The following is a 72,089-nucleotide window of genomic DNA, read 5'->3' on the forward strand; positions in this document are numbered from 1 at the left end:
AGAAAGAGTTAAATGCAATACAGTTAAATGGAATAAAAGGTACGTTGCTGAAGTGTATAAACGCCATAACCTGATGGAAATTCAGTTTGGTAGGTGTTATACAAACCTCCCAAGAAGTCAGTTGTGTTGCTATAAGACATTGCCTATGTTCTCATTAAAAGATTTGGCCTTGGTCTTTAAGGTCAGATCCCAAGAGGCTATTTGATTCCAGATGCAGATGCAGAGTCTAGCCTGCATCTATTCAATACTTATACCAATTTCCAGGAAAAGAAACCTGATTTCAGAATTTTCAACATCTAAAAAACATGTAGCAGTGAATATAGAAAAGAGAGGAGAGAGTGTAGTGCACAGCGTTAGGAGCAGTACCTGTGCTAAGAAGACAGCTGTACCCCTTGATGACCCTCATCTCTGCTGACAGTGTTGTCCAACAGCCTAACTTGAGTCACACCTCGTCACACCTCATCATACATCCCACCAACTGACCTATGCCTTTGGAAAAGTCTGGAGTATAGAAGCGGGCTGAGAGGCAGCGAGGTACCACAATACAGGATTTCACAGGAAATGGTTTGGAGGAGGCAGCTCAGATTTTACATGCTGTGCGTGCAGGCTTCGGACACAAACAGTTTCATGCCCCAAGTAAAATTGGTTAAAGACAACATAAAAAAGACCAGCATGGAAACAGGGGAATGATTTTGATTATGTCCTCCCAGCAGGACCTGCTGTCCCTCCTGCTGCAAACTCTGCAAACTTACATTTCTGACTCATTTTTCCTTATCACTAAGCTATACAACTTTGCTTTTGGAACCACCACAAAACTTTTAATTCCCTGTTAATCCCATGCTATGGCACAACCACCCCTTGTTGTCTGGAAACGAAGGAACATTCCCCTGAGCTGCAGATGCTAAAATTAGAGGGACAAAAGGGTTACGTTAAAAATGGATGAGGACGTCCTGGGTTTAGATTCTATTAGAAGTAGGCAGAGGATTTCAGTAGCTCTCACAGAGAGCTTTTCTCCCTGGCAGTCCTCCAAAGCCACCTTAATAAAAGTTCAGGCCTGCCCTTCTAAATGCAGTAGTGGTCCTCTAAGACTAAGCAAAGCTCTGCAATGCACAGCTCACTCCCTTCCTCCCACAAGCGTAAAGCTCTCGGGCAGGTTGAGAAAGAGGACTAAGAGTGAGGCTGGGTATCCAGATGCATACGCTGCTTGGAACAAAAAGAAGAAAGCCTGCCTCCTAGAAGGAGATAAATTTCCTTCTATCCCACCCTCACTTAGATGCCGGTGGTCAGCTGGACCATGTCCTGCTCTCAGAATTTGGCCAAGTATGAATATTTCCTGGAATTTTTGTTATAATCTTAAAACAAAGGTCAGCGTAAGAAAACAGGCTATGTATCAGTCCTTTTTCCTACAGAATTAAAGCTGCTTTGTTAGTTTTCAAGAACCTGACCATGTAAGATTTACTTTCCCTATCTTCAAAGCATGGCCATTTGGCACATAGTAATGGCTCTGCGAGCTCTCCAGCTGACTAATCTCAAAGCAACTCTGTTAACTTACTCAGTGTCTGTCTCTCCTTACTGACTGAACCACAACACACTGTGTCCCATACCTTATGAAAGAGATGCCATAATAGAGGAGAGGGAATGATATTTCATCATCTGGAAGTGTCAACAGAAGCCTCTGCATCGGTACTGGAGCTTGCAGGTTTCCCAGCAGCACCGTACCAGCAGCTGGAACTAACTCCCACGGAAAATGCTGATCTCAAATTGAAACAACTGCATTGAAGCAAATGCTGGAAATCAGAAGAAGGCAGTTATGGAAATGACCTCCTTTACCTGCCATCTGCATAAAAGCACATCTTGTACCTGCACCATCTGTGGACACAGCTTCACTGTAATTTAACGTGTAAAAGCCATCATATCTTTCTGTCAGGAGTCCCCAGTGTACACTAATATGTAAAACGTTTTGTTGCTATAAGGTCCAATTGTATGTGCACATATGTCAGCCTTTACTGAGGCTCACTAAGTCATTGTCAGGCAGATGTTGTTTTGCCAGGTGTGCTTTTGTAGAGCTTACAGCTGGATAACTTCCCTCCAGAGAGGATTTTTAAAATGGAGATGGACAAACCTCAAAAGGTTTAGAGGTTCAATTAAATAAGCATCTAAAAGTCTGGATGCTTATCTGAACCAACTCAAGCCTCCCAAAATAAAGTTGTAGGCCTTATGGAATAGACTCTTTTGCAAGCTTAGTTGTAAGTAGGACAAAAATGGTATTTTTTTTTTACCTTCCAACAATAACATTTTAAATTTGCAGATTATTTTAAATCAGATATTTGCAAGCTACGAAGTTCTGTTTCAGTTTTGCATAAAGCTTCGGGCCAGTTTTATTTTAGCCAAATCATTTGCCTAGTCCCTAGTTTAAAACCCTGTGGATCATACTGCATTGAATTTGAACTAGGTGGAAAATCTCCCATTATTTTGAATAAAAAAGGAAGCTCTGAGCTATGCATCTTACAAAATATGTCTAATGCAAAAAGCGGAAACTCTGTACAGAAATAAGGCTTTAACTTGTCCATGTATTTCAATAGGAGAAATAGGACATTGCTACCAATGCCAATGGTTAAAAAGTCACTTTTTCATTCTTTTGTGACAGAGCACTAAATTTGTAATTTGGGGGAGCTCAATAAAATGCGTCACTTTTCTGCTGTAAAACATTAACCTAAACAGAGAAGCAGCTAAGTTTTTGATAGACCATAACTTTCACTTGGGCAATTTGGAAGAATGGATGTTGTTTGCTGCAGAAATGTTTCCTTTTGCCTTTCCACAACAAAACAAATATAATCCTTCCTGTTTCATGGGGCAAACATTTTAGAGTACTTGACAGATTGTAAGTCATTTTTCCCAGGCAATAATAAAGGTTTGACCTGATGACTGGAATTGAGGGAATAATTTGTAATGGATAATTCATTAAATAGGAAACAAAAAGAGGTGAAGGAATTTACTATCAAGGTTAATAGAAAATTCTTTTTAAGTCAATGGAATGACTCAAAATAATTCTCTCCAATTATTAGTTATTTATGATTCTGTGCTGGTAACATTTAACACTATTGCTTCATGGTTAATCATTCAAGAACTTTTAAAATAATCCAGCATTTTTTCTGTGATTTTTTTTTTCCTGTAAATAAAAAAAATTTGTCTGCAAGAACAGATATTTCTCAAAAGTATATGAAAATTTCACACAAAAAGATTCTAATTGCCAGAATTACTTACTGTGATATGCTAGCAAATATTTGCAGAATATTTTTGTAGAATGGAAGCAATTCAGCTGGAACCATAATAGAGAACCATAACTGGCTTGATCGGAATGGGTAAAAATACAATGATTTCTACTGGACATGAAAAGTCATTAAGAGAAAACAATCTGGAAACAATATAAATGTGCAAACAGGAATTGCACAGTTCTATGTACTTTTGGCTACGTTCATACCTTTTCAGTAGGTTCTAAACAGACATTGTAGGACAACCTCTATTTTGCAAAACAATTCCTCAAAGATCTCAATACTACTACCTTTCATTAACCTCTATTTACCATATTATCTGCATATAGATGACCAAGAACTCTGTAGACCACTTCTCATCTGACAGACATTCTGCGTTATATATTTCGTCATTTGGTACATTAGTGCTGAAAGAAATATGAAATATGTATAAGGCTAAATCAGAAAAGAATGAAGGGTTCTGAAAAAGACAGTTAAACCCCAAGAACCACTTTGCTTTCAGATGAGAATAGAAGTCCAAAAGCAGAAAATGTACTATGTGGTCCTGAGGTCATGATGAGGTCATCACTGACACTAATACCTCAGAGATGCAGTCACATTGGTCAGTCTTCAGCTATCAAGATGCTTTTATAGGTTGTTTGTATGTTAATTGCCTTACATTAATTTATGTATTGTCTATCCTAACATCAGACTTCTGTTAAACAGCCTAGATAGATCTCCACAAGAATTTCAAAGGCGTTTACAAGTAAGCCTCATCCAGGAGGTTAACATGAATATCTTTTCCTTTCCTGAATGTTGCACTTCTAATCACTCTGCAAGGACTCTTTACTTCCTTTCTTGCAAAAGCTCTGTACAAGAAAGAGCGTAAGGAGGTGAAGAGGATGTTTCAGCAACTACTACACAAAAACATCTAAGAACAATTCTGCAGCTAGTCAATATTCTGAAGAAATCTTTGTTGTCCAGAAAACTATTTGATAAGATTTGCTTACTGAATTAAATAAATTGCTTTAAAATAGTTCAGCTACAGTAAGCCTACATTCAACAGTTTGTAAAACATGTAGAAAACCTTTCAGTTGTCCAGGTCTGCATCTCAAATTTATAATAAATTCCAAACCAGGTGAGTATTAAATGGTTCTATGTTTTGTTGCCAACACTGTGTGCAGCTGTGGTAATTCCTAATTAATCAGAATGTGAGGTTTGGGAGTACATTCAATAACTTGCATATGATTCAGATATTTCACTACCCATACTGGTGTTATCTCACATTTTTTTCTATTATTCCCAGAAGCATCAATACTGAACTGTAATGCTTGGGTTGGTGACATACTGTCAATTTTTTAAGGTCAGGGTCTCATAGTGTTGTTTAGAAGACTAAAAAAAGGTTATACTTTCCTGTAGAATAAATGTGTTATGATCAGTTATGAGAAATGGATACTCTTGTTCATAAAGAGGTCTACATAATTTTCTCAGTCATGGTCTTACTAGTTCTGATTTATTAAAACTTCCTCTTCCACAGGATAATTTCTGTATCCAATAATGAAATGGCTTGTCCATAGCAAAATCTTTCCTAGAACATCAGGTATAGTTCTCTTTCATTAACTACATTTTGCCGCAAGGGTAAGGTTATTCATGGAAAAAAAAAATTGTATATATATAAAACCACAGTTGTTACAATAGGTGATGGACTTACAATTGTAGAAAACAACATGCTTGTGTTCTTCTACTGGAAAAAATGCACCAATTGTGTTTGCTTCCTTTACATAATAAAATACTGTTTGTTCTTTTCAGAGCTGTCCTTTATTTTTAAATGAAAAGTGAACTTTAAGATAAGGCTATATTTTCAAACATGAAAGGGTTTTCCTTATCTCACTTCCTGACACTCTGCTTTAGCTGTCTTTTCTTTAAAAAAATCATTTGACCTTTTAAATGACTAGAATTGGAGATAAAACATCACGGAGCCCTGTGGAGCTGACAGACAGCTGATCAAATAATTTCCAGTTGTTCTATCTGTATCTTAACATAGTGAGATTTACATAAAAGCCATGTTTGAACAGCATCAGTCTGACTTTCTGTCATATATGTACAAAATTTTCAGATGGTCACAGAAATCCTTGGTAAAACTAACTGACTTGTAAAAGAATATGGTTTTAATTATTTTTTTTTCCTTTTGTTTAGGATTTTCACCTTTATAATGTCATAAAAGCTATGGAAAACCTTGATCTGTTTTCAAAATGTTATGAAAAAAACCTGAAAACAAAACATGGGAACTTAGCTCATTAGCTTAGAAATTAGCTTAGCCACAAATCAGTGTGCACCTGCTAAAATAATTGTCTCTTTCTGGTATTTTCCATATAATACTCCTTTACTGTGTGATGCAGCGTAGGTAAATCAGCTATCTTATAAGTAGACATGATGGCAATTAAACTTGATGAATAGTTCCTGCGATTCCAAGGTATTAGTCTTTGCTTCTTTCGACCTTGTTATTAATATGAATTTTCAGCCCAAACACAACGTTGTAAAATGTCATGGAATCTGAAGACAGCCAGAAGATATTTAAGAAGACAAAATGAGACTAAAGGTCGTAGATATCCTTTTAAAAAGTTGAATAAAAATGAATCGAGGGCCAGGAAGATCAGACAGAAAAGCTTCATCTTCTCTTTAACCAGAATTGGGGGTTAGTCTTTGTCAAGCAGTGATAAAAAGGATTAGATATGCTGGCAGTGTGGCCAAGATGATTCAGGTCTTCCTCTTGTGACAGATTCCTGGGATTTATGTTACGCACAAAATTTTTGTTCAGATAAACTTCATTAAAAACGCAGCTTTACAGTTTAATCATGCCAGATATATACAATATAGGTTAAAATGTGCTGCAATAAAGAGCACAGACCACTAGGGGTCTGAGCACTCAGTCAGCTGTGTGTTATTGTCCATCTACAAAACCTCCAAAGAAGTTTAAAGGAAACACCTTGAGACTTGTGTGGATTTTTATTAACCCTGCACTGTGAATTGATGGGGTGCTGGTGAAAAACAAACATAGGCAGAGAAAACATGAGGTCTGCTTCGCACAAGAGCTCTTTATTGACAGTTTATGACATAGACTTGGAGTGGCCCAATATTGCTCCTATGACCTTTGCCTCCCAAAACTTACAGGCATTTTGAGACTTTGTTCACCCCATGAGAGCCTGCCTGGCCTTGTCATTGCAACTTTCTCCTCAGTGTCATTCTGAGAATTAATTGTGGGCACTGGAGACAATTACACATGTTTTTTGCCATCTCTTGACCTAAATTTCTGCCAGCTTCGCTTTGCTAATCTGCACACAGACCTAGCTCAGGACTGTGCCAAATTACACATGGCAGATTAGTAATGTGGTCTACAGTTAACTAAAACTTTGAGCTGGCACCCAAATTCCACACCCCCATTGGCCCAAATTCAAAAAGGTTGCAAGAGAGGAAAGGACATATTTAGCCTTTTTTTTTTCCCCAAGGATAAGGAAGAGTATTACAAGCAATAAAGCTGCTAATTCTTATTTCCACAGCTCTTGACCTCCTTTGGTTTTCTGTTCTATGTTAGCTTGTAAATTAAGAATAATGGCTTATCAGGTAAAAGCCTACATGTACATATCTTTTGGTAGAGGAAAAATAAGTCCAGTTGTTTTTCTTACCTATATAAGTATTAAATTTGTTAGTAAAAGTATCTCCCTTGATCCCAGTGCACCTTTCTGTATTAAGTTCTGTTCATTTTTTGCAGTAGCTCCTTTTGAATTTCCTTTTATCTTAAACAAAAGTTTCAAGAAAGAGCACACAGAAAAAAGATTTTGGCTATATGCGATAAAGCCAAGAGCAGGCAAAATGTAAAAGATCAAAATGAAAATTAAGCTTGCTTCAAAAGAAATCCAGCATTACTACTAGACTTCACATTATCTAACAGTACTCATTAAAACAAAATTGAACAGAGCAGCAAAATAGATAATAAGTACACACTAACTTCTAGGGTGAATTTCTCTGAGCGATCAAGTTCTTCAAGAGCTTGCAGAGATTAAAGGCCTGCAGGAAAAGTCAATTTTCCTCACCAGAGTCCCGCTAATGCATCTTGCCAAGTCCGTCTTGAGAACTAGAACAGGAAATACCCTCCCAGCAGCTGTATCTGTAGATTCCTCAACTGGGGCTTTTACTCACAATCAACATTCTGCATTTCTGGGTCATGGTCACAGTTCTGCCTCTATTCAAAGAGTTCTCAGATGCATAAGTTTGACAATGGATGTTATATAGCTGTCGTTCAAAAGAGCCTATAATGTACAGAATTTCAACCAAGCTGTTGAAATGTGGCGACCAAGAAAGGACAGTCAGTGGGAACCAAGATCTTTTGAAGTATCAGTTCCTGCATAACAGTAAGTCCACACAAACTGTTGCATTCTTCTTCCACTTTTTTCTTGCCTTCAGCCTCCACGTTACAATATTTGCAATGCAGTACATTTTTTAAAATGGGTGGGTATACATATGGTTGTTCGAACAACGAAAAATCACCTGTCAGACAATTCTGTGAAGTGATGAAGTACAAGAAAATAGTACTGGGTACACTACGTATGGTCCATGTAGTACACTACCCGGTCTCCAAAAGTGGCATGCCTAAAAAAGTTTATGAACATGAAGGTCGCTTCAGAATCTGCTTATTCTTCATAAACACATCAAACCTCTCCACAAACCACGGACTTTTTTAGTGTTTGCAACATCCTTTGGCAAAGATTTCCACAGCTGAACTACCCAACTGCACAAAGAACCTCCCCTCCTTCTGTTTGCTTTGATGTCCCTTAGTTTTAATATTCAAAGAAATAGCAAAGAAATGGTGTCTTTAAAACTTCTCCATGCTAGTCACAATTTTATTGGCCTCCCCCATTCTGTTTCTTTCCCAAAATATTTTTTTCTTTCTTCCTAAGAAAATCTTTCCTTGCTTTGAGTCAATCCTGTCACCCCTCTCTTAATATTTTCCAGATCTACTCTATCTTTCTTTGAGATTGAAGGTGTCAGCTGGATTTATACAGTGGCATAATGAAGGAGAGGATGAACTGATCTGTGCAGAGCTCTTTATTCACAGTCTCCTCTGAAATGTGGGAAAACTACACCACAATGCTGAGATATTCCGAAGAGCTACAGTAGTGATATTGCAAACAAAAGACTAGGTCCAGGGTTATACCTGTGGGTTGTTTGGGTTCTTTTTTAAACCTTAATATGCGTAGTTGTTTCCTTTGGAGGTACAAAGTACCAAATTTAAGCAAACAACTTTGAAATACCAGTAAGTGACTATGAACCATTCTGGTTTGGAGTTTGATAAAGTGCATACTTGAATGGTACTCAGGACAAGTCTGGGGAAAAAAAATACTTCAGTCATATGAGAGAATTATACAACTTCCATAAAACTTCCACAGCACTTAAATCTATTTTTTTATATCATGTCATTAGCTTCTGAATGGCATGGTAGAGCAAAATCCAACACCAAGCCCAGCTGCTCTTTTTATAAGATGACAACTTGGGAATGCTTCAGCTGATAACTGTCAAAATGTTCCAGTAACCCATACACACAAATGCTTTGATTTTCATGCAATTTAAAACACAAGAAAAACCTTGCTTAGGGAACAGCCTGGCTGTCCAGACTGTTTAATACTACTACTGCTCCTTTCTACTGCCTACATATCTCAAAGGCAGCAAATTAATCTTATGTGTGAGCAGATAATGGCTGAGAGTCTAAAAAAAAAGCTTTCCAGAGCAGCCTGTGGGAAGAAGCAAAAACTCCAATGCAGGAAGACTGAAACAGCAGGCACCAGAGCAACAGCAGATGTGGGGTGAAGAGGAAGTAATGAAAAAGTGAACTTGGAAACATGACCAAAAGGCTAGAACCCAGAGTATGGAGCAGGAAAACTTAATGGAAAACGGGAAGAATTTTACAAGTAAGTTTAAAAGTGGGGATCCAGAGTCAAGACATCAGAAGAACTAGAAACTTGGCCATGCAGGAAAAAAAGAGGGAGATACCTAAGATGACAAAATGCCCTACTCCTGCCAAAGGTGGAAACTAGGGTGCTATTGATCTACAGGATGCTTGGCATACATAAAGGAATTACGGAAAAGAAAAGCTGCTGAAAGGCATGCACGGGGCATAGAGATGTGAACTCAGAGGAATGGCCAGGAGCTTGGGCAAGTTTGGTTGCTCAGGCTACAGAATCAACGGGCAATTGCTGTGTCATTCCTGTCTGGTGAAGTCCTGAAAGGTTCTCCTAATTCCTTCAGGAACAAATAGGCACAGGAGGCAAGTGGTTTTGGGAGGGATGGAAGGTGATACACAACCCAGTGATCTCCCTGCTGAGATGTCCTTCTCTCCTCTATGTCATAACTGTCTGTTCTTCACAATGCCTGGAACAAATTGAAAACCATATGATTAACAAGGTGGTTTTATAGTGAATGCCTCAACTTATTAAATATGGTGGTGGATGATGTCGTAGTTTAACCCCAGCCAGCAATTAAGCACCACACAGCTGCTCGCTCACTGCCCCCCCCCCCCCCCCCGCAGTGGGATGGGGGAGAGAATCGGAGAAAAAGGAAAACTCATGGGTTGAGATAAAAAAAAATTAATAGGACAGGAAAAAAAAAATGATAAAAGAATATACAGAACAAGTGATGCACAATGCAATTGCTCACCACCTGCTGACTGATGCCCAGCCCATTCCCGAGTACTGGTCGTGCCCCCCTGTTTTTGTTCAGCGTGACGTCATATGGTATGGAATATCCCTTCGGCCAGTCGGGGTCAGCTGTCCCGGCTGTGTCCCCTCCCAACTTCTTGTGCACCTGGCAGGGCAGTGTGGGAAGCTGAAAAGTCCTTGATATAGTGTAAGCACTGCTGGGCAACAACTAAAACATCAGTGTGTTATCAACATTATTCTCATCCTAAATCCAAAACACGGTACTATACCAGTTAGCAGGAAGAAAATTAACTCCATCCCAGCCAAAACCAGGACAGGTGAGTAGAAAAGAAACTCCCCTGCAACATGCAATTTTTTATTCCTTGTCAGCAGCTGTGAGAAGATGACTTAGAAAGACCGTACCTCTGCCAGCCTGTGTATACAGTGTAGACACCTAATTTTGCAGCAATGCGCAATTTCTCAGTACCTACTGTAGCTGAGCCACCACAGAGCACAGAAGACGCTTCCTGGGAGAGCAGCCCATGCCACTTTCCACATGTGGCAGAGCTTGTAACTTCGCATGTTAATGAACAATTGTGTGCTTGAGAAAATGAGTGCTTGAGAAAAATTACCTCATCACAGAAGTCGCCCTGGAGATGGCACCTTGTCACAGCATTGTCTTTGGCCAAGCTGGCCTTTACCCAATCACCTGTATGTGCACACAACAGTTACCACCTGAAACTTTTGAGATGTAAAGTGCCAGACAGTAGCCTTCTGCTGCACACTAAAAAATGACCCCATATTTTGAAGCTTCAAGTTATTGCACCATGAAAAAGTATAGGAAATAGAAATTCCTACCAACATGAAAGCACTACTTTCACATTATATAGACCAATTGATTTCCATGTCACAAATCTTGAAGAAGTGCCTTTTGAATGTCAAGCAGTCTACTGAATTTCAAGGCAAAAAATACTCTACATGACTCAGAAGTGTTGCAGAAATGCACCTGAATAATTTAGACATTGCAATTTTAAGTAGCTGGACAGCATGGGCAGCTGGATAGCACTACTGTACTGACAAATGGCTTTTTTGAGTCATAAAATGTAATTTTAGGAAGGATTGTCACACAAGCTGTTAAACAAAGTTGATATGGACAACTCAGTTAGTTTTCCAAGCATTGCTTTTAATGGCCTAAAATGAATGTTTACAGCCTATCATCAGTTGCATACATTATATTGGCTTCTAAAAGGTCTGGAAGAGCCTACTACAGCTAAGCAGAATTTAATCATTAGGAAAGTATTTCAAGTCATTAAAAAGAGCATATGTGTCTTGGAAAACTTGATATGTGAAATTCTAGTGGAGGGAGGGGGAGAAAAAACAATATTTTACTCATTAAATAGCTTCTCTGATGTTGTCTTCTGAACTGTGCATGGATACAGAGCAGTTCACGGAAAACACATTTGCATCAGATTCCAGGAATTGGATTCTTTTTAGTATTCTTTGGTGGAAAATGAAGGCTTGGCTACTTACCAGATTATTTGCTCTATGATAAATGTAAAAGTTTTACAAGCTCTGATGGATTGTGGACAATCATTCCTGAGAAATTTGATCATCACTGAGGCTATTGCAAAAACTGAAGCAATGCTACCAGCTAAGTAAATTGTATAATTGAGATATCAATGTAGAAGTTGCATGAGAAGGCTAATATTAAGCACATTTTTTAATAGTGAATAAGAATTTCAATTACATGCCTTCACAGCGATCAAGACCTCTTGGAAATAACATGACAGTGGCACATTTTCAGGAGATCAGTTACTTTTCAAGCTGAGCTATCAGTTGCCATGCTTGAAGTAGACTACACTGACAGGATCCCTACAGTCAACACTACTTCCAAAGATTTATTTGCATCTCTCTTTCTGTCCCTGATATCTTAATCTTTTGCAACAGGCTTAAATAGCTTCCCTTGGCATTAAAATAAGGAGGGATGTTATCTTAGCTTCATTATTTCCAGGTTTAATATTGCTGAATGGTACCAGTGTTTCCAGATCTCTGTGCAACGCTACATAAATTTTGGCAGTTCATTCCAGAATCAGTATTATTTCACTCTCGGTTTATGCTGATTTCTGTTACTACACAGCATACTTACTTTGGGATGGCAATCTATGCACAATGCTAGTGGTATGGTCAGTATATATGTTGTAGTTTGAATCTTCATATCAGTTCTTGCATAAGTGGATATTCTGACAGCTTATGCTGAGAATTGTTTTTATCAGTGGGACCGTTAAAAGACTTTGTTTCCCTATCCGGCCACATACTTTGACAAAACTGGGAGGTATTTTACATCTCTGAGACCTTTCTCCCTCTGCAACATTTTGACTGAAATGGAAGTTATTGAGGAAGTAGAGAGAATGACAGCTTTTTCTGACAGAGATACAGACAGAAAACTTAAGTTAATAAGATGTTTCCTTAGGAAAATTCCAGTCCCTTTATCTCTCTCTGAGTGAGTCACTTTTGCACAAGAATGTTTGTGTTTTCTCTGTAAGCATTTAGGCTCTGTTATCCTCATATCTCTCCTGAAAAAATTTACTGTCACAGTGGAAATTCATAGAGGAAATAGGCACGCTAGGAGAGATAGTTTTGCGGTGGAGACAGCGTGTCTTCAGAGGAATGGTTTGCAAGATGCTGACTGATCCTAGAAATACACAAAGTGACCAATTCTCCTGTTGAGTCACAATAGTAACACATGCTAGAGCCCTGCACAGAGAAGGCAGTGAGCTGGCATTTTTCATTTGGTTGTTGGGGCTTTTTAAGTAAACTTAACAGATAGATCCTAGATCCAACCAGAGTTCAAGTGGGCTTGAAGTGTTTCACTCTGAGTCTTAGTGGATCTTACAGCAAAAAAATGCTAGACCAGTTAAATCAGGGGAGCCAATATATATTGACACTTATTTTATAGTTCATGCAATTCAAATGTTTCAGTTTTTTTCAACACACCTGAAATGAATTCTAGCTAGCCCCAGTGTTTCTGACACAGTTTCAATCTAGCCAAAGAAGGTAAAAGTATGTCTGGCATCCATGCAGCTTGGATTATCATCTTATGGCAGCATAGCTGACATAACTAAATTAATTTGACTTAAGAAATCAGAGAAGTCTTGAACTGTTGTCTTGTAGATGACAAACCAGTGCCTTATCAGCTAAGCTACTCAGGTCCAGTCCACAGCACTCTTAAGTGTGATTTCATCTAAGTAATGTGTTGCTGAGTCTAACGTCAAATGAATCTATCACTTTACAACCTTTTCTAATTAAAGGAAAAGAAGATTAAATGTATATGAACAGTAGTTTAAAGGCTATAGCAGATTAATACTCATCATTTTTCTAACAATTTCAAAGTGATTTTATTGTTATTCCTTTGAGCTGAAACAAATATCTTTTATTACATTTTTACAAGTTATATGAAGATAAGACAGACTCTACTATTCTTTCTTGCAAAAATAAACTGCAGCTCAATGTTTAAGTCTATCCATTCATTTCACTGGTTCTATTTAGAGGACTAATGTCCAAATTGCACCAACTTAATCTTGCATCAAACCTTAGTATTTCCCATTGGCTGGCCACAGACCAAATTATACAGAATCTAGGCCATCTTAATTTGGGTCTAACCCATTAAACATTTTGAATGGAGTTGAGTAATCCATACCATAAAATTTCAGTATTTCTTTCAAATAGAATCTATTCTTCGGGTATATTTGTGCAGGAAAACAAAGAACGCATCTGAACAATTTTCCTTGAAGCCATATCTTTTGGGATTTTCCCTTTTGGATTTGTATCCTGTATCACCTGTATTTGGCCTGTATCACCTGATGGTGCCAACAGCTGTGCTTTTAAGAAAAAGTGCGATGCAAATGCAGTACTCCTCCTGAACTGCTCACCTCCAAAAAGTTAGTGCTTGGATGCTATGGGTCAGACCATCATTTAGCATCAGAATTAAAAATTTCCTTGACCTAAAAACTCTTGTTAAAACTATATCTAACATACTCTTTCACAAGTTTCACATCTTTCCCATGCCAAATCCTTAACTTCTCTCTTTGATATTAAAAATTACATTTTAATTTACCTAAATTCTTTTTTCAAAGGGATCTAGACACTGGGAATCACACTTCCCACTGGAAGTTACTGGGTTTTATGCTTCTCCATCACCCTTGACAGTGTCAAGTGGGCTCCCAAATCACTTGAGCAGTCATTTAGTGTCAGGTATGAGAAGTTAATGCTTCTAGCTCTCTGTGGGGTCTTAATTATGGAATTATGGGTCTTAGTCCCACAACAGTCTAAGATGGGTCTTAGTCCCCCTACAAGTTCAAAGCATAACAGATATATCAAGCATTATGGCATCTGTGCAAGGAAAATAACCTACCATATTCTAGTTTAAAAAGGAAAAAGTGAACAACAGTAGCAGAAGTTCCTTGTCCAAAACCAAAACTGGAGCACAGGTTAATATCAGACTTTAGAAACAGGATTGCCAAAAGAAATTTTTTTGTCACCCCATTACATAGAGATAAAGTAAATTATGTTTGGGTTTTTTTTTACTTTAGCAGGCTAGTCAGTATGTTTTCTAAATTACTAGTACTAATCATTGTGGATTTTAAAAGCCAAAGCAGAAATAGTGGCACTCATTCCACCTCAGATGGACACTGCAAGTGTATCTTATTGTGCCTGTTGAAAATTATTTGTTTCTCAGGTAACAAGAATTCATCAAGCCTTATAAATTTTTTTATAAAATAGAACTTTAGAACTAAACAAGGCTGATTGTTTATTCACATATATAAGCCAGGCATTTATTCACACACAAGACAGAGATTTAATTAATTGGTTTCTGCAAATATATGATCAATTGCATTTCTCTTGCTCATGTTTTTTCTTCTTTCTTTTTTCTTCCTTCTTTTTTCTTCTTTCTTTTTTTTTCTTTTTTCTGTTTTTAGTTCCTAGCTATAGTCACATGTTCTCTCACACAGAAATGGTATCTTTATGTTTTGCTGAACTGATTATATCTCTCATTAGAGTTCAGCACATCTTTAATTACCACCAGATCTTCAAATATTTTCAGAAGATTCCCATTAGAAAGATCATCAACCATTTCTATCCTTGTTCTCCAAAGGAAACTTTGAGCAGACACTCTCACCCAGTAGTAACATTGACACATTAACTTTCCTCAGCCACCTCACTCAGACTACTTAGTCTGGCTCCACCACGGCTGGGAGCCTTAATCAGATATCATACTAACGAAAGCTATGTCAGTAATGATGTCAGATGAATGGTGGTCACATGGCAACAGTCTCATTTGAAGCAAACAGTGCCACTCTTGTTTTTAGGCTACTTTATGACTCGGCTGAAAAATGACTTTGTTCACAACGAAACACCACTAATGTATGAGCTGTTACCGTAGGATTTTAGCACGTCTACTATTTTCTCAACATTCTTTTAATATACCTAGCTGGACAAACAGCGTAAATATTATTAAACTACACTTATTATCAAACTCATCAATCAGCATGTAAGCTAACCATATGAAAGCTTGGCAATCCTTTCTGGCATTTCAAATCCTCAAAGAAATGGTATTATGGAAAACATATAAAGGAGAAAATATTTTAGTTTTGCACTCTGATTTGGCTTATACCAGATTTACACATACAGGAGAATAAGGAGACTCAGTCAGCTCTCCTGCTAGGTCCCAAAAGCATGTTCTTCCCTTCCCTGCTCAGAACCTCAGTGGGCTGGGGGGATATATAGAGGGCAGAATAACAAGGCTGAGCAGGAGGGAAGCATTTGCCCTCTGGCTCCACTCACACTGCGACAAAACAGAAGCCCCAGAGTCTCCCAGCATTTTATTTAAACTCCCCTTCCTTCCCTGGCTTCTGAGGTAAAAATGCCCTTCCTATTTCTCATATGCAGTTAGTGCTCTTACTACCAGCATGGGATTACACCGAGCGTGGCTTTTTCACCATGAAGTACTGGAAAGACCACCAATTTCTCAGGGATCCTGATGCTGCTTGGAAGCAGGCAGTGGCAACACAGCAGTGCATCATTGCTGAAAATCAAAGTCTAAATGAATGGTCATTGACCTGCACCTAAAGAAGATAAATATCAAAGTCAGCTACCAGAAATTACTGTAATGGAGAAAAATTTTAAGTAGCCACGTCCTGAGGCAAGCAGCTACATTTTCCTATTACTGTTACTCAGCCCGCAGTTGCATGATCAGCTTAAGATAACAGGCTGCCACTGCTGTTGAAAAGCAAAATCCCCATGCCACTCTTTGGCTGCTCCTCCTCTGGCCCCCACAGAGCAGGTAATGGGTATGGCTGCAGGACAAACTGGCACAGGATGGCACGGCTTTGTGAGTGCTTGTGCCACCGGACAGGGAGCGGGTGCCAGGACGGCCGATGGGAGCCGCCGGAGAAGTGGGGAGAGCAGGACTGCCTCTCACAGACATTATAGATTTGTGCAGTTTAAATTCATCATGAAGCTGTGGTATCAGCTTGTAGTGAGAGCCTGAAATCCAGATGGGGTCACAGACCTCTCTGTTTGGTCTGTAATGCTTCTTTCATTTAAACTTACTGATCAGGAAGGTGGTTAAAAATTATTGTGTTTATCCAACCAGGGAGCAGGAATAATGGCAAAGATAGCAAAGAGAAGCTAACTGGCAAAACCCTGAATTTAAGTAGTGAGAAAAATATGAAAATATATTTAAGTGAATCTGTATCATGGATGAATGTGTGGAAATCAAGAATTCTCAAACAGAAAGCAAGAAAAAATATTCAGATATTTGCTGAGAATTATTCAGTTATTCCTAACTACTAGTACCTTAACTACAAATGCCTGCTATAGCATACTGTACCCATCAGGGAGAATTAGCAGAATTTTAACTAGTTCATGAGCCTAGAGCCACGCTGGAATAGTCTTTGGATTAACACAAAAGTCAAAAAAATCTATCTTTTAAACCCTGAAGTTCCAACTAGCTATAACAGATTCTGGACACAAACTGTGTATCATTCATACAGCTAAGCCTTTAGCACTGCTATTATTTTCTGTTGCCTTCTGGCACCACTTAGCAAGTTTCAGATGAATGAATTCTCTATCCATTGATATATACTGGGGAAAAAATAATGCAGACTCTCTGCAGTGAAAAATAACACGCATGCTTCTCTTACCTTCCTCTCTCAGCTCCTCCGCAACATAAATAGCCCTCAGAAAGATGCACTGGTTTCACATTGCTGGCAAAAAAATTGCTATATTTCTACCGGGCATTTGTTTTTCATTTATGCTTTGACCTCTTTTTTCCAGACCATGTGAAAATTTTTGAAGCCAGAAATGACCAGTCTTTCCCATTAAGCCAGTGTAGAAGCTACTTTAACTAGATGCATGTTGGGCCTCCTGACCAGCACAGAGTCCCAGGACACAAGCTGAGCACATGGCACAACAGAGCAGGAGTCCAAGCCAATTTTTGTTTGTTTGTTTGTTTGTTTGTTTGTTTGAGGCAAGAACTGTGGAAATCAGGAAAAAAGATTTGAACTAGCAGAGAGATAGCAATTGATATCTCACTTAGAAAAGCTCAAAGAAGGCCTAAGAAGGGATGGAAGAAGTGCCATCCTAAACCTGCCCAGAAGGGGTGGGGTCTGACCAAGGCAGTCAAAACATTATTGTGAATCCATATGAGCTTTGAAAGATTGTGATCCTGCTGTAAGAGAAGGAAGATCACTTACAACTTTAATAAGGTTTATTGGTGCATATTCTCACTGACGCCTACAGGCAACAGAACCCCAGTGGGTTTTTGTTTGAAGCTAAACTATCAGCAACTTCTCCTAAATAAAATACTTTTGTCGTCAGTTTTGGATCTTAACTCCAATACTTGGTTCTATCCTGCAAAGTTAATGGAAGGAGCTGCTTTTGACCAAAAAAAAAGGCAAGAATAACCACATATGGAGCAAGGATAACCACATCAGGGCATACCAGAGATTTAAACCAGCACAGTATATTGTCTTCGACAGCAGGCAGTGGCAGATGTCTAGTAAAGAACGTAAGAACACGCGTGCACATGATGATGTCTCCCCAGAATATTTTTCCACCTTCCATTAAAGAGATTTGTACATACAGTAGATTCAGGATGGCAGAACTTCAGTGCACTGATGCAGATGGCAGTGGAAAAGGCTGCCATGAATACACTTTTATTCATTGCTCTAGGCATACTTTTATATATCCTACCTGCACTTGCATAAGTAGCATTGCTAATGAAGGTCAGTGGAATTATATGCTGTCTATGCAGAGGCTTTTGTTTCCTTTTTAATGTGAGAAGCATATAACAGGCTTGAAATTAGGTTTATGCTTATATAGTAAGTATAGTTCAGTTAAAAATACATAGAGTATTACTGATTAACATGAGCATTATTATACGTATGTTTTATGTGATCACTGGCTGTTCCCCTTGACCAGTACACCACATAAAAATTGTCTTTTAATGGAAGAATACTGTACAGAGACCAAAATAGAAACTGCTAAAACAAACAAGATAATTATCTAAATTTTATAATATCACTCATAAAACGTCTGCCTTTTCCCTTTATGAGCTTGATAGATTAAATTTAGGGCAGATGTTTCATATAATTTACTCAGAAAACAGGAAAATTATTTAAAAAAACTCATAAAACCTACAAAAACACAAATGAAACTAATCTAAAACATATGCAGTCTACAGGTTTAAAGGAAAAGTTAGTTATTCCTGAAGCTATGGATGGGGATGCTTAAGAGATAAAACCATCTCCTCCCCCACACGTTTTATAGTATCAGATATTCTGAACTGCTTTGGACAAGCAGAGGCCCCTCTAAATTTAGAGTGCATGAGGTAGCTCTGGCTACTTTCCCAAAGACAAAGAGAAACTTAGAGAAACACAAACCCTGTTCCTCAGTGCACAGAAGCCAATCTGTGGTGTCTTAATTGAATTAGAGGGGTACCTGCTGTAACGTGAATATTATGGAAGAATATCAGGTTGAAATATCACACATTATCTATTTGTGCACTGTAAAAGGAGGAACAGGAGCAGGTGCAATGTCTTTAATGCTTCACAGAAAAAAGAACATCTCCACTGTCAAGAGATACCGAAATCAAGTCTTTCTTTAAATGAAGGTATTTATGGCCAGACAAAGAGATGTAGAGACAATTTTCAAGGACATTTTGAAAGATTTTGTTCTGAAGCCTCAAAAGTCTCCATGCCACAAAACTCTCAATTTTCAGGACAGTTCTCCTACAGAGATCGCAGAAAAAATGACAATATCGTGCACTGGCATGTTATAAACTCTTTCAGCCCAAAGTTGTCTGACAGTCCAGACAATTTATTAAGCTCTGTGTTTTGAGATCCAGTTAGGAGAGTAGAATGTCTGGCGGTGTCACCAGCAGAAGGTCTGTCAGCGCTGCCGCACACCATCTTTAGTTCTTCTGTGGACTGGCAGCTATTTGCTGTGCAAGGTGAAGAGCTCTAATTTTTGGAGTGTAAGACTTTTGTAACGCAGGAGGCAACAGAGGTGTACTTGTGAAATAAAAAGTTCCCAGTCTGTTTCCTTGTAGTGTTGGTTCCTGCACCTGATGAAATCAGGAAACAGAACTGAACTCATAAATTCAAGTGCAGGCTCTTGAGTTATGTCCTTGGTTAGCAGCGGTAAATAAATTAACAGACAAAAATCATAATAATAAAAAAATCCTATTGTTTTTCATTTGCAAGATTATCAGAAAGTATGCAAATAAGGAATCCATATACCTATGACTCTTCACTTATATATGAATAAAAAGCACCAAACCAAAGAACCTCTGTTACATGCACAAACTGTAGGAACAAGTTCTAGTCATAAAAGAAATCCTGCTACTGTGTTGACAACAGTCATGGGTTTCAGGGTCACAAAAGAAGGAATAAATATTCTAAGACAAACTACATGCTTAAAAATACCCAAAGCAATAGGTAAAAATTCGGCTTTTCAGTCCCTGAAGTTCAGAGAGACAGGGTACCGTGGTCCTTCTGCCTAAATCCCACCCAGCCTCGAAAGCGGATCAGCTAGAGAGCAAATCCTGCTTCTGCTGCATCTGAATTCTTTTTGTGCAGCAGCAAAGCTTTCCTTTCCAAGAGTTTACCCCTTTGCACATTGTTCCCGCTGGCAACACATCACAGCCTGTTTTCGTGAGTGTGATAAAGAGGATTTGGCACTGGAAATACATACTGTGTATGAGATACCAAATGAAAGTAGCAAAGGAATGGATGAAAGCTACCAAGTGTTGTTCAGCCATCCTGTGTATCGTCTGAGAAAGACCAGTCAGCTGCAAGCTGAACAGCAAACAAGAAGTCTGTCTCAGATTCTCAGGGTAGTAAAAATTAACTCAATGAACTAAAAAGTGCTGTATGATTCCCTCTTATGGAGCAGAGTTCCTTTAAAGGCAAACATTCATCCTCCAAATACTGAAGCAAATATTTTCAAATGTGTCACCATAATAAAAGCTGTGGGCCAATTCCTCTTTCAGAACACATGTCAGGTTACAACAATGCAGGGAGAAATGTGTAAACTGTTTATGATGGGTAGCATTACACCAGTGCAGAACAAACGAGCTCAAATACCTGATGTGAGGTAGAAGAAACAATTTCACTCTGATGCGGCATAAACACATAATCTTGAATAGATGTGGCTAAGGCTCCAAAAAAAGCTTTAAAAATAGTTAGTCTAGTTCACATGTCAGTTCTTCCACAGGCCATAAATAAGCCTCAAAGAGTTATAAAACCAGGCAGCAGACACCAAATGCATGCAATCTCGGAGCAGTCCTAGTAAAAGTACATCACCCCCTTTCTGCTGCACAGAAAAATTAGGCAAATACTTTGTTCATATGCAAGTGTGCACACGCAGACCCACATTCATTTCAGAACATTTCTATAGTTTATTAGGTACTGGCACTAAATGTTTTGTAAACATTTTCATTTCATGATTGTTAGTGGTAAAGAGAATATTTGTGGTGCATGGTCACTAAGCAAACAGAGTGAAAATACTTTTACAGTGAATATAAACAGTTTTATGGAGTATCAGAGAGCAAGAGGAAGCTGCAAATATAGAGCACCAGCAGCTGTTCTGGGGCAAGGCGGCTGCTCCGGATCCAGCTAGTAGCAAACTGTATTTTGGCAAACAAGTGGGTGTGGGATTGTGTAATGGAATACAGCAACTTTTAAAATGGCTTAACTCATAAATGGATGGGAGGACTTATTTCTCTCTTTTTTTTACTTCTTAATAGAAATTGGGAAAGTGGCCCAAAAATGTTCCTGGATAATCACTTGAATAAAATGCTGGATTTATTTCAGTGTTATTGACACCCTTTCTCAATCCATTTTCCATGAATATTCAGTTTACTGGTCGGAGAGCTTGGAAAAACAGAAACTAAAGCCTGTGCAAGAATATATGGCATTTCCAGACTATATATTTATTATAAGATCCAAATTCTAAGAGATGCATTTGTTCTGCCACAAGTAAATAATAAAAACACTAGAAAACTATGCATTCAGGCAATTTTATTTATGAACACTGAAGATATGTCTGCAGAAAGCTTTCAGCAAATACCTGGGAAAGCAAATATACTGGAGAGCAGCCATGATGGCTTGTGGGAAATTTATCAATTAAAAAAAATTAATTATATTTGTGAAATTTCTTACTCAGCTCCAGTCTAAAAAATATACTAGGCTGTTATGCTGCAGCCAGGGCTTCTCTCCCAGCAAGCAGTTGTTCCTTCCCTTGAGGTTGCTAGAGTGACATTTCACTGCCAACAGTATATTTTTGTGGTAACTAATGACTACATTTTGTTTTCAGCCTCGGAAACATATTTGGGTGCAAAGCAGTGTCACCAATCCCACTGTGTACGTTGTGACATGTTGGTATTCACCCTGGGTGCCGGACGGTGTCTGCGTGCCCCTGTTCAGAGGGAAGGACTACAGCTGCTGAAAGCCCCAGGCTCCGTGGCCTTTACTCGCCAGTGGATTTCCGTAAAAGCCTCAGTTTTGCCTATCAGTAGATTTCTTTCCGTGACAACCAGAAGTAAATGGGTTATATGTTCTCCAGGCAGCTGCCGTAATTTATTGTGGAAGACAAACCCAGCAGTATTAAAGCTGCCCTACAAGTAATGTAACCATACTAATGAAGGAAATTTGATTTTTAACTTCAGCTAGCTGAAGGGAATGGGCACAACAGTGACTTTGTCTTGTTCCTGCAATGTACCCACACATAGATAAGTTCAGCTGGCTGTTTTGGCTGGGGTGAAAAAAGAGGTGCAGCTCTCTCAGGACACTATGTCCTGAGTACAGCTGATCCAGAGTATCCCTCAGTAGGACTGGGAAAGAAAAACATGCCTTTGATCCATCCTCATTGCCAGATCTTTGTCAGCTGAAGCTTTTATCCAACTGGGGGTCTACCTTATTTTTTGACAAGACAGAGAGAGGCTGGTTGGTCTGATTGATGGCTGCAGCCACTTTTGCAGCAAACACACCTTCATCTCTTTCATTTATTTGCGCTGTTGGTTATTCTACTCATGATTGTAATACACTGCACTTGTAATTGTGATAAATTATCTCTATGCATGAGCCAGCTCTTTGGGGATTCCTTGGACACAGTTTTCAGAAGAACTCAAGATTCATAACTGTCATCAACAAGAAACAGAAATAGTCCCTACCATCATTTGTGCCTTTGAATCATGTGTAACAAATGGCCAGCACACTCCATGGCTGATATCCTGGATATCAGCCAAATTTCTACCAAACTTCGCATTGTTATCCTTGGCCTACCAGCCTAGTGATACCGACCTCAACCATTTCTGTATGGTTCCTGCTGTATTCTAGTTGGGAGAATGGTTACTTTTCCCCCCATTTCTCATCAGGAAGAATAGATTGGCTATGGGCATCATTAACAATACCAAAAGAAACTGCAGCCTGGGCTTCCTTGACTAAAGCGTTAATTACTGTCTTTCTCTTAATCCCCTGTCTCTCAGTAATCAACAGTATTCCTGTTTATACTTGAAAATCGGTATAGAGTAACACCAAACACAGACTTACAGAGAACACTGATCCTATACTGAACTAGCACCACATAAGCATCTTTGCGCCTTACTTTTAGAATTGTCTTTTACTCTTGTTTAAAAGAGTATAACTATCAATAACGCTTTGTTCAATACGTGTGTATATAATAATGTATACGAGGCCATTATTATGGTGTTCACCGTGGCGTGGAAATAATGCAGTCATACAAAAGACACATTGCTCAAAATAAAACCTAAGATAAATAAAGGAAGCTATAAAATGCTCTGTTGGGCCCGCTTCTGGACCTATTTAAAGTCAATGGCAAAGTTCCCACTAACCTCAAGCAGGAACAGCCTTCTTTTTCTCTTTCTAGTTTTGTTTAGAAAGAAATATAATGACAGACTTGAAAGGGAAGTTGAAATATTTGGGGAGAGGGAGACAAATAAAGGGAAAAGAATTCAGAAGGGGATGAGGGAAAAGAAAAAGCTGTATTTTTAACATTTTGCATAGGATGTAACAAGAATTGCTTTTTTCTGAAATTTCTTCAGATTTTCTGTGTTCTGGTTTTGCCGGAATACTTCAATATTTTAATGCTCACATTTCTCTCCCAGCTCTTCCCACCCTCTTCTCTGTGGGCACTTCTGCTGGCCCCAAAAAGCACGCAGTGCTTCTCGAAACTAAAAATGTGTTTGCCATTAAATATAATGTGTAAAATCGTACAATGCTTTCAGAAAAATAACGCTTACCTCCAAAATGAGGGGAAAATGGTACATAATCATACATATAATTCACAACATTTATTTCCCTGGTAATTAATGTTGTCAGATTTTTCCTACGCTGAATAGTCATACCTGAGGTGCACGGCGTTAAAGGGCACATTTGCTGCTGACATAAACGCTAACTACGGCCACTTCGGTGAAGTTATCTCCAATTAAGCCAGCCATTACATTTGCTTCAAGGTATGCAGTACATTTTAAATGATAGAAACAAGTCTAGGAAATGCCAAGCACTTCTACGAACTCTCTTTCACGTGCGTGTCCCCCCCGGACCCGGGCTCCTTCCCCAAATCTGCCAGTTTTGTGCTAAGTGCCGCCTGAGCGGAGCGCAGCGAGGGCCGGCGCTGTGTGTCCTGTTTACCCTCGCAATTAACGAAGTGGCGTTCAGCGAGAGACACCAAAGAGCCTGCTGCACTTAAAGGGCTAAGGAGAGGTGATAACAGCCCTCGCTCCGTTAAGGCTGGCTGCCCAGCTTTACTGAAAATGTAGTGACAGATAAAACATAAATCAACATCCTTATCATCCCAGCTTCCTTGCCTGCCAAATGGGAGTTTAGTTTATCAGCGACCCGTGGGCCCGCTGGCGGCCTTTACACTTACAGCTGGTCAGCGGGGTGGGACGGGGTGGGAGCTAAATGGCTGCTCTAAAACGCCTTGGTGTAAACAACCCGGGGAAGGACTTCCTTGAACTGCCGGTTACCTGAGTGCGATCCATCTCACTAAAGCGCCGGCCCCGAGAGGGGTAGTGTCGCCGGGAAAGAAAACAAATAAAAGACACGCAGCGTGTCCCAGCGCAGGCACAGGCTGGGGAACGCCATCCCCTCGAGGGGGTGAGGAGCCCTCAGCGAGGAGAGCTCTTTACGGCAGGGCTCGGGAGGCGGACAACCGCCTTGGAAAGAATGGGACTTTGTTGGCAGTGCAAATACACCCGCCTGCTTCCCTTGTACTGCAACTGGGCCGTACAGCCTTTATATATATACGTATATATGTGTGCATGTACAGCAATTGCTCAGAGTCCCTGCACGCCCCATTGCAGATGCGGTGGGGGCACATCTTTCAAAGGCTCCAGTGTCACCCAAGGCTCAGGAGAGGACTATATTGAGGGCATATTCATCCCCCACTGCAAGCCAGCAGACTTCTTTCCCCGCATTACAAATAGACTGCTAGATGCATAGGGATTTTAAAAGTATTTGTCCCAATTCATGACATCACGGTTAGATTTTTGCATTAATCTTAGCTTGGAAAACCCAATTAAATTGGGCCTTGCTCATTCAGAGGGTGAGAGTTCAGCTAGGGGAGCACCCCAGTTTTTGCTAGTTATGGGAAGGCACTGACATAATCGCCCTTGCGCAAACACTTAGTGAAGATGAAATTAGCATTTAGATCAGTGGTTTATTTCTGCACTGAGATCTACTGCAACAAATAACTTCTTGGGAATTTAAAGTGAGGCAACTGTAACAGTAGGTTTATGTCACTGTCAAAAAGAGTGTCAAATGCAGGCAGGTCTGACAGATACGACCTCAAGACTTCTTTTTTTTTAAAAACTAAACTTGAATACATTTTAAAAGTGTTCATTTTTTCCTGTCACAGTCACATTTGGTTATAGGAAAGTAGAAGTCAAGCTACAACATTTTATTTAGACAGCAAACTACCCCGTATTTCTTTGGGATTAGAAAGCCCCAGCTTCTGGCAACAACACCATGGAAAAGACAGGTAGACAACACACAAATCACAGGCAGAAAGTGAAGACACCATGTCTCACCCATACTGTTGTACAAGAAAATGCAAAATGTACAGACAACACAGTGTTATATACATCAGAGGTAAACCTTCTGGCAAAAGAAGAAAATACATTTTATAAGGAGAATTTTGCTTAAGAAGTCTTCTTCACAGAGAAACATTTTCTAAAAGTGCTTCAAATACACGCGATATAAAGACAGAAGCATCTATTCCCTGCCACATGTTCAGACTTGCATGTTTTAGGAAGCCATTCATAGTAAGTGACACATGCACAGAGCTCATCTCTCTGTCTTTCCAGTAGACAAACATAGGCCACACATGGAATTGCTAGAAACAATGCAGCAAGGGCAAAAGCTTCCTATCACAACCTTTGCTTCTAACATTGCTGAACTTTACCACTGAGCTAAAATTTTTTCTGTGGCAGATATCCCCTTCCAGCTCTCTCTTTTTGTGCACTTGTTTGTTTAACAGTGTGCTTTGGCAAGTTTACCCAAGCAACAGCAACATACTTGCACCCATATTTAACCAAAAGTCTCCACAAAAGCTCATATTGTACGTTCTCGGAGTGTACATACAAGAATTAGTTACTCCCCGGGAAGTCTGTCAGAAGAGCATGTTTCAATTTAGAGCTACAAGGAGCTGAACAAAGTTTTTCTTGAGGGAACAGATAGCAAAAGAGTGGTCTCTGGAAAGGACAGAGGTGAGAGCAAAGCCCTTCCACTCCGAGTGCACTCCAGGCAGAGAAAGCAATGGAGGAAAAGGACTGGCCTGCAGAGCCAGGAGAAGTAGAAGGTGTATTTGGAGATGCAGCAAGTTTATAGGAACTGGAAAGACGAGAGATGGCGGAAAATAGGGTGGGAAGGAAACCAAAGGCAGAAACCAAGGGCGAAGTCAGAGAAAAAGAGAAGGGCCAGAGCCAGGGTGTATGAAAGGATGAATGCAAGAGGCAAGCAGAGGTAGAGGGAAAGAGAGAGTCATTACAGGGGTGCTGAGGAGCAGAAAAGTTGTAAACGTTAGTGAATGTTCTACTTGAGTTCAAAGTTTCCAAACTGCCTTCGCTATAAGCCATGAAATGCACTTACAAAAATTACTAGCTGCCCTCTAGCTGCTGAAAATAGCCTAAAAAAGGCAAATCACCTACTACTACAGCTACCAATTGCTATGTAGCCAAATGTTCATCTGTTCAAACAAAGTGCAAACTAGGTTTTGAGAACAAACAACTACTATGATATCTGTTGGTGCCTTACACCGTTCCACATGACAGAACTGACTCTGAGATGGAGTTTTTTGGTTGTTTTTAATAAATAAAGCACAAAAAGTGGAATTACATTTCAGAAGTGACCTCCCATTGTTATGAATCTCTTGCATTCAGGTTGTCCAGGTGACTTTAATTCCTCTCACTTATTCACACGTTTCCTGAGAACAGGTGTCTCTTGTTTTTCTCCTGTGCAGTTCATTTGTACATGTGCATGGTCTAATGTAGGACCCTGTTGTGTTCCAGGTGCTATGGGTCACACAGTTTGGAAGAGGCTGTGGTGCTGCACTGTGGCCAGAGCATGTAGACCCTAATGGAGCCCCTCCAGAGCACACGATCTGCTGCAGGCCAGCCAAGCACCACTAAAGATGGCCCACTAGGTTGTAATGCAGACCACGTTTTGGAAACCACTGGATTATGAAATAAACACAATAATCTTTTAATCTCTACGGCCAAACATGCAAAGGAGAGCTCTTCTTGGAGGACTGTCAGGGCTGAGTAAGAGATAGACTCTTGTCTATAGGAATGCCACAGAAGTTGAGTGGAAATACAGTGAACTGTGTGAAGGAGAAATGTGCTTTTCCAGAAAGAAGTACAAGCATAGATAACTCAAAGAGAATGGTATTTTTTAATCTACAAAGCCTGTAAAGGTCATTCAGATGTTAACATCAGAACACTCAAATTTTGCATCATCAAAACCTTCATTAAAAACAGAAATGTACATCTATGCATGGCAACCAGCAGCATAAACTGCGGCTCAACTTCATGCATGAAAATACCTCCCTGGATGTGTCACAGCCATGACCAGTACTAAGTCAAAATTTATCATGCAGCTAAGTGTGAGAAATGAATGCCAAATAATTCAATATCATAAGTTTGGGCTTTCATATGTGAACAAATAATTTATAATTATTTGGCCCATTATAACTTTTTCACATAAAAGGTAATGAAAGAAAAGGTTATTTTAGAAAATGGACCCATTCCCTGACAAAGCCAGAGTTACACAATTTTGAAAGATAATATTTAACCTTTGGAAAGGCCAAAATTCTTTGGACTGATGCAGAAGTTATAAAGATAGATCTTGCCAAATATAGAGTAATTTTTGAAGAATTACTCTTTTTCACAATACTAATACAAAAATTCTTGGACATGAAACTGAGAACTCTGGAACAGGAAGGAGAAATGATAGATGCTTTAAAGAATGAGTCCATTTAGAAGCAGTTTGTCTGAATTCTGTAACATATGCTGACAATAATACATTTTCATGCTTGACTGTATTTTACTAGTTCATTTCTTCATGCACAGAAAGTAGTCTATTTAGCCCACAGCATTTCAAAATATGTCTTTTAGAAGTGGATAGTGCTTTCTTACTTCTACATTTTAAGAAAGAAAGGAAAAGAAAAGGGACGCTATGCGAGAGAGAATGCAAGCATATATAAACCTATTCATACACTTATACTGAAGCTGATAAACACTGTCTTGAAGAAGTGGAATTAACAATGGATATTTACCTTTCTTGCAACCTTCCATGCCTTTAGTACATGGAACTCCATAAATTTTTACTTGTGCAGGTGGTAAATGCACTTCCTCTGAAACAGAAGCCCCTATATACAGTTTCTGTTTATAAGAATATTGTTCACAAGTAATCTTCTTATTCAACTCAATGATTTATTTTTTTTGCTATTGAATGCTAAAGCATTACACAGTTGTAACGTGAAATCAAATTCTATATTATACACTCCATAAACCTGAGACTTTCTAAGATGTTTAGGTTCTGGTCATTAGCTCTAGGATCAACAGCAGTTGTATAAAAAAATTCTGCAGCATGCTTTTGAACTTCACCACAATTTGCAAATATTAGGAAGAGTTTATTCCTAAACTACTTCTCAAATTAGTAAAGTACACGGCTGAAGATGGTGTTTTATTCTCTCCTTCTTTGTACATACTTATTTCATTCCACCTCAGAAAAGCTACATTTCCAAACTGTTTCTATTTCAGCATATGTTGAGGAAAATTCCACCCAAGTGAAGAATATCAAAACAGCAAAGAAAAAAGGAGAGAGAAGCAGGGAGGAAGGAAACAGCAAATACTGAGAACACAACATCTGTAAAACGCACCAACAATTCCAAACTTGCAATGGGCTGTCACTGCACATGCAAAGAGGAAATTTCATTTAAAAGTTACAAAAATGACCTTGCTTTGAACCAAGTGAATGTGATTATTTCTGAACTGAACGGAAAGTTAAGAAGTTTGGATTAAATGTTTTACCAGAGCCAATGTCCCAGAACTTTCTTTGGCTCTATATTCTCCTTTCCTATGTTTGTCATCTGAATTTAATGTTCTCTTCTTTTTGTCTTCTGGTCTCTTTGACCTTAATGTGACATTTTAGTTGGGTGATTAATTACTATTAAATGGCACTGCATTTATTAAATGGAGTCCTTGTCTGTGTAAGAGCACAGTTACAATGCAACGATTCAGTTTGATAAGCTTAAATATACACAGTTAGATGTGGTAATATCTAATTTGTCAAGGATCTTGTGGCTAGCTTTTCTGCCACACAGCTAGAGAGGAGATGTGATTGCACAAAAAGCTTAATATTCTGAGCTTAAATGTCCTCAGTAAATTGATCTTCTCCATCATGTAATCTTATTTCAGAGCGTGCAGGAGACAGTAAAGTTCCACACAAGCCTAAGTTGCCTTAATACTAGGCCTGAGGGTTCCTGACCATAAAAATAAAAGCTATGTGACAAGATTTGTATGTCTCTTTTCCACACAAAACAGCTGACTTGCCTTGCCAGAAGCTTTCTTTCTGGGTTAATTAAATAAAAAGAAGAATAAATGTCAGTAAAAGGATGAAAGGTTCATTGAGAAAGAAAAGATCCATCTATAGTTTGAACACCTAAGTGAAAAAGAGATCATGAATATTTAATTCAGTAAGTGAAACACCAGCAGCTGACATTGTAATCAATCAGGTTACTATTCTGTCAATGAAATTCTCCCAAAACTGCTAACTAAGCTGATTGGAAACATTTTCTTTTTTTTTTTTTTTTTTTTTTTTTGGACTATGTTGAGTCATCAAAACAAAACTTCTTGAAAGCAAAAGGTTGTTTTTTATTTAACATCTGCTGGGAAAAAAATTTAGGCCCAAGACCTGGATAAAACCAAAATGGGAGGGAGACTTTCACAAAAAGCTCAGTTGTTTGGGTACTCATGGGAAAGAGAGCGGTTGGGTCTAGTTCCTGCCTGGTTCTTATGTCAATTCTTTTCCCCTTTGGTTAAACACTAACTGGGCCAGCAAGAGGAAGAACAGAAGCTTCTTCTCAGGTTGTGCTCTCAGTCTTTGTATCTTCCACTTCCAAAACACATATCTGAGCTCCTGCACCTGCAGAGTCAGTGCCTGTCTTTACAACCATCTCCCACTCCACATTAAACAACAAGAAATTAAAATAAAAAGGTGAGATAGATCGGGTTAATATGAGAAATAAGAGGCCTGCAGCTTTATTTTAAATCTGCAGGTAGTTTTTGACAGTGCAAACTGTAGTAGCGCTGTAGAGAGAGGAGGAATTCACCTCATCTGAATTTAGGTGTCTACAGGGATCTCTTTGTGGAGATATTGTGGAGAAATGGATAATGTTTGGGCATGCATCCTTGGACCTACTTTAGATCTGAAATAAATATCTCCATATTGACCATAGTGGGAATTCAGATGCAAACCTCCACCGGAGAGACATTTACATGTGATCAGGGAAGAGCTCCCACCATTCTGCTGGAAAACAGAAACACGAGCACTATAATATATGTGCATACTGTTTGCATGAGAAAGATTTAAGCTGAACTCTGAGCACAAGGAGATACTTAAACTTGTATGCTCTGCGGCTTTGCAGACACTGTACCATCTGGAGACATTGAAAAAGCCCTGCCTTGAGGCCAAACATCAGTAGTAAAGTGAATCTAAATGAAGCAAGAAAGGCCATAATCCTGACTACCTCTAAAAGGATTATAGTGGTGTCTTGACTACTGATGACAGTCTAATGATAAAATTGCATAAGAAAAAATTCTTACAATTCTCATTAAGGATTAAATCACCACACTCCCCGTTGCTCCTGCGTACATTTGTTCACCTCCATCACCCATTAGGATCAACAGGAAAAGAGGCACATTCGTATTGCCCAGAATCCTATGGGCTCAGGATTACGGGTAGGGACATGCATCAGATATATGCTTTGGCAGACTCCAAATGTTCTTTTTTTGAAAATGCTGGACACTGGAGATATGTCAGGCACTTCTTCCTGAAAATTTCCTAGAAATTAGATTCAACTACAGAAGCTGCATTTTAGCCTGGGCATAGGATGTTCTGAAAAAGCACTCATTCCCTACCTTCTTTGCAGAATAGAAGTAATTTTTTATTGGTGTAATTTGCTATTTTAGGATTCAAACCAAAGGCACAGTTAATGGTTTGTCCCCATGATCTTCAGAACAAATTTCTAGAAAACATTGGGCAACTGTGCAAACACAATTACTATCTTGGTCTCAAAAATGCTGGAAATATTTTCAAGTGTCAGAATGTTCTATTTCTAAAGCCACTTTAAATTTACTTTGTATGATTATTAAAAATTGATCAACATCAACAGAATACATTTCATTTTTATATAAATTAATTGTTTTGATTGATCCAAAGGAAAATTTTACTTCAAGAGAGAATTGGAAATATTCTTAAAGACTTTACAGGTCACAAAATGCATTTTCAAACCAGGTCCAAACTTTCATTTTGGAAGAGGATAAAATATTATATTATCTCCTCTATAGCATTTGTGAATTTGCAAACTGTAGACAGGACACAGGCAGAGAATTTACCTTTTGTGAAAGATATGGAAGGCTACCAGTTTTGACCATTCAAAATCTAAGAACAAGTTCCTGCTATTCAAATCACAAGACAGCTTACTTTGTAGAAATTAAACTAAAAACACAATCTAACATACATTTTTCTATCTACAGAAAAAAAAACCCCACAAATTCACAATATGGACTGCTGATCAGCATAGTAATTTGCAAGTCATAGTTTAATGTTTTCCTCTCTGCCTAAGTAAGTGATCAGGGAAATAACTGGAAGTCTGTAGAATGGAGGAGTATAATACTATATGACCATCAGTAATGGTTTCAGATTACAAGCAAAGCTGGACAGGGAAAAAAATATTTTAAAGTCTTCTCCCCTTTCCCCCAAAGACATGCACAATTTCCTCTAGAAGAAACGCAAGAGAAATAAATGCATTGCTCCATCTTTCTCGGAGGCATATCAAATGCTGATTAATTCTAAATCTTCTGAATTGTAATGTGACCATCAGAGCAAAACTTGGCCTTACAATGCTTTCCTGTAACTCAAAGGGCTGTACAAAAGTGACTGTGTTGAAAGAATTATAGCCAAGGACATAACTGTAATGAAGTATTATCACAGACATATAATATTATCAAAATATCAAACTCTGCACATGTCAACAGTCACCCAACGTGATTAGAGACAGATCTGGTTTTCAGTTTGGGTAAATGTAGGCAGTTGTTTACGTTGGCAGATCGCGGGGAGGGGGGAGGAAATGAAATGCCCCAGTACAGGGTGCCATGGCCCCCCCGCCTGTTTTGTGGGCCCTGAGAGAAAGACAGGCAGGGAGAGGAACTGTGCGCCCCGCAATCAGATCAGCTCGGAGAAGGAGCAGAAGGTTAGCACTCCCCTGCCCACCAGTTCCTAGTAAATACGCTCCCTCCCAATAAATCCCCACTTTATTTCTCCAGTCCTTCACATTTACCTGCGGGGATGGGGTGGAAGAAACAAAACAACCCCCTTGCCCACCACCACCTCCAGATAGCTGGTGGCTCCCTGGAGCCCACAGCCAATTCCTTTCATTCCCCTTCCCTGACCGATGCCACCAACCCAGGCAATGTTCGCGGCAGGTCCTCAAGCCTGTTGACCCGCTCCCACCGTCTTCTCTCAGAAGCTGTCATGGTGACCCAGTGGCTTCCCCTTGCAAGCCTTTGTCTACAGGTCTGGGTGCTGATTCACCATGCAAACAGGCGTGTATTAAGTCGAAACATGCCCACCATTAAGCATGGCTAAAGGTGAGCATGTCGAAGAAAAGCAGTGTCTGCTGTCAGTTTTCAATCCTTTTCAGCTGCAGCCTTATACAACCATCCTCAGTGCCTGTTATTTATGAGGTGAACTGAGGATATGACAGCCTCGTCTGCTGATGTAACAGAAAAAGCACATCGTTCACTTTGAACCTTGCAGAAACGTGGAAAACTTTCTTGTGCTCCTTTCAGCATAACCCTTCTCCAAGAACCATATTGACTTGTAATAGCTTCTGTTTATGCAGTGCAACAAGCTGAGGTCAGTGGGAAAGTGTCAGCTGCAGCGTATGACTTTGCTTTCACTGCATCATGGAACTTGGCACGGCCTCGCAGTGACAGATAACAAACTGCATTCTATAGCTTTCAAAACCCTCAAAGGATATGTGGCTGGGAAAGGCTTGCAAATGCCTTCTCTTGATTAATAGTCACAAAACTGAAGTGATCATAATTTAGTCCTAGCAAAGAGATGTACTTTGCAGCAGCAGCAATAAAGACAGACACAAAAGCCCACAAACCTACACAATACACAGAAATCATCTTTAAAGAAATTCACAGTCATCATGCCAGACACTAAATGAGTTATTTCTCTCATTTCTTGTCTCACCACAGCTTCCTCCCACTTGGACACACATGTTAGGCATTCTGTTAACCTCAAGCATAGCTCTCCTGGCCCTATCGCTGTATCTGCACTCCCCATCATGAGGGTGTGCTAGACTACATTTTTGCAATGTAAAAAGAATGACATCATTTTTTTCTTAAAGTAGCTTGTCTGTAAGAACGCTTCAATTATGCTCAGCTCAGCCCCAGAATATGCTCATTCCTATGCACTTTCCCATCCTGCGCTCAGCACATTGTTCAGAGCCGCTCCTACTCACAGCTCTGTGCTATATACCCCTTTCTGAACCTCTCATTTTCTATCTACAGCAGCTGCATTTGCTTCCCCATCTATAACTTTCACCGACCTCCTGCTCTTGCATTGCACTTCCTGGGAAGTGTTTTGTTCACGGACCCAGCGGAGGAATATGTTATGACAATGGAGTTTTAAGGAAAGCTTTTTGTTTTGTTGTGTCATGCACTTTATCCATCCCATTTTGTCATCTGGTGGTTTTCCTTTCTTGTTCTAGCACATATTTCATGGCTAAAGCTATTTCACAGGCAGCCTTGGAAGTCAATCCTTTTTCAGATAACAACTTTTTTCAGCTGATCCACCTTCCTATCTACTTACAAATCCATCAGAGAGCGCTTTATTTGGCTACAGTCCTGCATTGTGTACTGGAATATTTATAGAATGAGTTAGAATGTCATGATATTCACCAGCCTGAGGTGAATCATGATTTTTTTTTTTAATTACCTTCTTTGCAATCAGGAAATTCAGCTTAGGATACTGACACAGAACTTCACCGACTGTGGTGAAACGCAAAGGGAAAAAAACCTGCAAGATACACATAGGACCTTTACTTGGGGAACAGCTAACTTTATTTTATCTTCAGGAAAGAATTAATTTTTAATGGCTTTTTAGATCTAGTAAGCAGCTGTTCCTGACGGTTTATACATTCAGAACTAAATAAAGGATTAATTATCCTTACAGGGCCTTCAATCACTTTCTGGAATCTCATGCTATGAAGTGCCATCACTCTGATTTCACTGAAAGAATCTCACCTGCACTTCACAGCCTTCCCTGTTTATTGTCTGTTTGGTCTCCTTCTCTTCATTGGACTGCATTGAATATTGGGTTAACAAACCCTAGTGAAATTCCTATTCAGTCCTGTATCTTGATAATATATACAAGTAACATGTGGCAGAAGGTCTAGAAAAAGTTTTTAATTAAAACCAAGTGTTAGAACTATACTGTCTTTGGGTTTCCTCGTGTTTCCTGACTTTTTTTTGTGTCCAGTTCATAACAGAAAAAGTTGTTGAAAGCACAAACTTTGCTTCTAATGGTATATTGTAAATACCACGATACATAAATAATTTGTTTTGTTGCTTACTGTAAAAGTACTGCTATGGGTGTGCAGTTTTAGGATATTAACTGTAGAATGTGAAATGTTTATACTTTAAAGATATCTCTGATTATGGAATTACTCTTGAATTACAGTAAAATGAATACTATGGATATTGCCTTTTTTCTTCTTTTGCTGAATCAGGTCTTTTGCAACATGGTCTTTGTATCAGAAAGCACAAGATGCTCTTCTTAAGACAAGAAAACACAACAAAACCCTGAAAGTAGGTTGCATAATCTAATGTGCCATATTTGCCTTCTGATAACCCTCGCCAACAACATCTAAAAGTAGTCATTTGACTTTTAATGACAGCCACTGTTCATGTTATCTCTACAAATTTCCTTCTTGAAAGAGCTGGTCCTCTTACTGTTTAGATACCACTGCTTCTGCATTTGCAAGAACAGAGGGGGTGTAGCTGGCCTTGATTCAGTTCTTACATAGCGTCTGCAAAGATTTAAACACATCAAAGTGTCAGCTCGATCGAATGAGCCAGAATCTATTTTAGAGTAATTGAAAGTTTGACTTCCATTTGCCCAAGAACTCTATTTATTTATTTTAACTTCACTAAAATTCCCTCAGCATTACAAAATTAATTGCAGTTCTGTTATCTTTCCCTGATTGCACCCCCTCAATGCCAGCAGTCTCTGAAATGCTTCTTACAAAAATCTCAACCCTGAATACCTGTTTTTTTACAGAGAAACAATGGGAGCATCTTATATGGAACTACCTGCTATTCAAATAATATTCAAATAAATATTCAAATGGATGCATATCTATTTTTTCCTCAACATTTGGTAGTAAAAGGAAAGCCAGGAGGAATACATCTCACAGAAGCCTTTGAACTAACTGAAAAACAAATCACATTTACTTTGAAGTAATTTAAGAAAACCTTCCATTGTACTTTTTTGATCCTACCTTATGTTTTCAGGCCTATGACATAGCCCGAAGAGCTTTCATTCATTAAAAATCTCATCAAACTTTTTGAGATGAGATTTACCTCTACCGAGATTTAGAGATCATGAGGCTGATCCACACTCCACGTCCATTCTTTTATATCAGAAAAGGATTTAAAGCCCAAAGAGCCCCTTTAGCGGCATGTCAGCATTTACATCATACTGCTCAGATGCTGCTCAGGGCTGCTCATCTTGTCTTATTCACCCACCACTTCCTATACTGTATCAGCACCTCTTAAAGGAACACATGTGACCTACAGGATGTTTCTGTAAAATCTTTTGAAAGTCAGTGCTGCAGTCTCTTCATTTCTACAAAGAGGAGAGAAAAGGACTGCATCTTTATTTGGTTATTCTTATTTTAGGGAGTGTACAGAAACAGACTCTTGTAACTAGGGGACTGGCTGAAGGCTGCCCCTGTGTGAGGGCTGAAATTGCCTTTCTTACTTTCACAGATAAAGGGCTAATAACATTTTTAACACTCCACTTAACAATTAACATATTCAGGAGGAGCTACATTTATATTTATTTTGAAAATAGTTGTTTATATCTCAACATCAAGTGTATGCTTTGCCTGGCTTCAAGGTCCCTCAGACTCATAAAAACATAAAACCTTCCTGTCTCCTTCAATGCTTTCAGCTAGAGAAGTCTTAGAAACCCCATGCCAATGGTTCGAATTCTAGATTTTTGTGCAGAAATTCACACACAAGAGTAGAAGATGTAAGATACTGTCTCCAAAATCCACTAATTAATAAGCTCCCCCCCCCCCCAAAAAAATATCAAGAATAAGAAAAAACAGTGTAAAGTCATAACATCTGCATCTGCACCAAAGTCTTCCCTTATTCCAAAAGATTGAGAACTATGCTTTTTACACTGGCTTGAGGATATTTACACCAGCCTCAATCCTGTCCCATTAAAGTCATAGGGTCTCTAACAAGCTCATTAATGTGTCATCAGGGCATAAGCAAATATGTCCAAAAGTAAACATTCACTTCAAAAAAATTACTTTCTTCTCCACCATGCTCTTCAAGGCCAAGAATGTATCCATAATAAGAGTTTTGTATAAATGGAAGCCCAAATTTTAATTTTTCTAAGGGAAAATTACGAGAAAATACGGGATCGTTTAACTCCTCTAGTCTGGATCCTTTCTTTGCTCTTTAAAAGGTTCTTCAGGAAAAAACAAAAACCTTTCTATTCATGCACTAGACAATGTCCTTCTTCAGGTCTGCTTCTAATAATATGAATAATATTAATCTCTCCTACAAGCTGTGCTAAGAATATCTTTTGGGAAGCAATGACATCTTTGCATTATTAATAGCTGATTCAGTCTGGCTTGCTGTAGTAACAGCTTTTGCCAGTGTGAGATTAGGTTCAACTAACAGCTTTACGAATTTCAGCATGTCTTTATCTAGCAGGGTATTATAACACAGTGTCCTTTTGTGCCCAAGAAATGTAGCCAAAGAGAAACCATGCCTGCCTGGTATCATCAGTCATGAGCAGGCAATTCTCAACTACATTTTTCTGCATTTTTAAAGGAATTATTTTTGAATCTCAAAGGGAAAGACTAAAATAAGGGCAAACACCTTCATGATTCTTCCTCATTTTATTCTTTGCTATTTCTTCAAGTATCTTGATTGATCTTTCTCCAACTTTGTTTCATTTTTCCTTTGAGAGTATCTCTGTGCTATCCACACTTAAACATATTTTTAACTTCCCATCCATGCTATAAGAATGCCTATAATACTATTGAATAGATGTTACGACTTCTTTAATAGATTTCTGACACTGCAAGGGGCAGGACTGGAAGATTGACATTTTGACCCCTCGTTCACTGCCAGATGAGCTATTGGGTGTTCTGGATACATTGGTTCTCCTTTTCCTGTCAGAGAAGACCATTCTTTTGCAGGTATTATCTCATCAGTCTTTCAGACAAGCGTGCACACTAAGCTGGTCTGGTTCATGAGTGATCATTTGTTTTCCACTTTTGTTCATCTTCTTCATTAAATGAGTTTAGGAGATGTGAAAGGGATAAAACTAAGAGTCTGAGGGTGAGGGGGATTGCTGCAAAAGAGAGAAAGAAAAAAAAATCTCTGCACTCTGCTCCCTTAAGTTGCTGATGTGAAAGTCTCTTTCAGAAGAGCGATAGTTTTTTCCTTCATGCAGTTTCAGTCCTCATTTTCACAGCTGTATTCTTTTATGCAAGACTCAGTTTAAAAGTGGGGTCATGGAGTCAGGTAATACTGACTGAAATGTACAAAAAGGTATTCTATGTTTTCATTAGAAGTGTGAAAGAAAACTGATATTTTCAAAATTTTGAAACATGCTGTTGAGAAGTTTAATTTTTTTTTTTTTTTCAGCTGGTAGCAACTGAGATGAGACTTTTATTTTACAGTGAAAATCCTCCTTCTTCCACAAGGAGTAGATTAATTTGCAGGTACAAAGCAAAATGGAAATTCTGATAGAAAAATTTTATTGAAAATCATTTTGCCAGAGAGTGGTTTTTTCACCACCTGGAATACTGACTTGAATCTACAAAACAGATCACATATTATCCACAATAAGGAGAACTTCTGAGAAGGCTTAGGACACAATTTGGAAGAAACTGAGAAATAAAAGTAGCAAACAAATAGAAACTGGATAGAACAGGAGTTGTTGGAACTGTCTTTTTCTACTCTAAGCCATATTGTTTTTATTACTGACACTTTACTTAATCTTAGATGTACATAAATTTTGTAAATTTATTTTCTTGCCTTTAAGCTGAATTTTATCTGTTTTAGAAAAATTAGTAAGGGTTCCCACCCTTAAAGCAGGAAAATAATTTCCTGAGATGCTAAAAAGAAGGAAATATGCCTAAAACAGGATGGGTCCTAAATCAATACCATGGTCACAAAACCAGTCAGTTCCTCAGAGAGTCTGAGCAAGATACAGATTATGGTTGGCAAGACAAACAAGGAGCATCCGCTAAGCAGCCAAGTCAAAACCAGCCAAGCTAAATTCAGACTAATGACAAAAAGGTGAAAAGGTTTGCATCATTCTAGCTAATCTCAACTATCCAGCTTCATTTACCTATTTTTTGGTTCTAACTATTTGTAGTTGATATGTCAATCTCATCTTTGAAAGATTAACAGATTTCTTCCCCCTGAGGTTTTACTTTAAAAAAGCAGAAACTAAGAGGAAAGATCCCAAGACATATTGTCTTTTTCTGTGTTTTCCCATTAGCTTGACATCCAAGATGAATCTGAAGAACTTTTTTGGTTTTGCTCAGCAGTATTCATAAACAGCTAAAGTCACGTGTATCACACAGGAAATACATGGAAACATTGAAAGGATATTTAAAAGATCAGGGGAGATTATATTATAAAACAATATTTATACTTTTCACATACTCCAGGATAGTCAGAAAATTATTATGAGCATGTTTCAGGTTTCATAGTAAGCCCTTTTTTGAGAGAAATGAATTATTGCAGGCCTAAGAGCTATGTGGCTGCTGAAAGACTACCAACCCGTGATGGTCCCTCCCTCCAGATGAGTGCTATCGAAAACAAGGTAAGACCTTAATATTGAGTTGTAAAACTCAAGGGAGAATATATTCACATGAAGTGATTATCTCTTATGTTTCTGGACATTCTAAAGATGCATTACATTCTCCTAATAATACTTGCCTTCTTTTTGATATGATGTTTTGGAAGAACAGCTTGCACTTATAATCAGTACAATTTATCACCTATCCCCAAAGTACCCTGCCGTTGAAATGCCTGACATATATATTAGGTGTTGTGGATTTAGCAAAAATTGAATTATAAATTGCCTTGCCAGCTTTTGCCTCTGGAAATAATGAAAAAGTGAGCTAAAGAAATGTTCTCCTGAAGGATTTATTTTTAGTGGCTATAGAGAAAGAAACAACAAACATGGATTGACCAGATTTTATCATTTTAAGCAGTGAATAGCTTGGTCTCAAGAAAATTTTTCATTCTTTTGAGATTTTTTTTTGAAGAAAAAAAGACTACACTGAGAGTGCTTGAATGTCCATGAAAATAACTCAACTGAGAAAGGGGGGAAAAAAAAAAAAAGAAAACACTAACAAAACATTAATTTGTACTCAGCAAGCCCCTATGAGAATTTCAAGGTCTCGTGCCCAAATTAAGTCAAGTTAAATGTCATCCAAAATACTTTCTTTTCTCTTCTCTGGTAAGGGCTGTCTTTCAATGAACGAAATTATTTGCAATGGCCTTTTAGAGTTTAACATCATCCAACTCCTCAAAAGAATAGGGCCTTTAATAAGTTATCTAAATTGGCAGAGCTATGCAGAATCCATTTCTAACCAGTATTTCAGTATTAAATGTGTATAGTCAACGTAAATGTTGATTATAAAGGTATTCAAAAATACAGTAAGTTTTGGTAATACTGATTTTAAACTGACATCTAAGATTTCTTCATGAACTACATACTTATATCTGAACAAGTTCCTGCATAGAGAGAAAAGCAACTTGTGTTCATCTACAGTTATTTAAAAAAAAAAATCTGTATGAGTGCACACACAAAAATCGAGCCTGCACTCTGTATTTGACTGAATCTGAGAATAAGCTTTCTGTTTACAAGCTAAGTTGAAATTTTAGCTCAGTTTGTGTCATCTGTAAAGAACATATGTTTTTACCATCTTATTAGATGTTTTTGCTTCAATAAACTTAGGTTGGAGTATGAGCTCAAATTCTCTGTTTCTTCATCTTTGGAAGTTTAAAATATACCCAGCATTTTGGGTGTGCATGTTTTTAATATAAGTGGTAAAAGAATACAAAAATCTTATTGGAGTGTGTTGTGTGTGCAAAGAATTTAAAAATAGGCACTTATCAGTCAAATATTGCCTCCTTCTTATATTAAATATCCTATTACTAAATGAACTGATCATAAAATTCTGATGTCTATTTGGTATTACTGGGCAAAAACTGTTTGAATTGTCTTTTTATAGTTGATGCATTCTACAATATGACTGTCATATTACAGTCACATGAAAGTCACTCAGCAGTGTGACTGCATAGGTTAATAAAATGTAACTGTCTACACCACACAGAGACGAGTGCAAACAAATGTAGTCAGAAGAATTTGTCCCTAAATCTGGTTGAGAAATGTGAATAATATTAGCATTTGCTCAGTTCAGCTTACAAAGTGACTGCCATACTTTAGGAAGTGATATAAAGAAACTACCAACATGAAAGCAAGGAAAGCTGTAACTTCTGAGAAGGTGAATCCTTAACAACTACAATGATTAGGATCCTTAACCATCAAATATGAAGGCAAGAATATCCAACTTCTTGAGTGACTAAGTGAATAAGTTTGATAAAGTGGAAAATAGACACACCAATGGAAAGATGAAAATAAATTGCTTATCATGAAAGCAAGGCCTCCATGGATGGCAGGGGATGAGTTTACAGGCGACCCATAAAGACACATGCAGAATTGGAGTGCACAAGTCTTCGTCCTTTTGAAAATTGTAAGTAGTACCAGGATTTGGACACAAACAAAAATCAGTTGAAGGAAAGAACACACAATAGGAGGAAGGATGAGTTTTCCTAGTAGCTGTATTTACATTTTGTTACATGCTCTTAGAGGGTAAGGTTTTAGTGCCTTACTATTTATTTTTCTCCTTTGCATGGCTCTGTACTTGATTCATTGGTCACTGTGGGTGACTGAGCTTGAGGAAAAAAGTAAACAATATAAGCAAGAGGTCATAATTTACTTGCATTATACAAAATACATATAAAGACTTACAAGTTGGGAAACATGCTGAAGAAATGTGTTGTCATCATACAGCCACAAAACATCCTGCAGATTAATCCTGTGGTGGCCCTGCATGACACCTGTAGTATATGTGGGCATTAGGTCAAAATATTAGCTGGAGCTAATGATGGGCCCATTATAACCCTCCTTAGTGCTCATTACTTAGGGGACCTTTTGAAGGTGCTCTGTATCATTCTTTGGCTGACAGGCTATTCAGTGAAGGTTAGCAACTCCCTCTGAAGTCCTGTTTCTCTGTTGCGGCTAACAACCTAGTTGGGGTCATGGAAGGCACACATGGATCCTTCACCTGAACGACAGAAATAGTATAGGAAATAATTAACATCTGCATGGGGTACAAAGATTTCGAAGGAAAGTAAATTTACCGTTTTTCAAGGTTAATTTTTTTCTTCATTGAGCATAATCACCACAATAATGAATCAACGTTGTTGGCATTGCACTCAGATCAGTGGAAACATGAGTGTGCATGATGTTTTCAGAAGCCCAGTGGATGTATTCTACACAGATGTTCATGGCAAAGCCAAGGGGTTAAAATAATATTCCTGTAATCCTAGCTTATACTACTGATGAACAATAGAGTTCTTCAACAATAGCCCTGACACTTCAGAGCATCTTTACCTTAGAATGGTCTTTCACCCTCTCCTTTTAAACTTCCATTGCAACATCACTGCAATTCATTTTTATCCAGCTTTTCAGCTTTAATCACTGTACGTTTGATCCACAATAAACTTGGTGGATGAAAGCTACCATTTACCACAAGCACGGAGTATCCCTGTTCAGTTTAAAGACTGCATAGATAACCTGGAAGAACAATTATGCATTTCCCACTTACTTTCTATTTCTTGCATATCTTATTACATGAAAAATAATAAACAGCTCTTGAAATCTGATCACTTATCTTCCTGCTCCTGCAGTGACTCTAATGTCAAAAAACCCAACATATTCAGGACTATGGGCCTGCCAGCTCAGTCTTTTCTGACTCCCCCGTTTTGAATCTGACCTTGCCTTTCCCCAGCTCATATACCAATTCCTATGAGATCTCAAAACTAATTTTAAAGCTGTCATATTTACTTTCCTCTAGGCCTTGTTTCACCCTGCGGTTTCACCCAACTTTCTGAGTGATTATTTGGTGCAGTTGCATGCATATTTATTCTAATAACTTCTTTAAATCCTTTGTAAAATGCAGAGATAAAATTATATTTACTTGCGTTAGGTGCTGTCTCTCCCTTTATAGGTAAAACACACTTTGGCGAAATTTATGCTTGTATTTTTTTCTCCAAGAAAAATAATCTATTAGCTTATGCATCTTTTTCCCTGGCTAACATCTACAAGTAGACAGCAAGAGACATAAGCATGCTGAATAGGACACAATGTAGCTGTGAACAAGAAAGCATGAACAATAGTGCTGTGGGAATACGGTACCTCGAAACCTGAAGGCTGGCCAGCAGAAAATGCATCCCAAACCATGGAGCTGAAGCTAACTGTACAGGCCTGTTGCATACTTAGCTGTTTCCTGACATGTAGATTTAGAGATTTCTCAAAAATGTGCAACGGAACCTCCAAAACAGTAATCTTTGTACATGTGCTTGAGCACATCGTGCGTTTTGAAAACATCAAAGCAAAATAAAGAAGGAAAGAAAAGTCTTCCACCATGTCAACAGAAAAGATGAAAGTTGTTCCTTCATAAAGCAATTCACCATTAAAAGCTCTGAGTTGTGTTCTGGAAAAAAAAATATTCCTCGAATACTGATCAGTAACAGGGAAATGCATAAAGAAGTATCTGTTTTCTGAAAGGCTAGGGGAAATCCCCCAAAAATAATAGCACTCCAATTTGCGGATCCTGAGTGCCGTTTACAGCACTGAAGCTGAGGTCTCGAAGCAGCACTTGCCTCCTTAGCGTTTGACCAGGCACTAGGGTTTGGAAGGTAGCTGTGGGGTGGCATTACCAATGGGGCAAATGACACTCAATTTTGTCTGTATCACATATCTGCGGCTACAAAAATGTCTATGGACAGTTAGGAATCAAACCCAAGTCACCTCGGTCCGAGTGTAGTTAGATCTAATAGATGGGAATAAAAAGCTCAGTATAATAGAGTAAATTGAAGTATCAAAGCACTGAAGAAAATCTGAGTTTTAACAGCCAAAGCCTCAACAATATTATGCAAAAGCTAGAGAAATTTGCCAACCTGTGTTGTTGCCACGACAGAACTCACTGCGAAGCTACAATAAGTCAATGTACTTTTACATTCGTTTTGTTCACTGGATTGCCCCTTCATTAGCCCAGACTCCCAGAACGCTCCTCATTTACACTATTTTAAATACAGTAAACTATGGTGGTGGGGAAACATTTCAGTCGGCTTTTCTTATGTTCCAAATAATTTGAAAGCTGATTTATTCCCCTCTCAAGTCAAGTAGTCTCCAATAAAGGAAATAATCTGTTTCTAGCCTGAGATGACATTTGGCAAGTTTCAGAGCAAATATTCATGACAAAGTCATAAGCCTTTGAAAACAGTTTTCCACTAGAAATGCTGACAGGTCCTTAAGCACAGTGGTGTGAACAGCACTGCTGTAATAAGGAGTAATTTAAAAGCTGTGCACTAGTTAACTATTAGTGCTAGTAAACAAGTGACCCTGATGGGATTTCAAATTAGAGCTTCAAGCGAACTTTTTGATATTTAACCCTCTTGCTTTTCCACCTCATGGCAATGGAAACATTATATATCATAGCATAATATTATCGTAGCTCACTCACTCGATAGGGACAGAAACCAGTTAAAAGCAGATAAAACCTTTGTGACAATAAGAAACCCCATGTTTCAACAAATGCAGCCATCTAATATTTTTCTAGTGGTAATTACATCTACAGCTTTACACTAGCATGTGTTGGCCATGGCATCTGGAAATGAGAAAATAGCGTGCTAACTATGTATCCTATTCTGCCAATCAGCAATAAAGCATGAAGGCCAACTTAAAAATAATCCTCTCTTCCTGTGTTTCAGCCATTTTACATAGACCCAAGTCAGGTGGTGGATTACATTTTCTTCATAAGTAGACCACTAAGCAAATTTTTGGGAGAAACAACTGGTAAAGAATCTCAGAAAAAAAAAAAACCAAACACTGTGTAAAGCTGACTAATCTTTATGAGCTGCACATAGAAAGTTTCCTAGGACTGGGTCCCATGCACCACCTCCCTCAAAAACTAGGGGGAGGGGGGACACACTAGCTCAAAGCATCTCTCCAGGAACCCTGCTGCGTGATGAGGCTTGGCCAGACATGCAAGCACGTCCTAAGTCTCGGTTGACTTAAGCTGGGTGTCAGGATGACCGCGAAGCTCCTGTGCTAACACAGCCTCATTACTGGTATGATACGGGATTTAGATAAGTCAAACTCAGATTACTCAGAAGATGCCCATGGTTCAAGTTGACCACTGTTGTTATGAAGCAGGAATACCATGATCCCCATTAAAAATTAACCTCTCTTTCCCCAAAATTACAGATGACCAGAAAATAAGACACGCAGGACGAGTTAATAACAAGGTGAATATGCACTGTATTTTGAAGGTGGACCTGTGTCACAAAACACACCAGAGTCTCACCAACTCCCTGCTCTGTGCTCCTCTGGATAGAGCAGAAGTAGCCACACTGCCCAGAAAAAAATTGCTGCTTCCTTCTAACCTGAAACCAAGAAGCCCCAACCTACTCTCCAAGGAATGCCAGTGACATATTGAGAGTATGGAAGAGTGATTTATAGCCTTTAAATCAAGAACTCTTCTAGTGCCTAAACAAAAGAAAACATTTGAAGATGCATTTATACTACCCCAGCACATCAGAGAGATCTTGTGTCATATCTCATTCACACATGCTGTGGTGTTGTACTACATGAGCTGTAAACAGCTCAGAAAAATCAAGGAGAGAATTTCATCGCCGTCACTTACATTGACCTCCTGCAGGTATAGAAAGAAACCACAGCCCCTCCTCCTTCTGTTTCTCACAGTCAACTGAAATAACTTTTCACAGAGAGGTAACTCCTATTGGATTTTGTCTGAAAAGCAAGCCAGAGACAGACTATCCATTTGATCATAGTCTTGTCCAGCTCCCTTAGGACCTTCTTTAACCTCTGACAAATAGTAAGGTGGAAGCAACCCTGTCTTTCCCCTTCTATCTGCTCCTTAAATATCATGTCCGTCGCAGTTACCTTTGAACTACAAGACTGCACAGAAGCCTTGATTTGTCTTATATTTCCGCACAACTTACAGGCAACAGTTTTTCTGCACATGGTGCAAATGCTGTTCACGTAGCTCTCTCTAAATATAATAGTGTGTTAACAAAGAGAAAAATCAATACCTGTAACAGTTAAGACACAAAATACACATGATTATCTGAAGGGCGACTATGAGAAGAAATAGTAGAGAAATAATGAAACTCTTTAAAACAAAATATTTCTACTCCATGATGCCAATATTAATCAGGTGTTCAAGTCCCAGTAGTATTTTATAGAAAACTCTTACAATATATTTTGGTCTGTGTAGCTAGTTTCACAACAGTGTTAATTAAAAAGTTAATTATTCTTCCAAGTAAAATACTATGAGAATAAGCATAATTAGCTGTTATGCAAGTCATTTTCGCCTTACAAGCAGATTTGTTATGACGACAGAAGGAAAAATTAGTGAAGCAAATAATCTCTAAAGAAGCAGTAATCTTAGCTTCCTCCCGTTAGTTAAAAAAGTATGAATAAAGAAAAAGGAAGAGCAAAGGAACAGAATTCCTTTGCACAGTCAATGCGTGTTTGCATTTTCCAAGCAGGCACTAACATGTCTTTATAACCAAAAATAAAGAAGTACTACCATGACTCTCCCAAATCCCATACAACAGACAAAATGAGTCTGTGATGGGTCCCCTAATTGTTAGCCAACAGTCATTTGTACACTAGAATCTTGTGGCAGTTTACGATGATATTTTTATTTTGTAGTTGATTTGACCTTACTATGCTATTTATAGCCCTTTATTCTCCTTTTCAAAGGTTTATTAATAATGAGGAGTAGTGACATCTAAAAGTAAAGGGAGTGTGCCCTTCTTCAAAGTGATATTTTTGCAAGCGTTACTATAGATTTGGCATTTTTGATTTACTTTATTTAACTCTTTGCAATTAAGTGTACTTCAACTGGAATGTATGGTATATTTCAGTACTCCTGAGGCTGCAGTACGATGCAATGTGAAAGAATTCACCCTCCTACATTTCCTTGCAACACCAATTACTTCTGCAAGGATATTAAAACACCTCCCCCAGTTCTCTTTCAACCTCCCTTTCAGCTAAAAAGATTCAGAAAAATCTCTTGCCCTATCTATTTCCCTCAAAATCATTTTTCCTGTATAACAGTGAAATGACAGAAAAGTGCCAGTATGGCACATCAAAAAAAAGTGAAAAGTTTCCATTTCAGTTCACCAGAAGGCAGAATAATATCTCTCAGAAGTTGACTCAGGCACTTTCCCATGAAGTCAGGTATTTTTTTTTTTTTTTTCTCCCAGAGAATAATACATTTCCCTGTAACACAGTGCAGTGTCAGTCACTCTAAAACTGGTAAATTCTAGCTGATACATCAAGTCATTATAGCACCAAGTCAGCATCATTGCAACTAGATGCAGTTCCACTGACTTCAGCCCTGTAGCATATCCAAGTCTGAATTTGCTTCATAAGGCATATACTTCCAAGAACAAGGGAAATACATCCTTAGTTTTACACTGAACTACTAAATTAACTGGTCATAGACATACATAACAAGTGGTCTCAATATTCACTATACATTTGCAGGAAATTTACTCGCCAGCACAAGCGAGTCAGACTGGCTGTACATTTGCATTGCTCAGTAGGGTTTGATTTATGCTAGGGAGACGACATGGTCCGATAAGCAGCAGGAAGAGTCTCTCCGATATGAGCTGTAGCATTACCCATTTGATGAGATACATTGATCCGGTCATTTGGGAGCTGCACTCCCCAACAGTAAGACACAGATCTCTGCATACCCACCTCTGCAACACATTTGGTCAGATACCATGGAAAAACACTACAGGCTCCAATTCCTGTAATTTTAATCAGTATCTGTGATTGCTTTCTGTAACATGCATTTTAAATTTAAGAGGGCAAAATGGTTTGCCTGTCTTTTGCCTTTTTCTGGTCCTGCCAGACCTAGTTCTGTTCATCTTCCTGCTGGTTCCAGATATCTGCTGTGTGATCCTACGCCCTCTATTCTGGCATGCCATTGCTGTCTCATGTCTCCAGAAACTCCTTCTCTCATTAATGAAGGAATACACTTAGCAAAATTAGTCATGCAGCCCAGCTAAATTCTTTTTTTATTTTAAAAGCGCATTTGAGTCAGTTTACAGTTGGAGTCAGGTGCACTAGATCAGGACACAGCAAAAGATTTGATACTGTAACAAATTTCTTTTACTGGACCGTCTGGCTAACCTGAAAGTAAAGTATTTGCCTTTTAAAACATTTTAAAATAATAATCCAGGACAAACTTCCATAACCTATAAAAACTGGTTTTGTTTCTCATTCTTCAATGTTTGGGTTTTTTGGTATTAAGGTTAAGGTCTAATCCCATGAGGTGCTGGGCAGGCCTGAATGTCATTAGTACAATAGTCATTAAAAATATTCAGGTCTTCATTGCATATGATCTTTTTTGGATGGAAAAAAGAAAAAACAAAAACAAATCAAAAAAACAACTCTGGTTATTCACATCACTGTTGGATATCTGTTTCATTCCTTCAGACTGAATAGGATTTTTTTTTTTTTGCCTTGCAATGTTTATTTTAAAATCTTCATTTTCCTCTCTATATTTCCCTAAACTTTTTCTAAGTTTTCTCAGCCTCTATTCTAAAACACAAGAGACTGTATAGTTCATCAAAGCACACTTTGCAGAATGAAATACTCATTTACAGGATAAAGGTAGTCACTGGTCTCTTGTTTATAAAGCTAAAAAAATAAGCATCTGCTCATTCAAAAGTATCATAAAAAACCTGAGCTATCACAGCATGACACATCATGTTCCTTGCTTATTCAGTTTGTGAGCTATTTACCCTTCTGTCAGACAAGTTTGTCTTCAACATATGCTTTCTATACAACCTACTGGTGTAAAAAATAATTATAATGTTTATTAAATTAAAATAATGAGGTTTATATGAACTTTCAATAATGCAGACAGGCAGACTATAACTGTAAACCACATGCTATATACTTTGGACTTTTACGGCTTTTAATTTATCAAAGGAAATAATTAGCACACTTTGTGGCAGCCAGTGATGGAATTTATTCATTTGGAAGCCATGGGTTTCCTGTCATTAAAACTACATCATGTCCTTCCTTTTCTATTAAACTTCAACTGAGGGCAGTAAGAAGTCACTAAAAGGAAATGAAGAGTTTTTTTGGCAACATTCACATCAATGATTTAATACTGCTAAAAGATAGCAACCCATAATGTATGCCAATAAGGGATGAGGGTTCCAATTACCACATTATTTCCTTTATTTGCTGCTTTGTTTGTGGCTCAATTAACTGTGATTTGCAAAATCACTTCAATAAATTTATTTTCTCTTCATCGGCTTACTGCATTTTTTGTTCCTAATTACAAGTGCTTCTTTTGTGGCAAATAAAATGATTTAGGTCTTTAACCAATACATTTAGATTTATATGTCATAGGATATTACTTTTTCCTTTCAAAGTGATCAATCACATCTCATTAACTAAAGATTCATTTTGTCTAATATTAATGCTTTTATTTTTCTTGGACATTTTTTCAAATATCAGTAGCAAAATATCAGGGTTTTCTTCAAGTGGAAAAGAAATAAAAGTACCAATAAAAGTTTCCCTTCTCCTTCACACGTACACACACAAAACACCCTCTGCCTTATGCATGCAGCTATAAATGACTTCTGCAGGCCAAAACGTGCATCACAGAAGTAGCTCAGCCCGGACTGAAGCTGACTGAAGGATACACGTACTTTTTCTTCAAAGGAGGTCTAAAATCAAATTAGCATAGAGACAGACTTACCCTCTCTTTTACAGGAGTGGGTGGTCCTTCCAGGTCATGACCAAGGTATACCAACAGCAGCAGCAGCAGCAGAATGCTGGAGCTTCAAGTATTTTATTAAGTGATGCCAGGAAATGTGAAGGAATAGATGATACAAGGTACTGTAAGGTTGTTGAGGTTTTATACATAATGACATCAGTTTAAAATTATTCAAAATACATAAAACAATCTGAGCCAGTCCTCAGCAAATTAGTATGAAAAAAAATCGTCAACCACTTCACAGATATATGTTTGCTGTGCTCAATTCAGAAAAATTTCAGCACAATTAATTTATTGTTTGAAACTTCCAGCTGCATATTTGACTTCTGTATCTAAGATCTAACAGACATCTTAACTGAGGCAGGTATTAGATATCCAGAATATTTATTATCAAAACATATTAAACTGGGGGGGGGGGGGGGGGGGGGGGGAGGAGGTCTTCAAAACAATGTGCAGACAATTGTAAAAAGGGCCTTTACTGCAGGTCAGTGGAAAAGTGTTTAAATTCAAAAATACTTCCTTATATCCACTAAAGTTGGGCACTGATATTGCTGCTGAGTTTGCAAATTAAGATGTAAGATCAGAGCTAGCTAAGATTGTCATATTGTCTCCTCTAATTTGGGAAAGTAGAACTAGGCTAGAAAGAAACCCATAAAAGAGACTTTATGACTCTCTTCAAGGCTGACATAGAAGCCAATGCTCCAATCCCTTCTCCGAGCCTCTTGCAATTACATTTCCGCAGGAAGAAAGAAAAGGAATTAGAAACAGGATAATGTAGCTTTAAATCATTTCTCATAGCCTTTGCCTTCTAGTGAGAGCCCTGAGCTTTTTTAACATGCTTCTTATATTGTTTAGTGTGACACAACAAAAAGCACAACTTGTTTGACCCTTCCTCAATAAAAAATCATTTTGTTCTGACATCCTATAAAATCTGTGCATGAGCCTACTAAGCCATAGTGTCTCCTCCAATCGACAAGGAGCAAGCACTGTAAACACATACACATTCCTTGCAGACATGTTTAAGGCAATTCTGACAAAGCAATACATGTCATTAATACGCCATGGTAACAGGCAAGCATTCACCACTATTAAAACAGTGACGTTTCCAAAGCTGAGAGTTTTGTCATCACCAAACTTTAAAGTTCCTGAGTCACCACGGGTATCTTGGGTGGGTTATGTTGCTTGCATATGAGCAGGAATGACATTGCCCATAAACTCATAGGAACACAATGTGATTGTCTGTGCAATCCAAACCTGAGTGCATCAGCATGGACAGATTAGTATCCTAAAGAAGAGCAGTGTGTGAATATTTCTGACCTGATAGCACTAAAAAAGGCTGAAGATTGTAGTTGGTAAGCATACTTCTTCCTCCCCACCACCACCTTGGAAACAGTAAAATCCAGGTATAAGCTTGCTAAAGGTTACACTTATTGTTAGCAAATACTGTAGTATTGTATACGTGAAGAACAACTGTATACTGGTACAAGAAGCATGTTGAAAACTTTGTTTATGCTTACTAAAAAGATAGCTCCTGAATAAAGATGCTGTACAATGTTTCCAGAAGTAGTACTTGTATTCAATTTGCAATGCTCTTACAGGAGCTTTACTAAATCCTAATGCGTCTGCAATAGGAACTCAAAGTTTCAGTAAATTAAATACCTATATAAATTCCAACCGAAATCCTGTTTAATTGCATAATCATGATCCTCCAGGATCTTATTTGAATACATTCCTACTTTTACAACAGTTTTTCAAAGAGTTTATACTCTAGTATCACATGCTTTAACAATTTAATTTCGCAACTCTTCTTAATGGTGACATTCTATTATTATGACTACTGTTAAGACCAGTAACATGGGCACACTAAGGAAAAACAGCTTCACTAGTTTTGGATTTCCAGTGTGAGATATCTAGGACCATTTTCAGACTGCATAGTATTAAAGCTATTTAGGGAAATTGAACAGTGGAAAACTTCAACTTTAAAAGTAAACAAAATCTGAAATATTTTGGCTCACAATTAAAATACTTCAGTAATGAAATACTACCGTACTACCTCAGACAGCTGTAGTTCATAATCTTAATATTCTCATCTTCCTCTGTAGCACAGGCTCTTCTTAGCCTTAGAAGAGGTTTATTTTACAGTCCCTGATTACAGTGTTGAAGAACATGTAGCCTGGCTGGAGAGTTCAGCCTATGAATAGTTGTTAAGCAAGGGGGAAAAAAATTAAAATACAGTGCCTTTAAGATAGTGTGGCTTGCTATCTAAACTAAAATATTTTGGTTCTCAGGTATTTGGTTTTAAGAAAAATGTATAGACAGCTACTGCCTATAAGAACAACGTAGCTGAAATTTTCCCTGTTTCTTAAGATAGGAAAAGTAACATTCACTGAAGCTTGCACCTTCAAAGACAAACTCCCATCAGCTTCAGGAGCAGCTGTGAGCACTTACCACTTCAGCAAAGGGGACCTCAGAGGATCCAGTCAGGTATCCAGAAAATGAAAGGATATGGTGAAAGCTGGGATCAGGCAGAGGTAAGGAATCACTTTCTCACCACAGCACACAGCCCTTCAGAGCTCTCCCAAGTGCTTGCACTACTTCCCACTCTGCCTGCCTTTAATTAACACCTCCATCCCCAATCTTCTGTCTCTTAAGGGCAGAAAGGCAGTGTTTTCTGCTCCTTTTTGACACAGGGTTCAGGAAAAATTTTAGGCTTCTTAACACTCAGGTGAATGGGAGGAGACAGGAATGGGGTGCTCTCTTCTCCAGCTGTTGAAGTGCAGCTAATGTTTCAAGCTTTTTTTTCCCCTTACAATGAAGACAGAGGGTTTGAACGTGGCATGGGCCATTGTAGTGGACAAAGGGAAGTGTCTCTGCTTCCTCGGAAGAGCAATTCCCAACTCTTCCGGGGCTCTCCTCACTTCCTAGGTTAGAGCTAGTCCGAAGTAAACTTGCACAAACAGCGTGTGTGTGTGTTAAGTATCTCGATCCTCTGCTCTGTTCCTGTTTGATCCTACTACTTGCTAATGTGAACATAGCCTGAGAGGGCCAAGTCTCTCCACAAAAGTTAACAGAGGAGTGACTGTGCCTTGAGTAATTTCTAAGAGGTGAGTGAATTGAGAAAAACCAGCTGTTTGACAACAGGTTTAAAGTTGTTAACCAGGTCTGTCTGTACGACCGATGGAAAATGTTTAGGGGATCAAAAAAGACTGAAGATCACCAAAAGCAAGTGAGCATGTAACGTCAGTGCTCCTATTTTGATTTCCCAAATCCTGTGGGGGTTTTCTCTGGCATCATTTACGGGGCCCCAGGGTGGGAGAGGAGAAAGTGAAAGAAAGGGGCACAATGACCAGATAAAAATGGGGAAGAAGGGAGCAAGAAAAGCAGGAAAATAAGTATAGGAGCTAGAAATTGGGAGTAGTTGAGAAGGTAGCAGGACAAGGGCACCAGAAAAGAGGAAGAGGAAGTTGAACGGAAGCAGGATTTAATGGGAAGGGCCAGGGATGTGAAGTGAAAAATAGCTGCCTGGCAGGGGTAAGGGGCAACATAACTGTCATGTCCCTGAGGGCACCAACAGCCCTGACTGTCCCTTCCCAGCCTCCCTGTGACCTCCTCCCACCTACCCAGGGCCCAGGACCCCACTTCAACTCCCCAGAGCCACCAGTCCCTGTCCCAGCAACACCACGTTGGTGTCGGTCTCCAGCTCCCCACAGACCCGCAGGCCAATGGCCCGGCCCAGTCTCACCATCCCTGGCCCCAGGGAGGTGCCCGATGCCCAGGGCTGGGGCCGCCCCAGTGTCCCCTGGCTGCTCTGCTCCTGGCTGGGGTGCTGGGATAAGTCCTGGCTGCCAGGCCCTGTCCTGATGCCCCCCTGGGATCCCGCAGCCCATACAGCACCCTGACAATAACCCTCCCCACCTCCAGCTCAACTACCAGTTCTGGCATGAAATGTGGGGGTCTGGGTACTCAGCTCCTCCACTTCCCATGTGTTTCTGAACTCCCCTCCCATACCCATAAGACTTCCGCTTCATTTGCTGCAGAAAGTTGGGGTGGGAGATACTGTGTAGACTACAAAGGGAAAGAAGTCTTGTAGACAAAGTGAAGAAGCAGCCTATCTTTCAGCAGTTCTTTCTTTTTTCATCCTTTCTGCTGAAGGTTCCCACTTGCACTTTGCAGTGGGTTGTCCCCAGCCACCCAGTACGTACCCATGGCAAGAATGCACCTACCAAGGACATAGGGTGTCTCTTCTATTCCACAGCCAACTTGGTGGCTGTAGATATAGGTGGAGATATTCCTTAAACTGCACTGTCTTTGGTAGACAGATTAAAATAGTAATGATTGCAAAAGGAGAAAACTTCCCTGAAGTCACTACATGTGAAATAAGAGAGAGGCATGCCTTTGTACATCTGCACGGACATTGGCTGAGAGGGGTACAGGCAAAGTTTCTAGGGCTGGAAAAGAGTTTTGTGAATAAAATACAAGTCCGCAGTGTACCATCAGCCAGTTTCTTCGTGAAATGTGAGTCCTCTGCTCAACTAAGAAACGATCCACAATTCATTGCTTATAATGGACAGATTCACACTAATGTGTGAGACTGATCGTCAGAAAACTAGTTTTAAAAATGAGTAAAAAACAGAATGATCCATCTAATGATATTCAGAACTTGTCAGTAGTTGTTTGGAAGTGTTTCAGAAATTACAACAGAGATTTAAAGAAAAATGGGAGATGAAGAAGCTTCAAAGAAATGCATCGAATGCATGTATGTAATTTGCCACTTCTTTTAGTAGCCACGGCAAGATTTTCAAGAACAGAAGAGTATAAGAGAAATTATAGGATTCAACTGTAAAAAAATATGTGCTTTACATAGTCCTAATACTTCTGAAATAAAATGTAAAGACACACTAAAATGCTTGAGATAAAGTTCCTGTTTTTCTGTTTAATCTTTGTCAAAAGCCCTTTAATAGTGTTATTTTTGACAAAGAAAAAAAAAGAGTAATGTAACTTAATCCCATCGAGTATTTTAAGGCCAAAATATTGTGCTTGATTTATATACTACTATCGAGTTTTTCTCCAATAACTGAAAAATGCTAAATGCTTATCAGTCTGGCCCTAACAACAGCTTTGCCATAGGGTTTCCCAGACTGCTTGCTCTGCAGAGCTGCAGGAAAGATTTAAGTGATCATGATTAGGTGGAAATGTTAACCTTCTTCATGCCAGATCAATTAAATGACTGATCAGAAGAATCAGCACACATCAGATGTATGGATGCTTTAGCAAAATTCACACCAAAACTAACTTTTAAACTCATGATGCATTCCTTAGCTGTGCCCTTTCCAAGTAATAAGAGACTTTTTGTCCTGCTGCAATGATACCTCACAGGATGGTAGTACAGTATTGGATACTGTCCATGTAGAAGGAAAGACAAGCTGTATGTAGGAGAGGAATACAATGCTGCTAGCTATTCACACAGATTTTTAACAGTTCTCTGTACTGCAACTAAGTATGTAATGTTAGGGATGAACAAGCTCCTAGGAATAAAATTAGACCCAGCCTAACTTCCCTTAAAAAGACTTTAAAAACTCATGAGGTAAACTTTTTTCCTTTTCCAATTGCTACATGCCCTTGTACCTTCAAGCTCTGTGAAAAGAAATGTCAAAACAACTTGTGAAAACTTAGTTGTGAAATAGCTCCAAACCGTTCAAATCCACTTTCTAATCTAACAAAACTTGTCTAACAAAAACTTTTCTCATCTATAAGTAATGGTGTTTAGAAAACATCCTATGTATAGATTATTAAAGTAAACGGTGTTTTAGTCTACAGATAAATTACCTTGCATTGCTGGCTTTTCTCTTTTTGTGTTTATAGCAAAATTTAAATATAGAGGATTATATCAGAAGTGCACTAAAAGACATTTTTTATAACAATATGGAAAAAATTGCGTGGAATACTGGATAATTTTTGTGTGAAAAGTTGGATCTCCCCTCTATTACCAATCTTAAATCTTTTGAACTGAGCTGCTTAGTGAGCCACAAATGACTGAGAAAGTACTTGGGGGAAATATCACCTAGACTTGCCCATTTTCATACACTTTTCAGAATTACGGTTTTGGTCACAGTTGGAGGCAGAATGTGGCATTACATGGATCTTCTTTTGATCTAGTATGGCTGCTTTTTCCAGTCTTAGAGTATTGTACTCCTTGGTAATTCTAGTATAGTGTGATCCTTTCCAATTTTAATGTGGGTGCATATTTCCTAGAGTTGAAAAAATAAAAGCAGCAGCATTTAATTTTTCCCCCTTTTTTTTATTTAAAGAACAACAGGTGTACTCAGTCAATGGAAATCCAACAGGAATGTGTACAGAAGGAGTGCTCGTTCCTATAAATGATGTCCCCTCAGCCTAGTCATGTTAATATATTTTATGCTGTCAAAATAATCACAGAGAAAGTATGATCAGATACACAGGAAGAACGAGCAGTAGGGAGATGTAGATCTGAAGTGTCCGAGCAATGCTAGTAAGAAAATAAAAACCAAACCAGAAAGAAAAAAGAGAGCAAATAAAATAAAAGGGAAACTCTTTTTTTCCTCTGTTGTAGTATGATACCATTCAGTACACAGTGCAAGTATGAATGCAAGCACGAATCTGTAGGCACTGGATTCCATGCTCACCTACAAGGCACTGAGGCACTCAGCACAATACAGTATAAATGGCCAGATAAGCCCTTCTTTCTTTTTTTTAAACAGTCAACTTTGCTGCCAGCTTGCCATACAGATTTAAATAAACACTCCAAATAGAAGCCGAAGTTCAGGTCTTTTATTGAACTTTAGAACCTTAAGTGTGCAGTGTTCATGCGGATTCAAATTCAGAGCCTGACATATATTCAATCTTAGTTAAGACCAAGTTATTTTTGTTGGCAGCAGAATTGGTGCTAAAATCATAACACATTCCGGTTTTCTCATTCTCTTCCAGTTTAGTTTATGGATTATCTAAAAGGATGTCCATATACAGTTCAATGAAAGTTAATGGGTCAAGCTACAACGTCCCTGAAACTCCACTAGTCAGACCTCTAAACTGTGTTTCAAACTAACTTTAGTGAATGCCTGAGGTACTGAGACACTAGTTTATTTGTTTAGGCAATAATTGTCCTTTGCCTCCAGAGAAGCCCTAAAATTGCTTCTATGTTTAGAATCAAGATTGGTCTGTTAAGGCTGCTTGTCACAAAGTTTCACCTCTTTTTAGAACTGTTTATTCCCAGTACCCTATTTCCCAATTTAGTCCATTATGGAGTTTGATTGATGCATCTGCCTGACACAATATAGCAAGAACACTAGAATCCTTTATCAGATGCCTTAGGCAGTACAATTACTATTTAAGGGTTACAGTGACATTGTTTGTAAAAGGTTTATTGCCTGCCTTTCTGAACAAACATTATTATTTGTATCTATTGGGTTTTTTACTGTCTCAGTTTGGGGGGAAAATACTGTGTGAAAATACATTAATGTAAAAAATACTTAGAGACCCATGCTTGTCCCTTGGCAGACGCATGAAGTTCTGCTGGAAGTTACTGCTGTTAGTGGGATTCATGTACACAGATGAAATAAAAAAACCAGTTTCTGGTCTTGTTCCATTGACTAGAATAAGGAATGATCAGCCTCTTCAGCAATGGGAAATTGGGTACTATTGCTTTTAGACAGTACTACAACAGCTATTCTCTGTACAAGGGACGAGTCAGAGGAGTTACAGCCACAGAAAAATAGACTGGGAAGGGGACTTAAGTCATCTGGTCTATTTCTTGCCGCAGGATATGATCAGCTTTAGCTGAGTTATTCCTGAAAATGTTTGTTCGGCTTGTACCTAAAGACCCTCCAGAGCTGGGATACCCAAATTTCCCCAGACAATCTTTTTTGGTGATTAACTACCCCAAACTCACTACCTAGTGATTGAGAATTAATCTTCCTGGATGCATTTCAGATCTGTTCTTTCTTGCCACAGCCAGCACGGACATGGAGGTCAGATAATTACTTTCCTCTTTGCAGCTCTTCATTCAGAAGCAGTGACAGTGTAATTCCTTTGGGAGACATGGTTGCACTCTTTCTCCTAAGTGCCTGCAACTGGCTGCAAGGGACTACTCCACAGTTTAGGAAACATAACTTAGGGATGGCCATGGTGGAATGGAAAAGGAGCAAGAGACGAGGTAAAGTCTTCTTTATGACTGATCTCGGTCATTTAGTTCTCTTCATCCCTCTCATTTTACCCCTTTCAAGTTACAATGACTTATTCCTGTAGATAACTTCGTACCTAAACATCTGGCTACAAGAGCTGCAAGAACACTTAACTCTCATTTAAACTAAAACTGTAGCCTTTGCAAATATTAAACGCAACAGCCAAAATAATAAATAAATTCACAGGTGTATGCATATAAAACAGGAAACTGGTTTTACCAGCATTTTTTTTCTAGACACTCTTTAAATATCTGCAAGTCTCCATTAAGTTTCACAATAGTTTCTGGGAGTACCAACATTTTTATTATCCATTAAACAATGTGTTAATAATCATATTCCATTGGTGCATTTATAATTTAACAGTTATAACTTGACAGACTTCATAGTAGACTTCACAGCAGTTACCAGCAGCCACCTGATTTTTTTGATCCATTGCTTTGAGTATATTGGCAACTAGGAAACACATGAGTGAGTCTGCATTTCATTGCAAATTATTTAAACTTATACTCACTGTATACTGTATAAACTGTGGCCCACTCTCAGGCACTATCATTACTATTATAGCAAAAGAAAAGGCTGTGTGCCTTGCTGTAGAATAGTCCTAGAAAGGCTTTCTTAAAAAACAAGAACAGTAGGGTAGGCAAGAACATCTTTTTTTCCAGGCAGTCAAAATCTATGCCAACTCCCATGCCACTGTCCAGTGCTCTCCTGTTGGTTTGGTCTGGGTTTTGGTGTTTGTGACAAAACAATTTCCTCATCGTGGGTATCCATTTTAAATTAACACAGCTTTGTTCCTACCACCAGTTTTTTTCAGGTCCTATGTGAATTTCCTGTATTAACATATCTTGGCTTCAAATTTCTCCTACTCTAATGCCCTTCTTCCTCACTCATTTCAGAAATTGTTGCTCAGTCCCTTGTTTCCTCTCCCTGTCCCTCCCACTTGACAGCACCCTACCTCACATGCTCTCCCCAATCTCTCTTTATCTCCATAGTAAGGTTGGCCCTTTGGCCTTAAACTAAGGTCCCACCTTCTGCATTTTCATCATTTTTCATACCCATCAGAAATGTTTCAGTTCTGCACGGGAGCATGTAGTTCCTGAAATTTGTGTCCTCCGATTTCGTAACTAGTCTTCTTTGCTGAAACAACTGAAAAGATGTTAAAACATCAAGTTGTTTAGACTCAGATATTAAACCTTCTGTCTATATTTTTGAAACTTTCAATTTGGTGGGACTTGCACCAATATTTCATAGGGGTCTTCATTTGTTTGGGTTTTCACATTTGGTACCCGTTGTAACCAAGCGATCCAACCGAGGTCTGCTTCGTTCAGTATCTCATCTGGTCTGGCCAAAACAAATAGACATAAGAGTCTGCTCAGAAAAAGAAAATTCATTTGACCCTTGCCAAAAACTCTCAAAATTCCCTCCCTTCCCCCACTAGAACTAAACACTCAGTGAACACAGACTAAAACATGAACTTACTGTATATGCACAATTTGCAGAAGTAAGTGATGGACTGTTCTGTCAGCTGATGGTTTGCTCAGAGGCAATAGCAGCTAAGGAGTTGGTCTCTACGTTTGCAAGTTACTTTTCAAGTCAAATCCACTGGATTTAAAACTCTGCAGTGTCTTTTCTGTTCTTGCCTTAATCTTTTTCCTGCCATCTGACCATTCCACAGTCAACGTGAGTAACCTCCCAGCTGCAAACACTGGGATCAAAGGATGTGCTATTGCCAAAAGCTGTTTGTTAACAAAACATTAAGATGTTTTGCTCTACAATTCCAGCTCTAGGTTGCTGAAACTTTTAATGCCTTCCAAGAAGCCTGAGTTTCTATTTAAAATAATGGAAACAACTGACATGTGGCAGACCTCTCATAGATAGCCTAGCGTCTCTATTCATAGCTAAAACAAAAGGCATGTTTTGAATGAGATGGTCTTGATTGCTCTTTACTAACACTGGGTCTTGTAGAAAATGTCACTGTTGTTGAGTAATATGAGTCAGAATTTACTTTTCTTTCTAGATTCAACCCCTATAAAGAAAGCTACCAGAAACAACAGTAGCAGGGAAACTGTGCAAAAGATGAGCAGCATGTCTGTTATCTGCACTAAATTTTATGCAAATTCATTTATCTTTGTTGGTTTATTCCTGGAACACTATGCCAAGTATTTAGAGTCAAGTTTTTACTGGGAAACTCCTTCAGATTAAATGTGCCCACTTCATAAGGTTTCTCAGCTGACTTTATGTTGGATTCTACCTAACAAAACCTAGCTGTTTTCTTAGGAAAGTGCAAAAGTACACACAAATTGATTCATGCATCAAAGTTAAAATGGAAATTCTGTCTAATTTACAATAAAATATTCCTGTGCAAATTCCAAAATCACAGCAGATTCAATGGCATTACAATGCCATTTTATGTAAAACTGTCCTTTTACGTGTAGTTCCCTATTCTAACATTGTTTCAATTTCTAATCTTGCAAGACTTTCTACATATGGATCACATTGAAATCCTGTGCCTTGAAAACATTTTCTTTTAACCTTGAAGTAAAGCTTATAAAGCTAATGTACAGTCTTCTGCATTCTACAAGTGTCTGTATTCTAGTTCAGATTCATTTGTTGTACGTACCCAACACATGTAAATATAGTCATTGTCTAAATTTTGGTAATTATAAATCTTCATGAAAATATAAACTGATGCAAAAGCATGTCAGTTATGATCTAGACAAATATTCTTGAGAAATCAAAATAGATTTGTCTTCTACTGGCAAGATAAGCCTAACAACACCACATTTAAGACTGCTACTGGAGATATGACATGGGCAACTTTTTAGACCAGGACTTGGATGTTTCTTCGTATTTCCAGTAAAAACTGGTAGATTTCTACCTGTAATTGTATGAAATTCTGAAAGACTTCACATTAGATAAATGCAGGGTTTAGATTCCTGCTGTACCATTTAGACCCTTTACGGATTCAGTTTGTGATCCCTAAGCTCGTCTTCAACTGTTCATCCCTGCATAAACACCAGTCTTCAAAGGATTGTGTTTTGAAATAAGGTTTATTTGACTTTGGTTTCTGCTTCTGTTCAAGGGGATGGGTCATCCTATGACCTTGCCCGCATTTTAGCGAAACTCATTCTGGACTTTCTAAAGAGATAAAAATCACATCCTGCTAAGAACAGCTCTTTTATTCCTTGAAGTGAAGAACATGTTAATACTGTTTCACTTGGTACAGTCTTCTTTCTTTCATTTCAACTGCCATTCATCAATGTCCTCAAAGTACTACAATTCAGTTTGTTTGTGGTATTAGGACTCCTTCCATGTAGATTAGGATAATAAATTTTAGATTGTCTGTTTTCAGAAGTAGAGATATTACTGCCTAAATCTAACAGGGAGGAGAACCATTGTAAAAAGGAGGAACTCTTGTTTTAATAGGTCCTTTGTTTTAAATGCTGACATAGTTATTAAAAAGGTTGAATTTATGTTCTTCAAATTTCCTTAGATATATTAGAACTTTGTAAATGAGGTTCAACGTGTTTTCAGGCATTCATGTATTTGTTTGTTAAGGCTGTTTCATACTATTCAACAAAGAAAGCACCATTTCATGCTTAGCTGTCAATATGCTTCTGCTTTCTGAATTCACAGAAGATTTGAAACTGGTTTGCTTTGGCTTTTTTATTATTTTAGGTAAGATTAATTTGTGTGTGTGTCTGTGTGTGTGTGCTAGGATGGTAGCTATTGTATTAATACTATAGTTGTTGAAGCTGTTATTACCCAGTACATCAGGATATTAGAGTACATTTAATATACATATAGCCACTGTGAGATTTGTTTTTTACTTCTAAACCATTATTAATCCTTTAACTAAATCAAACTTTGTGCCCTTTAAAAATTATCTCTGCAACAGTGAAAATCTCTTGGCAGGAAGCCTTGCCATGGGAGAAATGTACAGAGGTGATTGTCTGTTTTCTTAACTAATCATTGCTTTTCTAGAGAGGAAAACAGTATTTTTAGCAGAATTGTGAAGAGTGGAAAATGGTTTCTGACCTTTATCTGACTATCTTTTAGGTCAAAGGGAAGTCTACTCCACTGCCATGGTGGATAAAATGAAGGTAAAGGAACCCAAAATAGAAGTGTCAGCCAGTGCTTAGCAAGAAAATTGGAGGTTACAATGTTCCTGCTGGTGGGACTAGTATATGAAGTACATTAATAGAAAGCCCTCAACTTTCACTGCTTTCCAGGGTTGTTTATATCTACTGGTTCCTTTTCCCTTCCAAGGAGCAAAGGAAAAGGGGTGTTCCTGTGGACTTTACCTTAAAGCTACAGACATATTGCTTGACCAGAATGTCTTCTCAGTCTTTGGAAATCAGGAAACTTGATCTAGTATTTGAACAATTTTCAGAAAATAGCTCTCATACCCAAACGTATCTTTAGTTGTACATCAGTGCTGCCTTCATTATCATTGAAATTAAGTAGCAATCAGAGATAGGCCCTTTATTAAGCTTCACACCCTAGCCAAACACATATACATATTGAACTTCCGCTCTAAGGCCCATAGAGACATTTCCTTATACGTAGTCTTGTCTCCTCTGTAGTCTATTGCAAAGCAATGACAACAGCCACCTGAACTGGTAAGCTTTTCTTGTAATTTGTTCTTTTTTGGTTCAGAATTACAGGTTAGGGTCAAGCCATTCTGGGGCCAGAGTAGACTGTAAAGAACACCCCCAATGGATTAGTCCTAATTTATTTGACCCAGGTGTTCGTGTAATTGTGACACACTGAAAAATTTTGCAGTGCTTTAATGGCCCTTAAACTTACATTTCCACCTGCTCTTTCTGGCAGTGTGGCATTGCTCATATTCCTTATGTTCCTTTGTTTATTTAGGTGTGTTTCTTTGTTTCTGTATCTAATTTAGCACATTTTAAAAAAGAGGGCATAATAAAATTTAAAAGGCTGGTAGTGAGAGTTTCTCACATTACCACCACGTGCACTACTAAGACACAGGTGTACACCAGAGGAACAGGTAAAGTATGGTGTGAATGATACCCTTAATGAATGTTTCCCCAGATGCAATTAAACATCTGTTATATACACTATGTAGCTCATGTCTTTCCTGCATCACTATCAGAACAGATTAAAACAGAAACCCCCAGGGACTTCCCTAAAACTTGCATATATCCACCCATGTCTCCTTTGCTGGGATGAAAGACAGCCGCATTTTGCTAAACAGTCTGATAATATATCTGTGAACTTCAGCAGTAAGTTCTTTAGATGTCTGATGCAGAACCTGCTTAGAGTTATTCTGTGGTCTATGCTCCAAAGGAGACCAGTTCTGCCACATTTTGAAGATTGTCCAAGCAGTTCATAATGTGGTTGATGTGAATAACAACACTTTTGTCAGGAAAGCAGGGAAAGAAAGCAGGCATGAAGAAAATTCAGGAACAGAAGAGGGAAGGCTAGAAAGCTGAAGAGTAAAGCACCCACATTAGGCTAGAATGCTTCTCCATAATAACTGTGAACCAAAGGGCCTGGAAGAAGTCTGCCCATCAGTGTCTTACTGACCAATGATGCATAAAATACGTCTCTGTGTAGTCTAACAATTACTTACAGCTGGCAGATGCTAGAATCTGGTTATTTGTAATGCCCTGCACTTGTTACTTCCCCGAAACGGTAAAAAACAGCAAGAATCAAGATTATGTTCTTACAGAGTTTCAAATACACATCAACTTACCAACTAAATTAATTATGTCTTTTAATCTTAGTGCATTCTGTCAGATCTTTGGAGTACAGTATTGCTGGTTATTCTCATCGAGGACAATTTCTTCCATTAAGCCCAACTTGGACAAAGCACTTTATAATAAACCCCAGTCTAAATAGTGGTTGATTCTTGCATCAAACTGACCTTGGCTGTGCTCATATAGGCTTGTGGTTTGCATTCTAGCCTCTTTGTCTTCAGCAGTATCTCACCATCTTATTCTTTTCGGGTGTAACCAGCCCTGTACATTGACTTTTAAATCCTGTTCCCATTGCACCATCCCAAATCATTCCATTTTACATCTTTCATCATTCAGAAAATGCCCTTCTCTTCTTTCTTCAGCCTTCTCTAATGCAGCTTCTCACAGTTCATGAGGAGCCATTGGCACCTGATGCTGCTAAATGTATGTAAGAATTTGCTCACAACTTCACCATGGCTGCATTTCAACACTGTAACTGTTTATTACTTTACCGAGATTCATCTGCTTTGTCATCCTGGCATTTATGAGTCTGAATTGACCCATATCCAGTGTAATGATGAGTACCATCATTTATTCAAGCATGTCTGACACTTGTACAGTGTTGTCAGTGGGCTACGGAGTTTAACTCTAGATCATCCAAAGTCATGTCTTCCAATTCATCTAACCTATTTAGTATCCAGTTTAAGAACATGTTGAAAAGTGACCATGATTTCATGCCTTCTTGTTTCACACCAAACACTGACCTGAAACATTTGTTTAATTTCCATCAGTTTTTGTGTAACACAGTACACATAACTTTTATAATGTTACTGTTCCTGGAGGGTTACTGCTGTATGTTTTTTCTATTATCCATCATAGGCTCCTCCTAAAGGAGTCTTGGTAAAATTAATGAGAAGATCTTTCAGTCCTATTTTCTTTCCTCTTTCTCCTCCCCACAGTTTTTGCTGAACTATGACATTCTGGCTTGTGGCCAGAAATTCACAATGCATTTTTCCAACAAGTTCATATCAGTTTGGTCTTTCAATCTTGTAACTTTCTGAAAGATGTAGCGGAAAAAACACTGAATGAGACAAAACACATGTAGAGAACTGCAAGCAAAAAATACTACAAATTTATTTTGGAATTCCTTGTTTATGGTTACGTCCTATTAACATAATCTCTGCCATCACCTGCACTTACAGAAATGGAAGTTCAGTAAAGCAGAATCTATCTATGTGGCTAAAGGAAAAAATGCCAAGAGCAGTTGGGTACACAACAGCACAAAGTACAGGCCCATACTTTTTTTAGCACCAGCATTGGGCTGAGTATTTTTCTCTGGTTTTGCAATTAGCCAGCATGGACTCATATGATAACCAATAACAGATATTAAGAAACTCATCACATGGCAGGAAGAGTGTGATGTCTTCAGATTGCACACTTGCAGACCATTCCACAATTTTTTTTATATCAAGGAAAAGATGTTGGCAGGAGGGAAGTCTGTGAAAACTACAAGACTGCATCAAACACCAGTCCTGTTCTCTGCTTCACTGGACAAATTTAGATTTTAGTGCTGAGCAGAGGGAGAGCAGAGGTGGATTTAGGAGACACTATCTAGAGAGTGGTTATTATCCCATTTTAAGAGATTACATTTGGGTAACTTAGCAAGTAGCACAACACTGTTGGAGCAGATCTGTAGAGTACAAGAGTTGCTACAGAGGGTTTGATGCAGGTAATATATGCGTTTCAGGATTTTCTATTACTTTATATGGCTCAGGGCTCATTGTTTTCTCTGACTACCCATTTGGAGCTAGTGCGTCTTCCAGAATTCATTTTACCTGAAAGAAACCTAGTTCACACTGTGGTCTAAGACCACCTTGCAGAGCCAGGCAGAACCAAGCTTGGGGGGAGGTTCTGATCCAGCTTATAGCATCTGTATGGACACCTCCAGTGAAAAATGAAAAAGTAAAGACCCATACTAGAAATAGGGAGAGAAGGGCATAATATAAAGACATTGACCATGGGCAAAAGAAAGACAAGACTGACAATGGGGCCAGGAATGTAAGTATTGCAAGTAGTCAAAATTCACAAGGTTTTTTTGTTTTCTTTCTGTTTTTTTTTTTTTTTATGAGAAAGTTATATCCTTCATATAATTAGATGTCTTGTGAAAGTTTCCTGTCCCCTCCTTCTATTTTTGTAAGAAGAGCATACATAAACTATGCAACAGACATGGAAGGGAAAAATCATTTTTAGCTATGGTACTTTCCCCTTTTGTGAGAACCTTTCTTTATTTCCTCTCTTGAGCTTATTTTCCATGGCAAAAATGGAAAAATGGGAAAGAGGGAGAAGAAAATAGTAGGCAGAAAAATAAAACCACAAACCTTATTTCTGGGGGGAAAAAATGTAAGAAAAACTTGCAAATTTCTATAGAATGAAACAAAGATGTTTCCTTTTAAAAATGGTAGCTCCTGTCCCTATGTTGAAACGACTGTTTTCATGTTTTAACTAGTTGGACTCCTCAAGTTTCTAGAGTGAGTGGGTTCGTTTGCAGGTGGGTGATGAGAGATGGGGAGATTACATTTATTGACATTGTTTTGCATGTCAGAGAACTCAGAGAGCTTACTTTCTTCTGAACAGGAGACATTTTGTATTAGTAAATGACTTGCTAGAAATCTGAATGAACTTTAATTACAGATTCAGCAGGATCTCAGTACCAATTGGGTCCTTATTCATACCATTAAACTTTTTTAATATTTTCACAGTCAGGCTGGCAGATGTCAGTGTGCCTAATGCCTCAGATTTTTGTCCTTCAAACAGTACCATCTTCTCTGACATATCATGTCCTATTATTTAAATGTGTATGGACCATTTGGTGACTCATAGTCTTGAGCGACAGAGTTAGGGAAATATTTACAATTTGAGTAAATTTATTCATCAACTTCTCTGTGGTTAACACTATAATCATCTTGACAATCCATTTGCTTTTGCTTTAGAATAGCTACATATTCTCACACATAAATAAATAGGTATCTGCTTATACGAGATGTGCTAAATGGTGTACTCACAATGTCGGCCTTGTTTCTCTGACTGCTGTACTTGCCACCTATCTCCTAAAATATCCTTTTAGGGCTAATGGAATTGAATAACTTCAGAAAAACTTTCTTACTTCCTTGAAAAATGGAATTTTTATCTCCTCATCTATTACCTCTTTCTCTCAAAATTACGCTGGCTTGATGCTCAGATAGCCAACATTCAGTCCTAGACTAGTAAACTTTTAAATCCAGATATCTCACAGTACTGTTGAATTGGAAATCAAGACTTCATGGCAAATGAGGAAAATAAAACTCATTCTCACAATTTCCAAGGAGCACTAGCACTCCTAGAGTTTTAAATAATAACATTCTTAAGCACACACAAGTTATCTAAGGTCACTTTTGCAATGTGTTAAATATAATGTATGTTTTGCCTGCATGCCTTGCCAAATTGAATGCATGCTGCTAAAGAAGTCCGGCTGTAAGAATGAGGCAGTATGGAAAAGAGTGCCAACAGAAAAAGAAATTAATCTTCTGCAGTTTCTAAAGCTTTCGTATTGCTGCATAACTCTTTCTTATATATTCTATGTACTTCTGTGATAGAGTTTTAGCAGCACTAATTGCAGATTTAGACCAAAGACCTCCGTCCTCTCACAAATTATTATCCATATGTATAATTTGCTTGTATTTGTATACAGGAGAGCTCTTATGATATGTGCTTTTTACTTTACTACTCAAAGAAAGAAAAGAGAAGCTCACAGTCCATGCACCCATACAGTTACAGAGCTTGGCAGAAATTACCATTATCCTGTCCCATGTATAGAGCTTTCACTGAGAGCTCCCTTCATCCAGTAAATGAAGATGAATGCTTATTAGGAAAAAAAAGGCTTGCTGTGATCAACTTCCCAAAAATAATCAGAGTGAGGCACGCAACCTGAACATTAGGGCTCTTAATGGCTGCTTTGGAGTGAACTGAGGAAGGCTAAGGATCCTTGGCTGCTTGCACTGAGTCATAACTTTTTAAACAAGGCCCTAAGTCAGAGCTATCAGTCCTGTGGTGCTGTTTTCCTGGCTCATGATAAGCCTGTCTCTTTCTGTCCCAGGCTTGGGCCTGTGATTTAACATAGCAATGACAGCAATTGCTAGCCCCAAAAACATCCTTAGCAACTCTCATCTAATACAAATCACTTATTCTTTGTGAAAGATGAGTGAGTCATGCAAGTAACAGACGGCACATTAAGAGTACATTGTTAAAGTGTGCTTTAATTAGTTATGTGGCATATAATGATGTGGGGTCAGATAATAATTTAATTTTTGTACACTATCCTTTTTTTGTACATTACCAGCGGACCACCCTCTATGATGAAGGATCTCCCAATAACATACAGGATACTTACTGGAGAACATGAGGAAATTCATTATTCTTTTTCTACAATAGCTCTTTACGTGTTTTTAAAGTCTTTTTTGTGTTATATAAGTGACTTTGAAAGCTGTGGCCCAAACCTTTGTAAAATATCTTTGGAAAAAAGAAAACAGATGCAAACCCCATGCCATAAAATTAAATGAGCTTTTTTAGACAAAGTATAACATACCACTTAGCTATTAATTTTTACTTCTACATCATAAAAGCCTGAGGCTATCCCTTTATACATCTCTAAGCATAGCAAAGTTGGTTCCCGGAAGAAAAACCTTTGGTTTATTTTTGTTATACCAAGTAATGTAATAGTGCCCCAATCTAAAAAAAAAAACATCCCACCACTCTAAAGTGGCTCCATATATAACATGGATTTACTTTAAATAGTTAGTACAGTAGCACATAAGAAAAAGCGTTTTGCAAAAAATGAAAATATGTCCCTCATAAAATAAACCTGCATGCAGAAAAGTCGGCAATAAACTCTGAATTTTAGCTCTTCAGATTTTGAGCTGAAGTTGTCTCCAAGAACAGGAGATTATTCCCTTATAATCAAATCAGAATTAAGGATCCACCCACTGAAATCAGGGGTTTATATCTTTGTTGCAACAGAATTAGATTTTTTATACATCAGTTATTCTGCTGTTCACATTCACTTTATTTACAGCACTTTAACAGGCTGAAGAGCAATGACACGAGAACTTGGAGATAAACCTGCAAATGTGTTGATTACAGCTTCCATACTAGATAAATTTGAAGCTCCCCACATATGTGTACACACTATTCAATCAGGCTCTAGATTTTTGTATAGTATTGTACCAGTCCTTACTAGGAGAGTCATACAAGTGACATCCCTGTGGCCCCGCAGAGAAACAGTGGCTTGAGCCAAACCCTGTAAAGATGCAAGCAGTCACTCCCTGTAGCGCCAATTACAGGAACTGAGTCCTGGGCAAAAAGGACAAATCATTATTATTACATCTCCTCAGGAAATCAATGCTTACATTTGGTCATTCTTATCAGTGACCTTCAGTGTCAGTGGTGGGACTGTGTGGACACGTGTTGACAACGTGTCCTCAGAAGGGTTCTATAAGATGGAAATCAAGAAATTATAATACCTGTGTGGTATTGGGAGCTCTCTATCCCCAAGGAACGTGGCAGGCTTAGCTTCTTTCCAGTGCAATTTTTATGGGACACATTTTTTTTCTCTCATTTAATCCTTTGTGAGCCATCTCTCTGACTGATGTCTGCATTTGAATGACTCTCCAACATTCAGACCCAGCATAGTCATGATGAAAAGATTAATACTGACACTGTCAACATGGAAATCCAACTACTGCCATAGTAATCCTCACATGTATTTCTCGCATGTACATAGTTTGCCATTGTCTTCCACACTCTTATCATCCTGTTAGACTAATAGTCCAGAGTTGAATTTCTTTATAAATCAGCTTGGATTCTCAAACTGTCACCCTATGTATCTTAATATGTGAAAGCAATAAAGAAGCTTCTTACCTCCTACACACTATTCTGTAATTGTTGCCACTGTGCCAACAGATCCATTTTAGAGTATTAGTCTTGACACAGAGACCACCTCATAATCTAAGCTGTAATTATTTGATTGATTGCTCCTTATGTTTCTCCCTAAATGTGATGCCATCAGGATTTGGTGATAGGAATTTTCTCTTCACAAGAACTATGGACTTGGGACCAATACTCTCATATGCTGAACTTTTTCTTTCAGTCCTTGGGATAATTCCCACAGCAGTCATTGAGGGAGTTCACTCTTTTTCAAAGACCCATATATATGATTACAGCACATAGATCTGGTACCAGCTTACCAAAACTAATGAGTTTTTTCACTAAAAACTAAGAATGATAATATCATCAAGGTTTCTGAAAACCTTACTCAACTTACAGATATAAATCCCAACTAAACTGTCTTCATTCTTTCCAGTTTTATTCTTTTACATTCCCTCTTTGTCTAACACTACAGCTAGTATTTGAGGTTCAACAAAGCTGTTTTGCAGCATGTACAAGAATACTTGAGTTAGAACTTTAAAAGTTCAACATTTCAGTATCATCATTAATGCTGGGTTTTATCATTGCTGACATGAACTAATGAAGTACTAAACTAGACTTGTACTAATTCATATTAATCAAATTGTCAGTTTGGAGCGCTTATCCTCTCTCCCATTTGACTTAAGGTCTCATAATTTTCTCCGTCCACAAATTAAGACATATTAGTAGCATATTAAAACACAGTTGAAAGTCAACTGGATAAATTCATTAAAGTACTCCTTGTCATGATATATTTTGTAGTTTTAGTTAAAGAAAAGCCATCTTGAAAGTCTCACTCTGAGTCATCAAAATTGAGGAATTGGTTTAAACATTAAGATGGTGTTAAGGATGTTCAGTTTGTCGTCCACCCAGGTGTTCCCTTGCTGGTATTAGGAAAAAAGCCCCAGACCCCCTGTCCATAGAGACAATTCAGGCATGTAATATGGTCTTGCAGACACATCAATGGAAAGTAAATACCATTTAAATCTTCTGAATATTTTGCATAACATATCGTTACAAGACCAGAGTAAAGATTAAGGTTGATATTTACACCAGTTACTAGACCCTCCTTTTTATTTGCAGATGAGCATAGTTTTTTTCCAGATAGTCATTCAAAGCAGGAGCCTAATTTATTGTCCCACAGTTAAATTTGGGAAGAGCCTAAATCTGTCAAATGAGCATAAGGGAGACTGGCCTCTTAAATTAGACATCTAAAGAGAATATCCCAGTTATGTGACATACTAGGTTAATATAGAAGGACCACATCATAGAGAATAAGATCCCTGATACATGGTAAGGATATTGTCACATAAAAATCCTATGAAGTTTGAACCCATGGATGAATAAGGACTCTGGGTTTTGAGTTGGGGATCTTGTACACTTACTATAAATAAATAATTCATTAGTATGATATTAACACAGTATTGGTTCTCAACAAGACTGTTCTGAATACATTTCCAAAGCACGTGGTGAGGCCAGTGGCACAACTTCAAGTCAATGCATCACTCAGGAGTACTGAAAGAGACCTCTTATTCTATTATTACTCTCAAATTACACTACTCCAAAAGTTAGCTAATTAGCAGCCAAGTATGACAGTTTCATCCTGTGATGGTTTCCTGTCTGTGAAAGGATATCAGTTTAAGGACTGGTTGCTATGATTTAGTATTGTATATCACAGAAGTGGGCTTCAAGGCACTTGCAGATTGTCTTCTTGAGGACTCTAAGTGTTTTGCTGAATATGTTCCAAAGAGCCTGACTTTTCAAAAAATGTGGATACTGACTTGGCTTTAACACATGCGGCAGTTTTTGTAGCTTCATGATAATTCTTTATATTGGTAAGAGAAAAGACGGATGACTAAACTCAGTGACACAAGCACAAAGCACAAGCAAAATCCAAGGCAGTCTGCTTTTTTAGGCTGGAAATTCTATGCATGTGGTAATGAAGGAGAAAGGGCAAAAGATGGTAGAATGAAAGAAGGTTTTGAGGAAGCATAGAGAAAAATTAGATGATTGAATGATTTTAAAGAAAGTAGGAGCTGGATGAGGGAAATGGAAACCAGGTGGCAAGAAATACAGCCTAGAAAAGATAGTGATAAGAGAAGGTACATATTTCAGGAAGCTTCCAAATAGTACTACAGATTGTCTTTGGCTACACGGCTTGGTTGTAAAGATGACTGCACTGACATTTGATATGGAGCAATAGCTTTTGTACTTTGTCAACAATTTTAAAAAATTCTATTTCTATGTCAATCACTGCCAGATATAACAGATCACTAAAAATAAATCAACTGATTTTACTGTGAATAAAATGTTATCAACTACACCAAATAACAACAGTGAGTTGGAATTGAGTTTAATAACAATTACCAAGTTTCTCTTGATAGTAAATTTGGACAATAGAATTAACTTTTAAATAAAAGAGAAGCTGAACATAAATTATACCTCTTTACTGCCTTCCCA

This window comes from Gavia stellata, chromosome 5 (assembly GCF_030936135.1).
Source record: "Gavia stellata isolate bGavSte3 chromosome 5, bGavSte3.hap2, whole genome shotgun sequence".
NCBI classification, from domain to species: Eukaryota; Metazoa; Chordata; class Aves; order Gaviiformes; family Gaviidae; genus Gavia; species Gavia stellata.